Source organism: Hyperolius riggenbachi, chromosome 12 (genome assembly GCF_040937935.1).
Source record: "Hyperolius riggenbachi isolate aHypRig1 chromosome 12, aHypRig1.pri, whole genome shotgun sequence".
Lineage (NCBI taxonomy): Eukaryota > Metazoa > Chordata > Amphibia > Anura > Hyperoliidae > Hyperolius > Hyperolius riggenbachi.
The window spans coordinates 48034117-48106205 of record NC_090657.1 but is presented as its reverse complement, the minus strand read 5'-3'; the positions used below and the strand labels follow the sequence as shown (position 1 = coordinate 48106205).

Genomic DNA, 72089 nt, shown 5'->3' with positions numbered 1-72089 from the left:
CAGTGACAACTCTTCAGTCAGCATTACCATACCACTGCTGTGTTTACTGAAGAAGTCAATGTTGAAAATCAAGGAAACAGTTGTCATGATCATGGGTGTCCGCAGAAAATTTTTCCAGGGGGGGGGGGGGCAAAAAGTGGGGAGCAAAAGCCGCAAATCTGGGTTGGTGTTGTGTGGCGCGCTAAAATGGAGCTACAAAAAATGGGTGTGGTCATGAACCAGAATGTGGGTCTGGTCGTGGGTGGAGACAAGTTTACATGAACTAAGCAATGGTGGGACATTAGATTAGGATAGTGGTGGCGAACCTTTTGGAGGTCAAGTGTCCAAACTGCAAAGTCACTTTACTATCACAAAGTGCCAACAGCAATTTAAACTAAATACAAACGTTTTAACTCATACATGAACATTATGGAAAATTAAGTTGAAAATAAACTGTGAAGATAAACAATTTCATCCATCGTACTCCTGAAAAAATTATTCATTTTTTTTAGAACCTCCCAGTTTCATTTTCTGTTTTAAAAAGCGGAAAAAGTAGGTTTAATGCTATTGTCTCATATGTTGATGATTCAGCTTTTTCCATAGTCTCGCAGTTAGCAATCATGTGACCACCAACAAGACAAATTCAGCAATCATGAGCCCCCCCCCCCCCCCCACATCAAGACAAATTCAGCAATCATGAGGCCCCCAACATGACCAACTCAGCAATCATGAGGCCCCCAACAAGACAAATTCAGCAATCATGAGGTCCCCAACAAGACAAATTCAGCAATCATGAGGCCCCCAACAAGACAAATTCAGCAATCTTGAGGCCCCCAACAAATCATGAGGCCCCCAACAAGAAAAAGTCAGTAACCATGAGGCCCGCAACAAGACAAATTCAGCAGTCATGAGGCACATAAATAGACAGCTTTTCACATAAATAGGCAGAATTCCCCCTTAATATGTAGACACCTCTCACCTGGCAGCAGTTCCCCAAAATACACTCAATCTGACAGCAGTGGTTCTCCAAAAATAGGTAGCCCCAGGTCTATAGGTGTCCCCAGAATAGGTGGCCAGCGGTATAGATGTCCCCAGAACTGGTAGCCAGGGGTAGAGATGTCCCCAGAACAGATAGCCAGGGGTATACATGCCCAGTATATGTAGTCAGGGGTATATGTGCCCAGTATATGTAGGCAGGGGTATATGTGCCCAGTATATGTAGGCAGGGGTATATGTCCCCAGTATATGTAGGCAGGGGTATATGTCCCAGTATATGTAGGCAGGGGTATATGTCCCAGTATATGTAGGCAGGGGTATATGTCCCAGTATATGTAGGCAGGGGTATATGTCCCAGTATATGTAGGCAGGGGGTATATGTCCCAGTATATGTAGGCAGGGGGTATATGTCCCAGTATATGTAGCCAGGGGGATATGTCCCAGTATATGTAGTCAGGGGGCTATGTCCCAGTATATGTAGGCAGGGGTATATGTCCCAGTATATGTAGGCAGGTGTATATGTCCCAGTATATGTAGGCAGGGGGTATATGTGCCCAGTATATGTAGCCAGGGGTATATGTCCCCAGTATATGTAGGCAGGGGTATATATGCCCAGTATATGTAGGCAGGGGTATATGTGCCTAGTATATGTAGCCAGGGGGATATGTCCCAGTATATGTAGGCAGGGGTATATGTCCCCAGAAAAAAAGTGGCCATGTGTGCCCCAGCAGGAGGGGAGCAGCGCAGAGAAGAGGGAGAGCTATGAGCACTCACCTTAGGGGGCTCTCCCTCCCTCTCTCGCTGTCCCCTCCGGAGTCCGGAATGAAGTGTGCAGCGGCTGGCAGCGGGCGGAACTTACCTCCTATCGTCGCACGCGCCGGATGGATTAGCCGCTACTCTGGCCTAATCCAGACCAGAGTGCGGCACCAGAACTTCCGGCGCAGGAGTGAGATGATGTAAGTTCCGCGCGCTGCCCAGCCGCTGCACAGCACACTTCATTCCGGAGGGGACAGCGAGGGAGAGAGAGTCCCCTAAGGTGAGGGAAGGGGGGGGGGGGGAGACGTCCGCCCTTCCCCACTGTGCCCATAGCTCTCTCTCTTCTCTGCGCTGCTTCCCTCCTTCTGGCTGCACGGGCACGCGGCCAGGGGGGGGGGGCAGCGGGCGGCCAGGCTCGGGCAGATGCCCGGTTTTGCCGTATGTGCGGACGCCCATGGTCATGATGCAACTGGGGGAATCTGAAGGAGAAAACGATCAGCGTGATGATACCAACATCAGGCCATCTGCTTTAGGAAATGCTGGCCCCAGCAGCTATGACGAAGAAGAGGAGGAGGAACAGCTGGAGTTGGAGCAGGAATTTCATGCCACCACTGACGAGGGCCAGAGCGGTGCACGTTGGACTTCCACAATTCAGCGCGAATGGTCAGCAGAAGCAGACCAGGAAGAAGGTGACGACTATGATGCATCACAACTATCACAACGCTCACAAGAGGATGATGAGGATTCTGGCAGGACTCTGGCACACATGGCTCAATTCATGCTAGACTGCATTGAACGCGACCCACGCATTGTGCGCATTCTGGACAACACCAATTAGTGGGTTTATACCCTTCTGGATCCACGGTACAAACACAATGTTCCAAAACTGCTTGAAGAGTCAGACAGGTCAAAATGGAAGAATACCAGCAGGCCCTTGTGGAGACTTTAAAGAGGAGATTGACATCCTCCCCCTCCTCTAGCCAGTTGTACTCCGACAGACTGACTTCCGGCAAACCCAGGACGACCAGGAGGGCAGCAAACAACACAAGCCACAGCTAGTGCCCAAAAGGGAATGGTATCGGCAGTGTTCTTGGAGTGGGAAAATTTTCTGACACCCATGCAGCAGCCCACAGAACAGCAAGCGTGCAGATCCACCTCCAACACCAATCGCCTGGAGAAGATGGTCAAGGACTACATGTCAGATGGCGTAGCTGTGTTAAACAATCCATCTGCACCCTTCAACTATTGGGTATCGAAGCTAGACACCTGGCACGAACTGGCAATGTACGCAATAGAGGTGCTGGCTTGCCCGGCAGCCAGCGTTATGTCGGAACGCTGTTTCAGTGCTGCCGGAGGCATCGTCACAGATCGGCGTATCCGCCTCTCCACAGAAAATGCAGACCGTCTGACTCAAATTAAAATGAATCAATCCTGGATTGGAAACGACTACGCAACACTCCCGGACCCCAACCAAGTAACATGAACAATGAACATCTGTGATGGGTTAGCGTTTCCGGTCCCTGTTTATTGAACCTCTCATCTGTATTACATTTATGACTGCATGGCGACAAAATGCATTGCTATCCACACGCTTCTTGTCCTCATGCAAGGCCTGGGTTGCGCCTGAAAGCGTGGCCTTCTCCTCCTGCGCCTCCTCCTATTCCATCACGTGTGCTGCTGCTGGGTTAGCGTTGCCGGTCCCTTTTTACGGAACCTCTTATCTGTATTACATTTATGACTGCATGGCGACAAAATGCATTGCTATCCGCACGCTTCTTGTCCTCATGCAAGGCCTGGGTTGTTGTGTCTCAAAGCGTGGCCTTCTCCTCCTGCGCCGCCCTCCTCCTGTTCCATCACGTGTGCTGCTGCTGGGTTAGCGTTACCGGTCTCTTTTCCTGGAACCTCTTATCTGTATTACATTTATGACTGCATGGCGACAAAAAGCATGTTACCTGTGCAAAGAAAAATGACATTTTTCGCATTTAAAAGACATTTTTTCCTTTGAAACTTTACAATCAATTTTCTCAATAACTATAAGCTCTTTTTCAAATATTTTTTTCCTCTTGTACCCACTCGCAAGGTGCACATACCCTGCAAATTTGGGGTATGTAGCATGTAAGGAAGCTTTACAAAGCACGAAAGTTCGGGTCCCCATTGACTTCCATTATGTTCGGAGTTCGGCGCGAACACCCAAACATCGCGGCCATGTTCGGCGAACGTTCGCGAACCCGAACATCTAGGTGTTTGCCCAACACTAGTATAGGCACTCCCAGTATAGGGATCCAGGTAAAGGTGCCTCCAGTATAGGTAGACTGGTATAGACACTCCCAGTCTAGGGATCCAGGTAAAGGTGCCCCCAGTATTGGTAGCCAGGTATAGGTGCTCCCAATGTTTACTAGCCTGTACCCCGAAGTGTAAGTAACCAAACTGTCACCCAGTATAAGCACCCTCCACCGGCCACTGCTCTTTCACTTGCCTCAGACACCCCCCTCCTTCACAGAGTCCAGATCCCCCTTGCTGCACTGCCTGGCATGGTGGCATACTTCAGACCTCAGATCAGTGGCAGCCTACAATGAAGAGGAATGCTGTTACTAGGGGCACCACTCCCTATCTCTTCACTGCTGCTGATTTGAGGTCTGAAGTATTCATTCCCGCTGCGCTGAGCAGTGCAGTGAAGGGATCCAGACTCTGGAGAAGGGGACGCCCCGAGGCTGAACAGGTAAATGAGTGGCAACTGGGGGGAAGATGACATGGTGGCATTTCCTTTCCTTTCCTGGCACCACCCCTTGGAAAATGCCACCTGACCCATGTGGTTCAGGTGTCATCATACAAGGTCCGCCCCTGGCTCCACCACTTGTGCATATAGGTTGCATCCTTGGTATAACATTTCCAACATTGCTGTGATTTATTCTGTAACGTATGTTTTTAAGTGCCTGTAATTAACTCCTACTATTACCTTGAAAGGTTTTCATCAGATACAGATACCACTGTCTTAAGGTTGAGTCTCCCATAAGATAGATCATTTTGTCATTCAAACATTTGTTCCTTGAGTGTGAAGTTTGCCATGCTACAGAAGGTGGGTCTCCACCTGTCCTGGAAAACAAAGCCGCTGGGAAATGGAGATTCCATTCCAATGTTGCATTTGTAAGGCTTGGTGGTGTATTCTCCACAGTCAGCATGCAACGCATGAGCTGACGTGAAGTAGGTACACACACTAGCACAAGGAAACAGGCTATCCCTAGTATAGTGGAGGGGAGGACTGACTCCAATAGAAGATTGTGGCGCACAGAGCCGGTGCAGATCCGACAGCCACAAACAATACTTTCGCTATAACGTCTCAGCGCAAAGTAGCGCTGAACGCATAAACCAGAACTGAGGAGATCAGGACAGGTGGACAGAATGAAGGCTTGCTGGCTAGCCGCTACTTAGTGACAGCAAGCGTCCAAAACAAGACAGACTGGAATGAGGCAGCCAATGCGTTTGCAGCGATGGCGTGCCTCACAAAGACAGGACAGGATAGTCAGGAAATAGGAGGATCAAGATAGATGAATGTAACACAGACAAATATACAATAAGTATGTTTTCCTAGCGTATTACAATTACAGCTATCAATGAAACTATTTGTAACGTCTGACTAACATATGTATATATCGGCAATGAACCGATATATGACATAAGCAGGAACACTGACTAGGACTGGAGTAATACAGGGAACAGGACTCAGAAGGATTCGCTATCTCTTCGCAGAGATGAACGCAATCCACAAACGGTAACAGAACAGGATTCAGAAGGATTCGTTATCTCTTTGCAGAGATGAACGCAATCCACAAACAGAACCAGGAGCAGGAAACCTAACTCAGCACGGGTGATCACGATACGCGCAACCTACCAAAACGTGCTGGAAAGCTGACTAACTGAACACAGGATATAAACAGTTAGTGTACGTATACATCAGCGACACAGATGTATCAACGTAACACGAATACAAGGAAAATAATAAACGTGCTGGTATGCATATATATTGGCAATGAACCAATATATGATGCAAGACTAGCAAAGTATCTTTAGAACAAGAAACACGATCAGGGGCTGAAGCAACAGCAAGACAGGCTTAAACTGAAGCTATGAAAACCCGAGGAGTCCTGCAGGAAGCAGCTCTTTATACTGAGATCATCCAATGGGAGCAGACATGCAGATTCCCACACAGGTGAATGATAATCAGTCACAAGCTGACAGCAGGGAAAGGCAGACAAAGCTATGCAACTTGCATGGAAAGAGATCAGAACTGCCTGAGCTGCAGCACTACTACTTCCAGCAATACCTGCTGCAGCAGCGATCATGACAGCATTGTTGTAGAGATGGTGAAGATGACACTGAAAAATATAACAAAAAAGGATCAGAATAAAATATTGTTTCAAACAAAAACAAACAGGTAGAGACCTACATGGGCAACACGGGTGGTCACAAAAATGGATTGAAAAGGGTTAAGTAGAACTGACCAAGTAAATGTGTTACCCATTATAGTCAAGGAAAACAAAACCAGCACAAGCAATATTTTTGTAGCAGTCTAAAATGAATAAAAATGAACTTCTATTGAATAATGACTATGACACCTATCATTTTGCCTTCCTAAAATAGGAGGCATTTTCAAATACCTCTGGGCAGTGGGCGCCCTGTAGGCAACACATATTGAATGTATATAGGTTTTAAAATGGTCTCAAGTGTACCTTCCATAGTATAGCACACCACTTTGCCATGCATCTACAACCGCATTTCAAATACTTACATGTTTTCCACTTTTTTTTTTTTTGTTAAGTCACTTTCAAGAACTGGGGTAAAGGTTAGCAATAAATCCAAGAGACTTTAGATAGAAGACAAAATGACTCATGCCCTGTTATAAGGAGGATATCTGGAGTAATCCAAAGGCCCTTCCAGAAAAAGAAACAAAAACAAAACAACAACAAAAGAAACAGAGAGCACAGGAGGGTAGGCAGTAGTTAACTACACTAGATAGGTACAATGGAGGGGCTACAGGGCGTACGTTAAAAAGGGGCGCTGGGAAAAAAGGGGTTTTAAACGATAAACATGGATAACGTTTAAAAATATAATGTACTATATTTTGTTTAAAAATAATGTTTTATAAAGTTATAAATCATTAAATAATGTGCATGAAATCGGCAATTGTGAAAATGTTAATCTTCCGTTTAAAAAGTGAAACGTATAATAACGTTTAAAAATTTTTTAGTAAGTAACCCTCCCTGTACCTACCCCTAACCCCTAGACCCCTGGTGGTGCCTAAACCTAAGACCCCCCTGGTGGTGCCTAAACCTAAGACCCCCCTGGTGGTGCCTAAACCTAAGACCCCCCTGGTGGTGCCTAAACCTAAGACCCCCCTGGTGGTGCCTAAACCTAAACCCCCCCTGGAGGTGCCTAAACCTAAGACCCCCCTGGTGGTGCCTAAACCTAAGACCCCCCTGGTGGTGCCTAAACCTAAGACCCCCCTGGTGGTGCCTAAACCTAAGACCCCCCTGTGATAAGCATTAATAATGTTTCAAAAACATTTTTTTACTGTTTTTCATTTAAAAATAATGTTTTAAAAAAAATTGCAGTTTTTCGTTTAAAAATAATATGAAAAAATTTATAAATCATTAAATAATGTGTAATCATGAGAAGCAGTTATAAAACGTTATTTTTCTCCGGCGCCTTTTTTTCCTGTTGGGCGCCCATTAAACGATATTTATTATGGGAGTGAATGGCGGCGCCCGATTTGTCCACTAGCCTCCTGCGCCCTTTTTTACTGTTACCGGCCTTTAATACCATGTGCCCGGACATTCTGATCGACAATCTTGCGCATCTTGGGATAGACACCCTCCTCTGCAGGTGGGTAAAGGACTTTCTCTCCAACAGAACTCAACGGGTCAAGCTTGGCAGTCACATCTCCAGCGAGAGAACCACTAATGCCGGTGCACCGCAAGGCTGCGTGCTGTCCCCACTCCTGTTCTCCCTGTATACCAACAAATGCACCTCGACCTCCGACTCTGTCAAAGTTATTAAATTCGCAGACGATACCACGCTTATCGGCCTCATCGACAGAAACGGGGAGGACCCTTATCGAAATGAAATTGCGAAGATCTGTAATTGGTGCAAGGACAACAATCTTGTTCTCAACACGGCAAAGACAGTGGAACTGATCGTGGACTTCCGGAAACTCCCCCCTGCCCCCCTCCCTGTGTTCATCGACGGGTCTGAGGTCTCCAGAGTTCAGAGCATACGGTTCTTAGGCACAACCCTAACAAGCGACCTCAAATGGGAGCAGAACACTACTAAAACTCAGAAGAAAGCACAGCAAAGGCTATTCTTCCTGCGCCAATTGAAGAAATTTGGCATGTCATGGGAACTGCTGATCAGCTTTTACACCACGACCATCGAATCCATCCTCTGCTGCTCCATCATAGTCTGGTATGCCGGAGCAACTGCTAAGGATAAATACAAACTCCACAGAGTGATAAACGCAGCAGAAAAGATCATCGGCGCCCACCTGCCCTCACTAGATCTCCTCTACTCCACGAGGATGAAGACAAGAGCCACCAAGATCCTACTCGACCCCTCCCACCCGGGCAGACGCTACTTCGAGACCCTTCCATTGGGACGCCGGTTCAGATTCATCCCCTCCAAAACCACTAGGCGCATGAACACCTTCTTCCCCCAAGCAGTTCACCTGCTAAACTCACTGAACTCAAGACCCCCCCCCCACTACCACTGGGTCACTCTAGCCCCCAGGGCAAGCCAAGACTCTTAATGTGTTGCTCTATATGGTGTTGCGTGTATGTTTTGCTTTGCCTTGATTATGTTTGCCGTGTGTTATATGTTTGCCGGGTGTTAAATGTTATATGTTCCTGAACTGCCATTCGCCATGTGAACCACAAGCAATTCCGGGCCCACCAATTGGTGTGCTTGGCGAAAATAAAGATGGTTCTGATTCTGATTCTGATATACACACTGTATATACAGTATATATATATATATATATATATATATATATATATATATAATTTTATGGTAAGTAATTACTTATCGGTGAGGGTTATGCTATAGTCTGACCCAGTCCGACCCGGTCCCAACCTGGACAGAAAGTGTCACTTGGCTAAACAAATACAGATCCGCAGTGATTGGGTGTAGTAGTTCCGGGTGGTGGCTGGTCTACTACACCCGATCACTGCGGATGATCGTGGATTCAGTACGGAGCCGTATAGTGTCATTGAGCCGCCGGCCGGAGCTCGGACACACGAACTGGACCCCCCGTAAATCTCTCAGCAGCTCTTACCCCAGGACTGGAGCACAACCATCATTAGCACCACCTGAAAACACCACTGACTTTTCGAGGAAGGAGTAGAGTTGGGCCGAACGGTTCGCCGGCGAACGTGGTTCGCGCGAACGTGGTTCGCGCGAACGTAGGTGGTTCGCGTGCGGGTACCGCACGCGAACCTTTTGCGGAAGAAGTTCGGTTCGCCCCATAATGCACTGAGGGTCAACTTTGACCCTCTACATCACAGTCAGCAGGCCCAGTGTAGCCAATTAGGCTACACTAGCCCCTGGAGCCCCACCCCCCCTTATATAAGGCAGGCAGCGGCGGCCATTACGGCCACTCGTGTGCCTGCATTAGTGAGAGTAGGGCGAGCTGCTGCAGTCTCTCATATAGGGAAAGATTAGTTAGGCTTAACTTCTTCCTGGCTGCATACCTGTTCTGTTCAGTGAGCCCTCAGCCCACTGCATACCTGTACTGTGATCCTGCCACTGCATACCTGTTCAGTGATCCTGCCACTGCATACCTGTTCTGTTCAGTGAGCCCTCAGCCCACTGCATACCTGTACTGTGATCCTGCCACTCCATACCTGTTCAGTGATCCTGCCACTGCATACCTGTTCTGTTCAGTGAGCCCTCAGCCCACTGCATACCTGTACTGTGATCCTGCCACTCCATACCTGTTCAGTGATCCTGCCACTGCATACCTGTTCAGTGATCCTGCCACTGCATACCTGTTCTGTGAACCCGCCACTGTATACCTGTTCTGTTCAGTGGACCCGCCACTGTATACCTGTTCTGTGAACCCGCCACTGTATACCTGTTCTGTTCAGTGGACCCGCCACTGTATACCTGTTCTGTTCAGTGGACCCGCCACTGTATACCAGTTTAGTGAACACGCCACTGCATACCTATTGTGTTCAGTGATCCTGCCACTGCATTCCTGTTCTGTGAACCCGCCACTGTATTCCTGTTCAGTGAACCCGCCACTGCCGTCACTACACAAACAGCTGTTTGCGGTGCGTTACACAGTGAGTTTGGTGTGTCAGTGTGAAGCAGTACCTTAATTACACTACCTGATTGATGTATACACATGCAAGATGTTTTAAAGCACTTTAGGCCTGTCATTTAGCATTCAATGTGATTTCTGCCCTTAAAACGCTGCTTTGCGTCAAATCCAGATTTTTCCCGGGGACTTTTGGCGTGTATCCCACTCCGCCATGCCCCCCTCCAGGTGTTAGACCCCTTGAAACATCTTTTCCATCACTTTTGTGGCCAGCATAATTATTTTTTTTTTTCAAAGTTCGCATCCCCATTGAAGTCTATTGCGGTTCGCGAACTTTAACGCGAACCGAACGTTCCGCGAAAGTTCGCGAACCCGGTTCGTGAACCTAAAATCAGAGGTTCGGCCCAACTCTAGGAAGGAGGTGAGTCCATTCATGAACTATACGAACTATATGCAACCTATACGTCGAATATAGCCTTGACGCCTGGCATTTACAAGTGTAACCTACATTGGAAGATTGATTTCATACCAAGTCCAGGGGAGCCAACCTTCCGCGAAACTTTATTGTGATTTACATTGGGATATATCAGCAATTCTTTCCCCTGGAGGGAGTCCATTCTACAAACATTGAAACACCATTTTTAGGTACCTGCATGATATATATATATATATTTTTTAATCCTATTTTTATTTTTCTCATTTTTTGCAATTACATATCCCTAGGGTCTATTCTACATTCACATTTTTCATTTACCTACTCTTTGGCAATCTATGCACATTGGAGGGTCTGTGGATGATTGTTAGTCTGAATGAGACAGTTGTATATTATTATTTGTTCAAAATGACAACAAGCAATGGGCAGCGCTCACAGGCTGCAAGTGAAGTGAAAGCTCCAGAGATATGCCCAGCCCCTTGGGGCTAAATACACACCTTGAATACAAATCAGATGCAAATTATGTGCTAACACTAATCTAAATTCTAAAATTTGAATGCAAGCTGACACCCCTGGAGGCAGCTAGCCTGAAGTATACTTAAGTTTTGTACAGCAGAAGGAAATGGCAGCGCTTCCAAACAGACGCTGCACCTGAATTGACTACCTGCACAAGTATGCAGAGCTCGACTAACGGGCAGGTTACACACCTTGCATTCAAAACAGGTACAGTAAAGGGGGCGTTAGCTTCAGCATAAGTTGTGCACAAATTATCCCTAATAGACTCTCCTACGGTGGTGACGTGCCCCAACAGGAGAGAATCTAACCACTAATCTAGCAGTGAAACATATCAAAAAGTGAAGCATGTTCAAACAATGAAAATTGTCCAAAAAAGAAAAACAGGGTTAAAACCTCAAACTAATGTAACAGTGAAGCATATTATATATTATTATTGCTTGACCTGCATGTAATGTAATATAATGTAACGCATTTTATTGTATTAATAAATCCTCAGATACTTTACTGAATAACGGTTTGAAAATATATAATATTGGGTGAATGATACAGGACACCAGCTAGACCCAGCGCAACTAGTATTTGTTTAGCCAAATATAACTATTTTGTATGAGGTGAGTGGGTCCCCATACCTAACTAGTTAGCAGCGGGCAGAACAGTTAAACTTACCTACCTAAGCGCCCTCCACCTTTTTAGAGAAAGTGTCACTTGTATACCTGATTTTAAACCCTTTCAGGCAGAGGAAGAAAAAAAAAAGGAACACAGCCTAGTTATTTGTGTGCTAGGCACGGTACACACAAATGTCCATCTCATCATGTCTCATGTCACCTTGGTTGTCCTTTATGTGCCACATGGACCGAAAAACCAAAAGTGTGAGGTCCCCTTTAAGAACATGGAGAGGAGGATGTGGATTGAAGATGGGAGGAGTGACACCACTTCCAAGTAGATCTGAACCCACTCGGACCGTCTGTGGTACTGTACGAGGCCAATTTTCAGCCCCTCATCACCCCTCAATCTTACTCCAGTGTCTTTCGGGGTGGACCGCATAGAGGCTCCATGTAGCGTGCAAGAGATAGAGGGTAGCGCTCATACACATGGAACACAAGGAAGAACTGCAGACTGACCTGTGGGAAATGACATCACGGTCAGAGGTGTCCCAGCAGGAAGTGATTGCGGCGGGTACACACAGCCGCTGATCCATGCTGTTAATACCTCCACTTCACACAGAGTCACTGGCTGAACCTATACTGGAAGATGCCGATGCATACCGGTAAGTGCTAGTTACAGAACTTTGTCTTTTCCAACATGGACTTAACAGCATCACGGATGTGTGCATAATAACCCATATGAGGCACAGTGTGAACTATTACACTATTTACAGGATTAGTACAGGAAACAGGATATGTTGACCTGGATTAGTTTGTTCACAGTAGCTTAAACATACAAGTAGCTTCTATACTATTGTTTTTAGATTTTTTTATAATTTTTTTGGACTTCTTTTCTACTTTTTTTAACGTACTGGTATGTTTTTTTAAATGGGACACCAGTAAGCTCCATTAGATGTGAATGTTTATAGTACGACCAGGGCCGGATTTAGGCCAAGGCCGCCTAGGGCACCACAGGAGCAAGGGCACCAAAGCAGCAGGCTGAATTTATGCAGCATTTGCAAGCTTGCCAATGCTGCAATGCAGGGAGATCAAACTGCGGTACTCTGCTGCTAGCTGCCTGTGCAGCAGCCAGCCACCTTGCTCTCCATGCACGTTTGCATTGTGGCCGGCAGCTATGGACTTCGGGGAGCATTGGAGACGGAAAGGAAGAGGAAGCTTCTGCACTGGAGATGAGCTGAGAAATCAGTGACACTGATGGCTGCTGCAGTGTGAAGGTGAGCTAACTACCTATACTGAAAGGTGGGGGAGGGGTCAACTGGCTACCTATACTGGAGAGGGGGGCGGGGGAGTTATCAGGTTATCTATACTAGTGGGAAGGGGGGAGGGGTCATCTGGCTTCCTATACTGAAGGGGGAGGCTGGTGACTGTGGCCTTGGGCGGTAAAAAGTACAAATCCGGCCCTGAGTATAACTGTCACCGAGGCATGCCTATTTTAAGAATATAATCAATAAACAAAACATTTTACATTCATGCTCTAGTTCCAGTGCTCCTTGTTTTAACCACTTGCCGACCGCCCACAGCCGATGGGCAGCGGCAAAGTGGACGCCGAAAGGACCGCAATACGCCCAAGGGCGTTGCGTCCTTTCGGCATGCCGGGGGAGCGATCGCGTCATTCATGACGCGCGCTTCCCCCGGCAACTGGCTCCGCCCACCCGCGACGACAACCCGCCGGCTGTTCGGAAGCGCCGGCGGGTTGTTAACCCCGCGATCACCGCTACAAAGTGTATAATACACTTTGTAATGTATGCAAAGTGTATTATAAAGGCTGCCTTCTGCCCTGGTGGTCCCAGTGTCCGAGGGACCACCAGGGTAGGCTGCAGCCACCCTAGTCTGCACCCAAGCACACTGATTCCCCCCCCCCTGCCCCCTGATCGCCCACAGCACCCCTCAGACCCCCCCCCCTGCCCACCCCCCAGACCACTGTTTGCACCTAATCACCCCCCTAATAACCCATCAATCACTCCCTGTCACTATCTGTCAACGCTATTTTTTAAAAAAATTCCCTAAACTGCCCCCTGGGGGACTCCTGATCACCCCCCCACCCCTCAGATTCTCCCCAGACCCCCCCCCTGTGTACTGTATACATCTATCTCCCCTGATCACCTGTCAATCACCTGTCAATCACCCGTCAATCACCCATCAATCACCCATCAATCACCCCCTGTCACTGCCACCCATCAATCAGCCCCTAACCTGCCCCTTGCAGGCAATCTTGACAAGTAGATGTACAGAGGCACCAAAAGGATAAAATATGCTAAAATGTTTAAAATATTCGTGTGGCGGCGGTGGACCGGCTACTCAGAAATAGACTCGATGCTGTTTTAAGATAAAGACAATTTATTCACATACTCCATGAACAGAACCGCAACGCGTTTCACGGGTATATTCCCTCTTCCTCAGGCAATAAACAGATAGGAGTACACTGTAAAGACAGAGACAGATAGCGTGTCCTTAGACCAATGTATATGTGTGCTGATGATTTTTGGTGCATAGTTATGTTAACGTGAATAATGGGTAAACAATGCTGTGGTTAGAGGTATATTGGGAGAGGGGGTGAGGGGCTGTGCGGAGATTGTTATAAGAGTTAAAAATCGTAGTGAAAAAACGGAGGGGGGGGGGAGGGGGCACAGAAGGGGGGGGAAGGGGGGGCTATTAGGGGAGGGGGGGGTTGGGAAAAATTAAGGGTGGAAAAACACAATGCAATCAGATGTAGTAAGATGTAGTAAAATGCAGAAAACCAGACTCACCAGTACAGTCTCAAGGTCACGAATAGAGCCTCTGTACCGGTGAGTCTGGAGATCAAGGTTTATATACCTAAGAGTATATGGGTGGACCAATTGCATGGTTAATAAGGGGTGGGGGCTGTGTGATAGGCAGGTAATGTGTTTCTATGGGTGGGGAGGAGACAAGCTTGGGGGCGTGTTTGTGGGCCAATAGGAGCAGGGGACAAGTTATGTAACCTATGTTGGGCCAATAGGAGCAGGGGACAGGTTACGTAACCTAAGTTGGGCCAATAGCAAGAGGGGATGTGGTTGTGTAACTTCGGGGAACAGAAAATAAACAAATGTGTACAAAGTGTATCTATTCAGAGGCTGAATAGAGTACTGGTTAAGGGCACAGCCTCTGGCACAGGAGACCAGAGTTTGAATCCCGGCCAGGGTCTGCACCTATTTTGTAAGGAGTTTAAGGCAAGACTGCCTAACAAATGTGTACAAAGTGTATCTATTCTGAATAGAGTACTAGTTAAGGGCACAGCCTCTGGCACAGGAGACCAGGGTTCGAATCCTGGCTAGGGTCAGCACCTATTTTGTAAGGAGTTTAAGGCAAGACTGCCTAATATTGCTGGGTGGCCTCCTGAGCACGTCCCAGTGGCTGCAGCTCCTGGGCGTCTTAAATCTAACAGGAGAAAAGCGTTGTACAAATGTTTGGATTATTAGATGTACAAGATGCATGTTGCTACCCCCAAGTGGTTATTTTTTAGACTGTTTGAGGGAAAAAGGAATAGATAACAAATAACATTCATTCTAACAGACATAAAGTGCATATTGGTGCATCTTTGCGCCCTAAAAGACTGTAGACATAAAGGACATAATTAATCATTGACATACAAAGACATAATAAAAGTCTACATATAAAAAAATAAATATAAATAAATAAATACATCCATCAGAACAAGGCATAAAGGAAATTAAAATTCATCCGGTTCCTGATTAACTGCATAGAATAATAAAAATAATGATGATAATAACAACAATAATAATAACAGTAATAATAACAACAATAATAATAATAATAATAATAGTAATAACAACAAGAATAAGTAACAGATAAAAAGAGAGGACGGGATTAAAAAGAGAAACTGATCGCTGTTAATGGGATGAACTAGTAAATTTTCTCCAGTACTTCATTGAGACCATCTGGAGTTAAAGTTTTGAGAATTTGGATTCAATACATTTCACGTTTCTTGAGGGAGTCAAAAGAATCTGAACGATTGTGCGGAATTGATTCGATGAATGTGATGCGGAATAATTCAGGATTACTGTCGTGGCAAGTGGAGAAATGGCGCGAAACACTGTGTGGGGGAAATTTGTTTAATATATTTATTTTATGCTGTCCTACTCTACTTCTAGCTAATTGGGTGGTTCTGCCCACATACTGCAGCTGGCACGGGCACGAGATTATATAGATAATATATTTTGATTTGCAGTTGATGACGTCCTTTATTTGATATTTAATGTTAGTGACCAGGGAGGAAAATGATGAGGTATTGAGAACAAATTGACAAGCTAGGCACCTTTTGTGGTTGCATGGTGCACTTCCTGGTATCTGGGTGGTGGGTGGATGCATGGTATTGGTCTGACTCTGGCGTAGTCTACTGGGGGCCAAAAAGCTGCGGAGGTTAGGGGCGTGTTTGTAAGTAATGGCGGGTTTAGTGGGTATGATTGGTCGTAGGTGGGGGTCCTGGAGGAGGATCTCCCATCTCTTGTTTAAAATACTACGAATGGACTGGTGTTGGTGACTGAATTTAGTGATGAACCGGGGCATGTCTGAAGTCTGATTGTCAGCTGGTGGTGGTGATGGACCGTGGGTTTTGGCTTTGAGATATGCGTCTTTTAGAATTTTTTGGGGGTATTGACGATCGGTGAATTTGGTTGTTAAGACTTTGGATTGACTATTATATTGTTGAACATCTGTACAGTTCCGGTATATTCTTTTATACTGACTGTATGGGGTATTTTTGGTCCAGGGGCGGTGGTGAAAACTATGGTAGTGAATGTAGTTATTGGCATCGACCGGTTTGAAAAATGTTTTGGTTTTGATATGGTGTTGTTCAGTATATAGGACTAGGTCTAAAAATTCTATTGATACTGCGTCATGGTGAGAAGTGAACTGTAAGCCTGCGGGGTTGGTGTTAAGGTAGTCAAGGAATGAAGGGATAAGATCGGGGGTACCTTTCCATATGAACACTAGATCATCTATAGTTCTTTTGTAGAAGATGATATTGTTGGAGAACGGGTTGTCGTGGTATATTTTGATATGTTCAAGAAGTCCCATGGCCAGATTAGCATAAGAAGGGGAGAATGAGCTTCCCATGGAAACTCCACTGACTTGGTGGTAGGTATGGTCTTGGAATGTAAAAATATTATTGTTAAGAATGAATTCCGTGCACTGTATTAGAAATGATTGTTGCATTTGTGGCATGGATATATTCGATTTTAGATAGTACTGTAAGGCAGTGAGTCCAAAGGTATGTGGTATATTGGTGTACAATGAAGTGACATCACAGGTTAGCCAGATATAGTCTTCTTGCCAGGATGTGGATTGTAAGAATTGAATCAGGTGCTGAGAGTCTTTTAGAAATGAGGGTAGGGCTTGGACATGAGGCTGTAAATGTGTGTCTATGAAACGAGATAGGTTGCTGGTGACGGAATCAATACCAGAGATGATCGGTCTGCCAGGTGGTTTGTGAATGTTTTTGTGGATTTTGGGCAGGTAGTAGAAAAAGGGAGTTTTGGGGTGGTGGTTAATAATGAAGTTCCTCTCATTCTTGGTAATGATGTTGTTGTGTAGGGCGTCATTGATGAAGTTTTTAAGGGTTTTGTTAATTTCAGGGGTGGGGTCTGCATGTAGTCGTGTGTAATGTTTGGGGTTGTTTAATAATCGAAGGGATTCGTCCAGGTAATCAGCTCTATCTAGGATGACAATCCCTCCCCCTTTGTCCGCTGGTTTTATGACTATATCGAGATTGTTTTGCAGAGTTTTAAAGGGGTTAATCTTTCGGGTAATGAGAGGTTGGAGGTAGGGAGGGCGTCAGGGATGGTGAGACCTTGTAAGTCTTTTAAAACAAGGGAGTAAAAGGTGTTGATGAAATTCCCTTTGGAAGCGGTGGGATAAAATCGTGAGCGGCCTTTAAGTTTGGTATTGATGAATTTCTCTGTCTCAATTTCTGCTGTGGAAATGGAGACGATAGGAAGTGTGTCGTTGTTAGTAATGATGAGCTCAGTGGGGTCCGTAAATGTTAAGGTATTATGTTTTTTTATGGCAAAATGTCTTTTGAGGGTAAGTTTGCGGATGTAGGTGTTAAGATCACTGAATAATTCCAACAATTCCGATTGGTTGGTGGGACAGTATGAAAGGCCTTTTTCTAGCAGGCCAGTTTCATGTTCTGTGAGGATATGGCTGGATTGTAACGATTGTGGGATCGTCTCCGTGGTCAGCGCACCAGACGTGCGCTGACGCGGCGGATTTCCTCCACAAGCGTATTATTGCGGACACCCAGGCTAGGTGCTATGCACCCGCAGAGGGCAATTCCCACCGGCAGATGGCGCTGTGGAGTGCAGGTGAACACAGCCGCTGCACAGCCACAGATGCCAAATGGGAATTGTACAGATCCGGGACAAGGTACAATCAGTCAGGGCTGGATAGCCCACAGGGAACAGAGCAAAGGGACAGAACCAATGTGTGCCCACCAAATTAGTCGCCACCCAGCGACGGCGAACACACAACGGCAGAAACGAAGTAGGAAACGCAATCGCAAGAATGGCGATTGCCAATAGCGACACAAGACTGAGCAGGACAGAGCACAAGGGTAGCAAAGGCACAGCAAATAATACAATAAGGAGATACGGAAAATAACAAACGCTAGCTAACCGCAAACACCGCACTCATTCGCAACAGTGCATGCGGTTATGCGTGGTCTCCACGTGATAAGCACAATAGAGACAAGCACGCCTAACTAACCATTAACAGACAAACATGAAACAGAGGACGCAAGCGCTTGCTTAACGGTTACCTCACCGAGCCTCCAGCAAGCGTAGCAGACAAGACAGACACACGAAAACAGGGACAAGCGAGAGATAGGATCCACAGCAATAGGGAAAAGTGGCTAGCGTGATCCAGGTACAGAGTAGCAGAACAGAAGGATCCCCAGCGCTAGCGAAAAGTGGCTAGCGCGATCCCAGAAGACAGAACAGAAGGATCCCCAGCGCTAGCGAAAAGTAGCTAGCGCGATCCCAGGAGACAGAACAGAAGGATCTCCAGCGCTAGCGAAAAGTGGCTAGCGTGATCCCAGGAGACAGAACAGAAGGATCCACAGCACTAGCGCAAAGAGACTAGTGCGATCCAGAGAAGATAATAACAGAACAGAAGGGCCTACCAGTAGCAACCGCTGCTCTGGTTAGCACCCCACAGACAGACAGAACAGGAAATACGAATAATACAATCCTAACTAGACTAGGGAATCTGCCTAGCGCAGTCCCACGAATAACTCTAAACTAATCTTCAACGAGAAGTAGTATGGCTGACACTCACTAGGAGTGTATACTACAAACCCTGAAGGAATGACCAGCAAAGGACTGTGGGTAATCCCAACCTTTATACTGCCAGTCATCACAGGAGGCAGGTAGGGGATTTGCATAACGAATGTATGCAAATTACTCAGCAGCAAGCTGCAGAACTGACAAAAGGTCTCTCTTAAAGAGACCTGCAGAATGCAGACGTGAACAGTGGTCAAAACGCTGCCTGTCTGAACAGGCAGCTGAGCAGATTCTCACAGTACCCCCCTTTCTAGGGTCGAATTCCAGACGACCCTCAAAACTGATATCTCCAAACCAGTGCTGGGCGTAATGGAAAAAGCTACGCTTACGGATCATTACGCGTAATTTTACGCTATTACGCATTACGGAATTACGCTTACGGCGTAGACATTCAATTACGGTACATGTCTGTAATTACGCATAGACCTTACGCAATTACACGTAAGAATACCGTAATTCAGGTTGTTACGTTATAGGCTTACGCGTAAAATCCTACTAGCAATTAATGCGTAAGGTCATGCTGCCAAGCGGAAAAGTTGACGCATGGATCAATGTTAGGTAGCCGCCGACTTTAAGTGTTAATAGCAAAGCCCCCTTAATTGCTAAGAGCCTCAAATTTGGAGAATATATTAAGGAGATCAGAAGGAATAAGAGGAAAAATGTTTTTTCAAAAAGACCTTATAGTTTTTGAGAAAATCGATGTTAAAGTTTCAAAGGAAAAATATATACATTTAAAAACCCGCCGACTTTAAAGGTTAATAGCAAAGCCTGCTTAAAATTTAGGAACACCAAATTCACAGGATATATTAAGGGGATCAGTGGGAATAAGAGGAAAAATTTGTTTTTCAAAAAGACCTTATAGTTTTTGAGAAAATCGATTTTTAAGTTTCAAGGGCAAAAATGTCTTTTAAATGCGGAAAATGTCAGTTTTTTTTGCACAGGTAACAATAGTGTTTTATTTTCATAGATTCCCCCAAGTGGGAAGAGTTTTACTTACTTCGTTCTGAGTGTGGGAAATATTAAAAAAAAACGACGTGGGGTCCCCCCTCCCAGACCTCTTTAACCCCTTGTCCCCCATGCAGACTGGGATAGCCAGAATGCGGAGCACCGGCCGCGTGGGGCTCTGCACCCTGACTATACCAGCCCGCATGGTCCATGGATTGGGGGGTCTCGGAAGGGGAGGGGCAGCCAAGCTTTCCCCTCCCCCTCCGAGCCCTTGTCCAATCCAAGGACAAGGGGCTCTTCTCCACCTCCGATGGGCGGTGGAGGTGGAGGCCGCGATTTCCTGGGGGGGGGTTCATGGTGGCATCTGGGAGTCCCCTTTAAAAAGGGGTCCCCCAGATGCCCACCCCCCCTCCCAGGAGAAATGAGTATAGAGGTACTTGTACCCCTTACCCATTTCCTTTAAGAGTTAAAAGTAAATAAACACACAAACACATAGAAAAAGTATTTTAATTGAACAAAAAACATAACCACGAAAAAAGTCCTTTAATATTCTTAATTAACCATTAATACTTACCTGTCCCTTTAAAAGCCAGTTCCCACGCAATATCCTCGGAAATATACTAATCCGTTACAATGTAACAAAGTTGTTACAATGTAACAACTTTGTTACTTTGTAACACCACCGCACCCAACGTCACTCGCTGCTCACCCGCCGGCCGCCGCATACACTCTAAGTCCCCGCCGGCTCCCGCCGTCCACTCCGCCCACACCTGTCACCCATATACATGCTGGCACCCATGGGTGCCAGCAAGTATATAGGTGACATGTGGGAGAGGCGGGGAGGGCAGCGAAGCCGGCGAGGACTTAGCGTCCTAAACCCGACAGAGCTCTGAGCTATATAGCTCAGAGCTCTCGAAAGCATCTTTGTATTTGGGCTCCAAGGAGCCCCATTGGTCCTTAGCAGACCAATGGGGTTCCTTCTGATTTGAAGGAACCCCATTGGTCTGCTAAGGACCAATGGGGCTCCTTGGAGCCCAAATTCAAAGATGCTTAGAGAGCTCTGAGCTATATAGCTCAGAGCTCTGTCGGGTCTGTGCAGCGCAGACGCGTATGCGGCGGCTGAGCGGCGAGTGACGTCGGGTGCGGCGTAGTTACAATGTAACAAAGTTGTTACATTGTAATAACTTTGTTACATTGTAACTGATAGAACATTTCCGAGGCTATTTCGAGGGATCATTTTTCTAAAGGGACAGGTAAGTATTAATGGTTAATTAAGAATAATATTTGAGGCTCTTAGCACTTAAGGGGGCTTTGCTATTAACCCTTAAAGTCTGCGGCTTTTTTATATTATACGGGAGCGTAATATTACGCGATTACGGCAGACTGTGTAATTTCAATGGGAGTTTACTGTCTTACGCGTAATTTGTTACGCGTAATAACGTAACCTACGGTCTACGCGTAATTAATTACGCGTAATACCGTAACCTTACACGTAACGCTTACGGTGCATTTGTAGTGAATTACGATGCGTAATTACGCTAATGCGTAATTTCGGCCCAGCACTGCTCCAAACCACTCAAACAGAAGACTCATGAAGGTCGGGGCAGCCCGACAAGGTCCAATTCCAGAGTCAGTCCACCCGAAACCGACCTCATTGGAAACAGAAGCCACCGAAACATGCCCATCAGTACTACCAGTCTCAGTATAACACCCATCAGGACTGTGAACGCCAGAGAAGAAGCCATCGACACCCTCCAGACAATTCCCACCACCATCCAAGGAGCGTCCGAAAATACCAAACCTGCCACAATACCTGTTCGAAGTGTCCCTTACAACACAAAAGCCACCGTTGATCTTATTCAGGGTACCAAGCAAAATTTCTCCCGGAATCTCCCAGAACCTTTTGAAGCTCCACAGAGATCCCAAGAGGGCAGAACAATCACCAGGCTCACATGGAGAATTACCAAGAACCCCCATGGAACCAATGACAATTCCGGATTCAGAATTACGAGGACACCCATCAAGATCAAGACTTTCAGGGACCACTTCTGGGCATGCAAGCAGGCAGGCCATATCAGAGCATGTCTCCACTGAGGAAGCATCTGAGTACGCTGGTAACCGAGGCACACTTGGGCTTTCTGGGTCACAGAGCACACTGGGGTACACCAGCACAGGAGAAACCTCAGGACATGTTGGGGAACTGCCAACCTCAGAGTCCGGCACGACAAGATCAAAACCAGTACCGGGCAGAGAATCATCATGAGTGGAAGTCACAGGCACTGGACTTTCAAAAGAAGCCTCGGATACAAATTCAGAAATTTCTGTGACAATAATATCATCATTGACTACATATGAGAGAAGCTCCATCAGAGCTGAAAAGGTAGCCAGCAAGGCAGCAATGCCTACGGAAGAGGGTAACACCTCAGAAGGACTTGGGGGGCAGGAGACATCTCCTACAAGTTCTGCACCCTTTGGGAGGAACTCAGAGACCTCCAGAACATCGAACAAGACCTCAGGAACATCATTTTTCAAGTTTTCTAGGAAGGATTCTGAACTATCCATGTTACAGGGCAAAACTGGAACTTTATCTTGTGGACAGGGCAGATGTCCCAAGGAAGGTTCCACCATAAACTGAGATTGAATTTCATAATCATGAGGGGAATGTACAGGCATATTCACTGGACCACACACTGACTCCCTAACTTTAATCTCACTGCACCCAGAATTCTGCGTAGCAGTCAAACTAGCTTGCAATTCCAAAACTGCAGAAAAACAGGTGAAAATAGCAGCAATACCTAGACGAGCCTCTAGGGACACTGCAGGAGATATTGTACAAGGCAATATTGACTCATCCAGAGTACAGGGTGGAGAGTCAATACTTTCTTCAGAATCAGACTCGCAAATGTCAATGCGAGTGGACATAATGTCTTTATTCATGATACAGGGCAGGCTCAGAGACATCTTCTCTGGACAGAGCAAAGGTGCTTCAGTATCAGGTTCGCAAACCCAAGGCGCTGTCTCACTCTTGGACTCGGCTAACAATGTCGAATCCGAGGAGTCAGAACGCGAAATTTGCGAATCCAAGATCGCAGTCGATTGCGAAAGTGGACATTTTCGAAGACAGGGATTCAGAGATCTCCAGGCTGAATTGCTGGATCTCAGAAACGCCAGCTGACAATGTGCTTTTACAAACATCAACTGAATGAAGTACACGTTGTTCATTCAGAATCATTTTCCACATACAAATCAGCGGACTCACAAAGTCTAATTCACACCCCTTTCCTTTTCTTAAGGCAGAAGCAGAACTTATACATGCTTTCAAGACAGACTCACTTCTGGCAATGTAGTACTCACAAAATGCCTTTGAATTGTTCTCCAATTCGTACACCAGCGATTCGAGCTGCTTCTTCTGGAACGGGGGCTCCCATTCACACCTGACTAGGTCTGAGCATACATACTGAACAATATTAGAAGAAGGAGTTGTGACAACAACATGAGAACCTTTATTAATCACATTACCCTTACTCTTGAAACTGCATAGTTTGGGATTTTTCCCCATAGCAAGATCATAGATGGAGGATCTTAAAGTAGTACTGGGAGAAGAAGATCTGTTTTTACAAGACAAGGGATCCCACATATCATTGACAAAACTGACACACTCACGCCGATCACAATCGGCAGGAACATCTGAGAAACAGGCATCAGATCGCACAGATTCAACCTCCAAACAAACAGAAGAAACTTCATCAGAATTCACACAGGTGTCCACAAACGAGGCACACCCATTCATTTCAGGTTGCACAGTGTCCAAACTCACTTGCTTTACCCCAGAAAGACAGGAATAATCATGTGACAATGGTGTCTCTTTATTTGAAATAATTGGTTGGTGTGTGTGCAATTCGTCCAAAATAGTCTGCCACACATAAATCACCAGATCCACATCACACTCATCACATTCATCAGAATCGATCAAAAGGTACATTGAGTCGAGACAATCATTCAGGTCATCCGCGCTATTTGCGATATAAAAATCGCAAAAGGCTTTCCAATCGAAATCAAACTCTTCCAACAAGGCCCCAATCTCCCATGAGGCAAATGGCGGTTCAAACAACCCAGTATCTAGATAATCTCCATATGGGTTGGGGTCAGGAACGAGGACAGACTTTTTAACTGCTTTAATGTAGTGTGCGATCCTACCTATAATAGGATCCACATATGCCTTTGCCTCAGGCAATGACATCTGAAACAAACCGAAGGTTCCCTCTGCCCTGGGAATTTTGGTTGGGCTGGACATTCTGTAACGATTGTGGAATCGTCTCCGTGGTCAGCGCACCAGACGTGCGCTGACGCGGCGGATTTCCTCCACAAGCGTATTATTGCGGACACCCAGGCTAGGTGCTATGCACCCGCAGAGGGCAATTCCCACCGGCAGATGGCGCTGTGGAGTGCAGGTGAACACAGCCGCTGCACAGCCACAGATGCCAAATGGGAATTGTACAGATCCGGGACAAGGTACAATCAGTCAGGGCTGGATAGCCCACAGGGAACAGAGCAAAGGGACAGAACCAATGTGTGCCCACCAAATTAGTAGCCACCCAGCGACGGCGAACACACAACGGCAGAAACGAAGTAGGAAACGCAATCGCAAGAATGGCGATTGCCAATAGCGACACAAGACTGAGCAGGACAGAGCACAAGGGTAGCAAAGGCACAGCAAATAATACAATAAGGAGATACGGAAAATAACAAATGCTAGCTAACCGCGAACACCGCACTCATTCGCAACAGTGCACGCGGTTATGCGTGGTCTCCACGTGATAAGCACAATAGAGAAAAACACGCCTAACTAACCATTAACAGACAAACATGAAACAGAGGACGCAAGCGCTTGCTTAACGGTTACCTCACCGAGCCTCCAGCAAGCGTAGCAGACAAGACAGACACACGAAAACAGGGACAAGCGAGAGAAAGGATCCACAGCACTAGCGAAAAGTGGCTAGCGCGATCCAGGTACAGAGTAGCAGAACAGAAGGATCCCCAGCGCTAGCGAAAAGTGGCTAGCGCGATCCCAGAAGACAGAACAGAAGGATCCCCAGCGCTAGCGAAAAGTAGCTAGCGCGATCACAGGAGACAGAACAGAAGGATCCCCAGTGCTAGCGAAAAGTGGCTAGCGCGATCCCAGGAGACAGAACAGAAGGATCCACAGCACTAGCGCAAAGAGACTAGTGCGATCCAGAGAAGATAATAACAGAACAGAAGGGCCTACCAGTAGCAACCGCTGCTCTGGTTAGCACCCCACAGACAGACAGAACAGGCAATACGAATAATACAATCCTAACTAGACTAGGGAATCTGCCTAGCGCAGTCCCACGAATAACTCTATACTAATCTTCAACGAGAAGTAGTATGGCTGACACTCACTAGGAGTGTATACTACAAACCCTGAAGGAATGACCAGCAAAGGACTGTGGGTAATCCCAACCTTTATACTGCCAGTCATCACAGGAGGCAGGTAGGGGATTTGCATAACGAATGTATGCAAATTCCTCAGCAGCAAGCTGCAGGACTGACAAAAGGTCTCTCTTAAAGAGACCTGCAGAATGCAGACGTTTAACAGTGGTCAAAACGCTGCCTGTCTGCACAGGCAGCTGAGCAGATTCTCACATGGATAAATTGAATATACTTCTTTTGGTTTCTGTGGTGGGGGTGGGATTGGTTGCCTTGGGGGGAAATTTATCATTTGTTTCTTTTTTCTTTTACCTCTAGATCCTCGCTTTCTGAATCGGATAGTGGGTGTTTCGTCTTTTTTAGTGGTTGTGGAAGGGAGCGGGTTGAAATGGGGCTGGGTAATTGGGTGACTAAAATGTTTTGTGATAGGGAGGCCGGTAATTCTAAAAAAGAGGATGACAAGGTTTGGTTCTGTGATTCACAGTTATCAATATGTTGGGTGATTCTGGGCATTAGAAATTTGCAGATAGTGGTTTGTTGAGGTATAACCGAGGTGAAGTTTGGTGGAGGGGTCAATGGGTCTGTGGTAGTAGGGGAGTTGGGGCCTGAGGTGTAAGTGCTGATCTGGGATAGTCTGAGGAGATTGTCCGAGTTATTGTCAGCCGGAGCGTGGTTGGGGGAGGGACTGTCATCCTTTGGGGGTCCCGTAATGTCCGTTTTTATTGTGAGACTCTCTGGAGGGTCTCACAATTATCTATATAATCTTGTGCCCGTGCCAGCTGCAGTATGTGGGCAGAACCACCCAACTAGCTAGAAGTAGAGTAGGACAGCATAAAAGAAATATATTAAACAAATTTCCCCTACACAGTGTTTCACGCCATTTCTCCACTTACCACGACAGTAATCCTGAATTATTCCGCATCACATTCATCGAATCAATTCCGCACAATCGTTCAGATTCTTTTGACTCCCTCAAGAAACGTGAAATGTATTGGATCCAAATTCTCAAAACTTTAACTCCAGATGGTCTCAATGAAGTACTGGAGAAAATTTACTAGTTCATCCCATTAACAGCGATCAGTTTCTCTTTTTAATCCCGTCCTCTCTTTTTATCTGTTACTTATTCTTGTTGTTATTACTATTATTATTATTATTATTGTTGTTATTATTACTGTTATTATTATTGTTGTTATTATCATCATTATTTTCATTATTCTATGCAGTTAATCAGGAACCGGATGAATTTTAATTTCCTTTATGCCTTGTTCTGATGGATGTATTTATTTATTTATATATTTTTTTTTATATGTAGACTTTTATTATGTCTTTGTATGTCAATGATTAATTATGTCCTTTATGTCTACAGTCTTTTAGGGCGCAAAGATGCACCAATATGCACTTTATATCTGTTAGAATGAATGTTATTTGTTATCTATACCTTTTTTCCTCAAACAGTCTAAAAAATAACCACTTGGGGGTAGCAACATGCATCTTGTACATCTAATAATCCAAACATTTGTACAACGCTTTTCTCCTGTTAGATTTAAAACGCCCCAGGAGCTGCAGCCACTGGGACGTGCTCAGGAGGCCACCCAGCAATATTAGGCAGTCTTGCCTTAAACTCCTTACAACATAGGTGCTGACCCTAGCCGGGATTCGAACTCTGGTCTCCTGTGCCAGAGGCTGTGCCCTTAACTAGTACTCTATTCAGCCTCTGAATAGATACACTTTGTACACATTTGTTAGGCAGTCTTGCCTTAAACTCCTTACAAAATAGGTGCAAACCCTGGCCGGGATTCAAACTCTGGTCTCCTGTGCCAGAGGCTGTGCCCTTAACTAGTACTCTATTCAGCCTCTGAATAGATACACTTTGTACACATTTGTTTATTTTCTGTTCCCCGAAGTTACACAACCACATCCCCTCTTGCTATTGGCCCAACTTAGGTTACGTAACCTGTCCCCTGCTCCTATTGGCCCAACATAGGTTACATAACTTGTCCCCTGCTCCTATTGGCCCACAAACACGCCCCCAAGCTTGTCTCCTCCCCACCCATAGAAACACATTACCTGCCTATCACACAACCTTGATCTCCAGACTCACCGGTACAGAGGCGCTATTCGTGACCTTGAGACTGTACTGGTGAGTCTGGTTTTCTGCATTTTACTACATCTTACTACATCTGATTGCATTGTGTTTTGCCACCCTTAATTTTTCCCAAACCTCCCCTCCCCTAATAGCCCCCCCCCTTTTGCCCCCCCCCCTTCTGTGCCCCCTCCTCCCCCCCCCCCCCCCCGTTTTTTCACTATGATTTTTAACTCTTATAACAATCTCCGCACAGCCCCTCACCCCCTCTCCCAATATACCTCTAACCACAGCATTGTTTACCCATTATTCACGTTGACATTACTATGCACCAAAAATCATCAGCACACATATACATTGGTCTAAGGACACGCTATCTGTCTCTGTCTTTACAGTGTACTCCTATCTGTTTATTGCCTGAGGAAGCGGGAATATACCCGTGAAACGTGTTGCGGTTCTGTTCATGGAGTATGTGAATAAATTGTCTTTATCTTAAGTGACAGCATCGAGTCTATTTCTGAGTGGCCGGTCCACCGCCGCCACCCGAATATTTTAAACATTTTAGCATATTTTATCCTTTTGGTGCCTCTGTACATCTACTTGTCAAGATATCCACCCTTGGTGGTTGGAAGGGTGACAAACCCTCCTTTCCTTCTTCAGAGAGCAACATCTTAATCCTGAGTGGGGACAGGTCTAATCTCCCCACCTGCCTATATAGTGGTTACCTAAACGGTAACCCATGTTTGTAAGTATAATACTTACTCCACACTAATTCTCCCTGATCCAATACATACTACACTATATTGGGCTCTCGGTTTCTCTGTTTTATCTTGGGGGCAATCTGATCACCCACCCACACCATTAGATCGCCCGCAAACCCTTCTCTAAACATCCACTAATTACCCAAAAATCACCCCCTATCACCCCCTATCATCACCTGTCACTGTTACCTATCAGATCAGACCCTAATCTGCCCCTTGTGGGCACCCAATCACCCGCCCACACGCTCAGATTGCCCTCAGACCCCCCCCCTTATCAATTTGCCAGTGCATTAATTACATCTGTTCTTCCCTGTAATAACCCACTGATCACCTATCACCCATCAATCACCCTCTGTCACTGCCACCCATCAATCATCCCCTAACCTGCCCCTTGCGGGCAATCTGATCACCCACCCACACCATTAGATCGCCCGCAAACCCGCCGTCAAATCACCTCCCAAGTGTATTGTTTACATCTCTTCTCTTCTCTAAACACTTATCAATCACCCATCAATAACCCCCTATCACCCCCTATCACCACCTGTCACTGTTACCTATCAGATCAGACCCTAATCTGCCCCTTGCGGGCACCCAATCACCCGCCCACACGCTCAGATTGCCCTCAGACCCCCCTTATCAATTCGCCAGTGCATTATTTACATCTGTTCTTCCCTGTAATAATCCACTGATCACCTGTCAATCACCCATCAATAACCCCCTGTCACTGCCACCCATCAATCACCCCCTGTCACTGCCACCCATCAATCAGCCCCTAACCTGCCCTTTGCGGGCAATCTGATCACCCACCCACACCAATAGATCGCCCGCTGATCCGACATCAGATCACCTCCCAAGTGCATTTCATCTGTTCTCTCCTCTAAACACCCACTAATTACCAATCAATCACCCCCTGTCACCACCTGTCACTGCTACCCATCAGATTAGACCCCTATGTGCCCCTAGGGCAACCAATCACCCGCCCACACCCTCAGACCCCAGCCCTGATCACCTCGCCAGTGCATTGCTTGCATCTATTCCCCCCACTAATCACACATTGAGACACCCATCAATCACCTCCTGTCACCACCTGTCACCCCCTAGCACACCTACCCATCAGATCAGGCCCTAATTTTCCCCATGTGGGCTCCTGATCACTAGGCCAAACCCTCAGACCCTCTTCCGATCACCTCCCCAGTGCATTGATTGCATCTATTTTCCCCTCTAACCACCCCCTGAGACACCCATCAATCACCTCGTGTCACCCCCCCCCCTAGCACTCCTATCCATCAGATCAGGCCCAATACAACCTGTCATCTAAAAGGCCACCCTGCTTATGACTGGTTCCACAAAATTTGCCCCCTCATAGACCACCTGTCATCAGAATTTGCAGATGCTTATACCCCTGAACAGTCATTTTGAGACATTTGGTTTCCAGACTACTCACGGTTTTGGGCCCGTAAAATGCCAGGGCAGTATAGGAACCCCACAAGTGACCCCTTTTTAGAAAAGAGACACCCCAAGGTATTCTGTTAGATGTATGACGAGTTCATAGAAGATTTTATTTTTTGTCATAAGTTAGCGGAAATTGATTTTTATAGTTTTTTCACAAAGTGTCATTTTTCACTAACTTGTGACAAAATAAAATCTTCTATGAACTCACCATACTCCTAACGGAATACCTTGCAGTGTCTTCTTTCTAAAATGGGGTCACTTGTGGGGTTCCTATACTGCCCTGGCATTTTAGGGGTCCTAAACCGTGAGGAGTAGTCTAGAAAACAAATGCCTCAAAATGACCTGTGAATAGGACGTTGGGCCCCTTAGCGCACCTAGGCTGCAAAAAAGTGTCACACATGTGGTATCGCCGTACTCAGGAGAAGTAGTATAATGTGTTTTGGGGTGTATTTTTACACATACCAATGCTGGATGGGAGAAATCTCTCTGTAAATGGACAATTGTGTGTAAAAAAAATCAAAAATTGTCATTTACAGAGATATTTCTCCCACCCAGCATGGGTATGTGTAAAAATACACCACAAAACACATTATACTACTCCTGAGTACAGCGGTACCACATGTGTGGCACTTTTTTGCGCCCTAAGTGCGCTAAGGGGCCCAAAGTCCAATGAGTGCCTTTAGGATTTCACAGGTCATTTTGCAACATTTGGTTTCAAGACTACTCCTCACGGTTTAGGGCCCCTAAAATGCCAGGGCAGTATAGGAACCCCACAAATGACCCCATTTTAGAAAGAAGACACCCAAAGGTATTCTGTTAGGAGTATGGTGAGTTCATAGAAGATTTTATTTTTTGTCACAAGTTAGCGGAAAATGACACTTTGTGAAAAAAAGACATTTAAAATCAATTTCCGCTTACTTGTGACAAAAAATAAAATCTTCTATGAACTCACCATACTCCTAACGGAATACCTTGGGGTGTCTTCTTTCTAAAATGGGGTCATTTGTGGGGTTCCTATACTGCCCTGGCATTTTAGGGGCCCTAAACCGTGAGGAGTTGAAACCAAATGTCGCAAAATGACCTGTTAAATTCTAAAGGTACTCATTGGACTTTGGGCCCCTTAGTGCACTTAGGGTGCAACAAAGTGCCACACATGTGGTACCGCTGTACTCAGGAGAAGTAGTATAATGTGTTTTGGGGTGTATTTTTACACATACCCATGCTGGGTGGGAGAAATATCTCTGTAGATGACAATTTTTTTATTTTTTTTACACACAATTGTCCATTTACAGAGAGATTTCTCCCACCCAGCATGGGTATGTGTAAAAATACACCCCAAAACACATTATACTACTTCTCCTGAGTACGGCAATACCACATGTGTGGCACTTTTTTGCAGCCTAACTGCACTAAGGGGCCCAAAGTCCAATGAGCACCTTTAGGCTTTACAGGGGTGCTTACAATTTAGCACCCCCCAAAATGCCAGAACAGTAAACACATCCCACAAATGACCCCATTTTGGAAAGTAGACCCTTCAAGGTATTCAGAGAGGAGCATAGTGAGTCCGTGGCAGATTTCATTTCATTCATTTTTGTCGCAAGTTAGAAGAGATGGAAACTTTTTTCCATTTTTTTTTGTCACAAAGTGTCATTTTCCGCTAACTTGTGACAAAAAATAAAATCTTCTATGAACTCACCATGCCTCTCAGTGAATACTTTGGGATGTCCTCTTTCCAAAATGGGGTCATTTGGGGGTATTTATACTATCCTGGAATTTTAGCACCTCATGAAACATGACAGGTGCTCAGAAAAGTCAGTGATGCTCCAAAATGGGAAAATTCACTTTTGGCACCATAGTTTGTAAACACTATAACATTTACCCAATCCAATAAATATACACTGAATGTTTTTTTTTTTTTATCAAAGACATGTAGCAGGATAACTTTTGCACTCATATGTATTGGAAATTTTACTTTATTTGAAAAATGTCAGCACAGAAAGTTAAAGTCATTTTTTTTTGACAAAATTCATGTCTTTTTTGATGAATATAATAAAAACTAAAACTCACAGCAGCAATCAAATAGCACCAAAAGAAAGCTGTATTCGTGACAAGAAAAGGAGGTAAAATTCATTTAGGTGGTAGGTTGTATGACCGAGCAATAAACCGTGAAAGCTGCAGTGGTCTGAATGGAAAAAAGGCTCTGGTCCTTAAGGGGTAGAAAGACTGTGGTCCTCAAGTGGTTAATGTCACATTTATAAAAGTAACAATAAGCTTGCAATAATGGCATGGAGGTAGGAAGGGATGTTGGGTACTTCAAGGCTGATTGGCACATTTACAAAGAATCACACAGTCCTGTAGACCACTTAATTGGAGTCCATGGCATTCAACACTATCATAGTGGTGAGGGCATCAGGGAATAGTGGTGAGCAATGGTGTTTGTATCTTAGACCCGATTTGTATGTTTTTGGGAACTTCTCAATGTATAGCATGCAGCTACAAAACATGGGTACTGTTCATCACTATTTAAACAAGGGTACATGAAAACAATTTACAGTCCCGACTCCCGATATGTGCTGTATATTTCTTCTTTTCACCAGTTTTCGAGTCTGGTTCGCTAGTGAGTAATGCCTCTTCCCAGGGGCGTTGCTAGCCCCAAAAATCAGTGCCACGTGCCACGGATCTATTCTGGGGCGCCACGGATGTACCCCAGGCAGAGTCAGGCAGCAGGTGGCAGGACTCATCTCTGGCTGCTTGGTCTCCAGATTCTCCAGACATCTCTTCCGGGCTTCTTCCCCTAGTGACTGAGAATTAATCAGATACTAGAGCTTCTAGCATCTGATTCTCAGATGTGAGGGGGAGAATCGCCAGATACAGAGGATATCTCCAGACTTGCAGAGCAGATTGAGGAGATGAGTAGTTCGTCCCGCTGTGCTTTTTGTATTAATGAAGAAGGGGGCTTCATCCAACATTTTGCTGGGCAGGCCTACTTAGACTGCTGTTAAATGGGAACTGAAGTAAGAGGTATACGGAGGCTGCCATTTTTATTTACTTTTAATCAACACCAGTTGCCTGGCAGCCCTGCTGGTCTATTTCTCTGTAGTAGTATCTGAATAACACCAGAAACAAGCATGCAGCTAGTCTTGTCAGATCTGACTTTAAAGTCTAAAACACCTGATCTGCTGCATGTTTGTTCAGGGTCTATGGCTAATAGTATTAGAGGCAGAGGATCAGCAGGGCTGCCAGGCAACTGGTATTGCTTAAAAGGAAATAAACATGGCAGCCTCCATATACCTCTCTCTTCAGTTCCCCTTTAAGTTCATGAAAATTTGGCTCCACCCACGTCCACACCCACATTGTAGTGTGTGGTCACATTCATTTTTCATCCAGAGTGCCCAAAAGTGCCCAGAATCTCTTATTATCCTAGCAATGCCCCTGCCTCTTCCCTCTTTTATAATTGCACCATTAAACAAAAACTTGCAAAGGGACAAGAACAAAAATTGTGATTCCTCCACTGAATCTACTGTACAAATAAGTCCTATCATGACTACACATTTTCATGTAAAGTGGAACTTTGGTTTGTGAGCATAATTTGTTCCGGAAGCATGCTTGTAATCCAAAGCAATCATATCAAAGCAAACTTCTCCGTAAGGATTAATGGAAACTCAGATGATTCGTTGCACAATCCAAAAATCTATCTATTACATTTGTTTCTGTGATAAAACTTGCATGTTTTCACACATACAGACAACATGGTGTTCAGAACACTCACTCTGTCCACCTCTGATGGAGCAGAACTGGCTCTGCAGACTCCTCCAGCATCACTACAGTAAAGAGCACTTGGGGAGGGGTAGAGAGGCTGCACACTGAATAGGGACTGTCTACAAATCTTTGTCTGCAAAACTTTGTATGATTTCTTATCCGTGGCTGAGCAAATGCAGCCATTAGAACAATTTTGCAGAGAGCAGAAAGTTTTTTCTCTCCTATCCCCTTAGTTGTCAGTCTCTCAGGATGGGGCCCCCTGCAGCTTCTTGGCCCCCCTGCAGTTGCATTCCTTACAGGGTCTATTGTTATGCACCTGTGCACAGATAAAGTGCAGTGCCACTGCCCTGATCCATTATGTTCCTACTATCAAAGGGAACGTGATGTAATGTTAGCTGTATATGTGGCCTTAACTGTAAAAATATATGGTAAATTTAGCAGCATGTTTAGATGTCTCTGAGTGTAGCGGGGGGAGAAAAATCGCATTGCTGTGCAATTCGCAATGTGATTTTTGGTGCATTTAAAATTCACTCAACAAGTTCTTTCTTTGTGCATGCATTATGTGAATCGCATGTTATTCACATTCAGTGCTTTCCTAGGTGAAATCAAGAACACATAAGATTTGCATGCGTTTTTGACGCATGTCTTTTTTTAGCAAAAAAATGGAGGAAACTATTTCAAAATGATTTTTTTCACTTGGCCAATTCAGTAAAAATGCACAGAACAGAAATGCACTAAAAGAAAACCGCACATAAAATGCACCTGAAAAACCGTAGAAATACACTTGTCAGATGCTTTTCTGCATTGACAAGTGATCTCCCTGCCTTGGTGTCTGTTGGAAATACCGTATTTGGTTTTAAGTGAAGAAGTGAAAAGAGTATTTTTGTGTTTGGTTGGTATACTCTGAGCATGTATTGATAGGTTGGTATGGCAGAACTGTTGCCCAGGAGAACAAAGCAACTGTTAAACTATCTAAAACAAAAAAGTATACAAGAAAAACTGTATAAAATGCAAGTTATACTATTATGTTTTAGATGGTTTAACAGTTCCTTTGTGGCAAAGGAGTATCCTATGTATATAACCCCAATTATTGTTAATTTTGGGCCCTATATGTTTATGTGATACAGAACTAAGAATTATAATGTTAACCTTTGGTTAGAGTGCCATTACGTAATATGTATGTTTTTTTTATTGTAGGCACTTGTATTGACCTGAGGAAGCGGGCCAACACTCGTGAAACGCGTTGTACATTGTGCATGAATAAACATTACTTTTATCCATTAAATAATGGTTTGTCCTTCTGAGAAGGTAAGAAATTATGCTTCTTATATATACAACTAGTTGTATCATATCATCAAGGGAACCTCCACCAGTGTTTTTTAGTACAGTCCATAGGGGTTGTTTAGTCATGTGCTCACAATGGTTATTTTCCTGCAGGCTCAGGCGGTGATTGCAAGTTTTTCAACCCACCTTTTCGTCACTTTGTCTAACGATACTGCGTCATTGGGCTCCTGGTCTCTCTCATTCACAGAGACTTGGAGGTTACAGGTAACCATCGAGGATTGAAACTTTTTGTAACGATATGTGTCAGCAAGAACAGAGTTCTGATTATTAGGTGATCTGCAGTATCACCTATAATGCAGATATATACCTGATTATATGGTGATCTGCAGAATCATCAATAATACAGATATACCAGCTGATGTGATAGCTAATAGCAAGTATAGTGATTGGTGCAACAGTAGTACTGATAGGTTTAGCTATACCTCACCAGAGGAGCTGGTGGGTACTAACAGTACAGCGTCCCTCACCAGAGTCAAGGGCCCTCTGGTGAGAGTAGAGTGGTCAGACTAATCGAGTTGGCAACAGACAGACAGATGCAGTACAAAATCGGAAGGCAGAGACAGGAAGGTATAAACAGGCAGAGTTGGCAGCAAGATCAGATGGGCAGAGGTACAAAATCACTGAGCGGAAGAGTAGTCAGAACGAGCCAGAGTCATACACAGATAATAACACAGTAATGAAGTATCTTAATAGCTATCAAACAATTCCTATCTAGTGTGAAATCCACGGTTTCCTCCCGGATCAAAGCACACCAGAACTATCTAAGGTCTGAGCGCTAACACCAAGTTTTCGCAACAGCAGACAAGTTGCGAGTGATTCAGCTAGGCTTATGAAGCAGAGGAGTCCCCTCTGGCACGCCCCCTCCTATCAGCCAATGAGGAGCGGCAAGCGTCTCCTCTGATGTCAGCCAACCGGCCGGTCAGCTGGCGCGCCTTCTCCCCGCATAAAGGTCCTGTCTGTGCGCGTGCGCACTCGACAATGCAACCTTATGTGCGGCTGTCAGACCCGTCCTCGGCGTGCTAGACACCCGAGGCACGGATAGATTGCTAGGCAGGGAGCTGGAGGCAGCTGCGATGGTAGCGCTGTTCACCGCAGCTGCCTCTCCATCGTTTGTTACACTTTTTGACATTGTATAGATCAGTGTTCCCCAACCCTGTCCTCAAGGCCCACAATGGCCCAAACCAGTACATGTTTTGCAGAAAACCACAAACATGCACAAGTGAGGTAATAATTTGTGTCTTAGCAGAGTTGATTAACAACCTGTGTGGATTTCCACAAGACATGCACTGTTGGAGGGCCTTGAGGACAGGGTTGGGGAACACTGGACTATAGATCCTTTCCAGGGAGTTCTTTCGTAAAGAATAAAAGTCATCTTAAAAATGGATTAGTCCAAAAGTCAGATCTGTCAGCATTTTGCTATCTACTGAAAGTGACAGCAATATAGGAAGAAGGTCATTTTATAGTGCATTTTATTTGTATGTATTTTACATTTTGGAATTTTTCACGATAGCTGTCCTTTAATTAATGGTGAACATGTGTTTCTGTTGTCCTTCACAATTAATCGGCTCCTTCCTAAAATTCCAGTGCAAGACAGAAACCGATTATTTATTGCAAATGGCAATTTGTACTAAGGTGGCCTCTAACGGTCCAATTTCCTGCAAAAAAAGTTAGAGCGATCATTTAATTCTGATGGGATGTGATCAGATTGGTTGTAAATAATCTCTATTGATTGGCACAATTAAGAACAATTATAAAAACAGTTGTCCGATCGAATTTTTGTTGAACCAAAATTTGGATTTTCTTGTCATTTGTGATAGATAGGAGAAGCAAAGATTGGTTCGTTGATGGTGTAGTGAATGATGTATTACGATATTTCCCTTCCGATCAGAATTAACTGACGATTTTTTGCTAAAAATTGGATCGTTAGTGGCCACCTTTATGGATAATGTCCTATTAGCAAAGATAGGACAGTAACATGTTTATTTGATTCTTGAGGATGATCTCTTGTGGATGAAGAGCATAAGACCCAAATGCTACAGTCATGTCCCAAGCATCAATCATACCAATGTTCAGTCCACTGAATATTTTCTTCACCAAGAGATACTGAATATACCCATGAAAGTCACTGAATCGCTCTGGATTCACATTTTTCTCTACAGTGTTTTCAGTTTTTACGATGATTTTTGTATCAGGGCTTCGTAGAAGCATGTTCTGTATGGCCTTCCGGATGGAGAGAAGTCTTCTGATAAACACAGAAATAGGAAAGGGTCGGAAATGAAATCCCACTGTGAAAACGATGACCGTGTCTGCATCACCACCAATCTGGTTGATTTGGTGAGCGACATCTGCATAGTCCCTGACATTAACAAACTCCAGAACTAGAAATGGGTGTCCATGCTTCTTCCACCGAATGAAGATGTTGCTGGTCATGTCAAGAGCAGAATGTGTCTCATGCCAAACATTGTGTTGTGAATGAAAGACCTGCAGAGCTTCCGCAATGAAAATAAAACAAACATAAATAACCACAATTTTTAATATGTTTTGTAGAGATTTTACATTTCTCTTCACTGTCAGAAACAAAAAAATATAAAACTCGAGATTAGTTATACGATATATATCACATGAATTCCTCCACCATGCCAGTACAGAGAGGAACATAGAGACAGGGCCAGCGCGACCATAGGGGAAACCTGGGCAATTGCTGCCCCCCCCCCTGGTCTCCCCAAACTTGTTTTTCCTGAAGGCCCTGTACATTTTTTGGTAGCATAGCAACTCACCTGTCCCTGCTGGTTTGCTCTTCCCTTAGCCTTTGCTTCCCACCTTCATCCGCTGGCCACATCTTCTTAGTGATATGGTGCAAGTCATTTTGTAATAAAATGTGTCGGGTCACTGCGAGGAGGAAAACGGGTCTACACGGATAAATGGAGCAGTGCACCAGCAGGGACAAGTGAGTTGCTATGCTGCCAAAAACTTTGCAGCAGAGCCCAAGTTGCTGGGAGACCTGGTGGGGCAGCATTCAGCATCTGGCTTGGGGGCCCTTGGGGGTGAGTTACCTGCCAGGGGGTCAGAGGACACCCTAAGCTACTTTTGCCAGGACCCTTTGTAACAAGGACCAAACCTGCATAGAGAATCATTTACATTTAACTTAAAAACTCAATCATTTCTTAGGTCTATGCTTTGCTTTCTCTCTTGTGTCCATTGCATAATATCTGTGCATACTTAAAGGATACATGAGGCAAATCAAATAATAGCAGATCTACTTACCTGGGGTTTCCTCCAGCCCCTAGAAACCTATGTGTCCCTTGCCGCAGCTCCGCTCTCCGCTGGAATCTCCTCCGTAATGGCAAAGTCCACATGCGCAAAAGCCGGTGACCCGGTCTGGTCTGCTGCTGCTATAGTGGTGACCCCAGGAGACCTGCGTCAAGGGACACATAAGATTCTAGGTGCTGAAGGAGACAGATAAGCAAATCTGCTATTTTTTGATTCACTTCATCTATCCTTTCAGCCAACGTCTGCACTGAGGGAAAGCTACACTTCTTGTAGGGATAAATACCGCTAGTCGCTAGATGATTGTGCCATAGACAGATAATGGCAAGTACTTATTAAACCCCTAGGAACCATGCATACTAAGGTCTGTGCCAGGCTTGTGGCTGCTTACCCCTGAAGTGGTGTCGATCTAACTACATTGGCTATGGAGCTTTTAATGCGATTACATGCACCAACTGCTACTAAACTCACCTGTCTAATGACAGCTGCATTCCATAGACCACTCTGGAGCCAATTTAATTGATCCGTGAAACTGTGATCACTTTGAGCCAATCACATTGATCACAGATGGAAAAAAAACCCTCTCGAACTTAAAGGGAACCTGAAGTGAGTAAAATTATTAAAAATAAACATAGGACGGAGCTGCAAATGAATATTACATATTTACCTCACCGTCAGTTCCTCTCAGAAGCTCACCATTTTCTTCTTACAGTGATCCCTTCCAGTTCTGACAATATTTTGTCAGAACTGATATATACCAGTTGCTGTCAGTTATATATCCGCAGCTGTCAGTTACAACTGAATGTGCAAGACAATGTCCATGTTTCCCTATGGCTCTAGTGGGTGATATTACAGTTTAACAGTGTGCTGACCAGGAAGCTTTTATGGGGTAATGCCCATTTTCAAAATGGAGGACGGAGAATTCCATTGACCACAATGGACAAATGGGACGCAGGAGAGGAGAAAGAGATTGAGGAATAGACTACACAGGAGGTAAGTATGACCTGTGTATGGTTATTTTGACTTTTCATTTTCAGTTCAGGTTCTCTTTAAGAGGTTAGAGCTGTGTAGCCTTTAAGGAGTTAAAGGGAAAAGTGTCTGTGCCTGTTTTAGGAGGAAATGGCTGTACTTATTGTAAGGTGCAGGTCACATAGTTGGGTTGAAAAAATATGTCCAATAATGCTTAACCATAAAATATGGTATAACACCACCCTGCACCCTTACATATCTCAGTGGAGCCAGAGCAAGGTGAAAAAACCCTTACAAGGCTGGGACCAATTAGCCCTACAAGGAATACAAATAAAACTTCTCGACTCCAGATAGCAATCAGATGAATTGCCTAGTAATTATAGCCATAAATGTCCTTCAATGGTAGGAAAGCAAGCCTCCCTCTTAAACAAAGATGTTTTTCATAATTACTTCCTGTGGTTATACATTCCACATTTTAATCACTCTTACTGTAAAGAACCCTCTCATAAATACAGCAGAGTCCCCGTTATCTGGAATTTAGGCAACTGTAAGTCTTAACTAACCGGCATGCCTGAGGGATAACAGTGACTATAGTGTTGCGGGTTTTGGGGGGGGGGGGGGGGTTGGAGGCATGTTAAATACTAACTAAACCTCCAGCAATGTCTGGCAATCTCCTCGTACCTCCTCGCCAGGGCCGGGCCGAGGCAGAGGCTGGAGAGGCTCCAGCCTCAGGGCACAGTGCAGGAGGGGGTGCACAATTCATTCAGCTGTCATTCCCAATTGTGTTTGAAGCAGAAAGAAATAAGAAAAGGGGATACATGACAGTGACTGCACTCCAGATAACTACAGATTAAGGTGTTGGGGAGGTTGGGGGCCCTGGTGCACCTATTAGTCTAATAGCAATCAGTGTGTGAAGGCCGGGGTAGCAGGGATGGAGGGGCGCACTTTGCTGTCTCAGCCTTGGGTGCTGAAGGACCTTGTCCCGGCTCTGCTCCTCGCAGGCTCCTAGCAGCTTCCCCATGCGGTGCACGGAAGCTGGTGTCACCTGACCCAATGTGGGTCATGTGACTCGCTGACTTGTGTGCACAGAGGACGCCAGAAAGTTGTCAGGAGCCCGCGAGGAGGTATGGGGAGACTGCCAGACATCGCTAAAGGCTCTGTTAAGGCCCATACACACGTCGGATTTCCGCGAACGACGGGTCGTTTGAACGTCCCGTCGTTCCGTCGTTCGACGGGACGTTCAAACGACCCGTCGTTCGCAGAAATCCGACGTGTGTATGGGCCTTTAGTGTTTGCAGTTGGAGGTTTGTGCTTTTTTAGCCAGATGCTCGAGCAACCAGCAAGTACATGTAACCGGCATTGGGCGGGTCTGTGATGGTGTCAGATACCAGGGACTATGCTGTAGATGGCAAAACCCCCAGACTGCTATGGCCTGACAAACAGCCTGACAAACAGCAGACCATAGCATTTGTATGTTAACTTTTACACAAGCATGATTGTAAAAGAAATGCAGCATACACTGTATTTGTAGTAGATAAAGGGCAACATTGTAGAGGTAAAAAAAAATATTCTGCATTTACATTACAAATAGGAAACGCATAAACAGAATGATTTGCATGACATCTGCACTCATGAATTCAAATCATATTTACTGAATTATGAACAGGATCTTAGATATATTTATTGGCAGGAAGACACAAGGCTGTTAGACTTGTAAAAACTTTATTAGGCTCTTAAAGTGGACCCGAGCTCTTGCAAAGAACAGACTGAAAACTGTTCATTCCACATAGAAATGCTGTAGAAATCAGCTGCGCTGAGCTGTGATTGTTTATTTAGTTACAGTTGAGTGTAATAAGTGTGTAATCAGTAGGCATGACTCACAGCCCCTCCGCTTAAGGGGCCCATACACTAACACGATTTCCCACTGATTTACAGCACGTTTCATCACTGTGATCGAATCTGCTGTGAAATTGTTGTGCAAACGGTCACCGAATGATCGATTTCCATCCGAAATCGATCGTTCCCGTCGATCTGTCCGTGCGGAAGATTTCACTCAATCGCCGGCGGGTTGGGAGTGCGTCAATAGCGGCATTTGAATGTCTGACGACCGACGCTAGCGGCAATACATTACCTGTTCTGCCGGCGCGTGTCCCTGCTATCCCCGCTGTCCCTTCTGCGCTCTGGGCTCCGGCTGGCTTCACTTCTTCCGGTCCCGACAGGAAGTTTAAACAGTAGAGCACCCTCTATTGTTTAAACTTCCCCGACAGGAAGTAAAGTGAAGCTGGAGCCCAGAGCGGAGAAGAGACAGCGAGGACCGGGGGACTCGCACTGGCCAGATCAGGTAATGTATGCTGGGGGGGGGGGGGGGGGAGGGCGGTAGCTCCACAGATTGTGAGTCGGTTTCATAGTAAAAATTGATTCAAAATCTGCTTGCAGTGTAGGCAGCCAATAGATCCCTCTTTGATCAGATTCTTTGATTCAGATCTGCTGGTGGATCTGGTGGTAATCGACTAGTGTATGGCAGCCTTTAGCTGTACAGGAAAGACAGATGCTTTAACTCTTTCTTTGCGCCCTGAAAGTTTATCCAGTACATTTTGAAGGCTTTTTTTTGGGGGGGGGGGGGGGGGTCTGTGCATTGTAACAAATAATTTTTTCCCTGATTGTTTTCATGCTGTGCCTATTCTTTTAAAGCAGAGAGGAAGTTCTGAGCTCAGATCCACTTTAAACAGGGAGCTTTGTGTGTCTGAGCCCAGTTCATTAAACATTCAGTGCTAACTGTATGGTGATATATGAACGCCAATCCTGGAATTGAGCTATAACGAAATAAAGCTAAATCACCAAGCTACTGTATTGCAATACTCACAATTCAACAATTTTGGGAAGTAGCGCATCCAATAATGAAGTGTTGAATCTCCCATAATATATATAAATTTTCCAGAAAGGCAAGTATTAATTTTTGCCAAGCGTTCATATGATGACACGTCACAGTGCAGCGGATGCCAAAGATTGTTCAAGAAGTATCCACTAGGGAACGTCAGTGGCACACCAGTCTTGCATCTAGGTGCAGCTTTCACTGGTTGATCTGCAAAATAAGTACAGCACATTTAAGGTGTACCCGAGGCGGCATGTGACGTGATGAGATAAACATATGTAATTACAGCAAGCCCCCCAAGTCTCCCGGATCCTGTGGGGCTGTCCCGATTTGGGGGAGTGCTCCCACTATCCCGCATCAAAAATGATCGAGGTGCCAGCCACGCCAATGTGGGATGTGGGATGCAGGGCCTGCATCACATTCCTCCCTCCCTCTGAATGTGCCCCCCTGCTTGCAGAGTAAGTGTGCGCAGCGGAGCGGGCTTTCCTCTTACCATTGATCCATGCTTACCGGCAGCCGCCTCTTCTCTGCTTCCTGTGATGTCATAGGAAATAGGAAGCAGAGAAGAGCAGACTGCCAGTACGCGTGGATGAATGGTAAGATGACAGCCCTCTCTGCTGCACACACTTACTCTGCAAGCAGGGGGGGGGGCACATTAAGAGGGTGGGGGGAATGATACTGGCTCCGCATCTCGCATTGGCACAGCTGGTGCCTCAATCTTTTTTTTTTTTTTTTTCACCTCTTCTCCAGTGGCACCCTCCTCCCCACCCATGGGCTCCTTCCTCCCCACCCATGGCCACCCTCCTCCCCACCCACAGGCACGGTATACTGGTTATTTTTTAAAAGTTTATATGAAGCAATACTGTATTAACCAGGATAGAAACGACCAGTGCGGTTTTAATTTAAAAAAAAAAAAAAAATTCGTATAAAATCTTTATGATATGCGTGACTAGGGGTGTTTCAGGGATGTGGCTAGGGGTGTGACAGGGGTGTGGCCTAAGTGTCCCGCTTTCTGATTTCGAAATGTTGGGAGATATGAATACAGTGCAAAACATATTCATAACCAGGCTGTCTTACTATTTTTGCTACCTTGTCTGTACCTTGTCACAGTAAACATCACTGATAAGAAGGTTACAGCCATAAAGGTTTTCTGGCAGGGCAGAATATAACTTCTAAGGGCAGAGGGAGATAAAATACATGAACTATTGACCTTTTTCTAACTCTGGGGCACTTACTAGGCTGCCACTGAGCAGAGGCAACAAAACATCCTACCTAGTTTGTAAATGTTTAAATATAAATGTAACGATCGGTGTCAGCACACAGAGAGAATCTGATTATTGGTGATCTGCAGTATCACCAAGAATACAGATTTATACCTGATTATTGATGATCTGCAGAATCACCAATAATACATGTATAACTAACCTCTGGACACCTGATAAGTGTAAGTGTTTGGTGCAACAGTATATGAGTCTGGACCACCTGAGGAGCAGGTGACCCTAGACCGTATAATGAGTATCTCCTGATAGGCTTGGAGTACACAGAGAGTCAATGTTTGCCTGAACAGCTGGGAATCAGACTCTACTGCAGTCAAAGGACTCCTGTGAGATTAAGTCCCTGACTGGATTGCAGAGAGGTCCCTCTGAGAGACAGGGAGTCCCTGCAGCTACTGGACACCCCACTGGGGGGTGTCACAGGTAGAAGGGTTGGTCAGGCCGGGTCGGCAACACATGAGCAGATAAAGTACAGAGACAGAAGGCTGATTCGGTAACCAGGGACAAGCAGGGTTGGCAACAGGTAATCAGAGGTACCGAATCAGAGAGCAGGAGCAGAGTCAAGGGAGCAATAGGTCATAACAGATATCAAGCAGAGGCCTAGCCTAGAGTGTGAGGTCCATGGTCTCAACACTCAGGGACTGATCTAAAGCACAACACAGCAATGACACAGTATCCCTAGTCTTGGGTGTGAGGTTGTGGTCTCGACACCCTGGAACTGGTCTAAGGTATAACACAGTAACAACACAGTTTCCCTAGTCTTGGGTGTGAGGTCCGTGGTCTCGACACCCTGGGACTGGTCTAAAGTATAACACAGTAATACACAGTAATCTGGCTAAGTGTGAATTCCCAGGTCCACCTGGTTCTAACACACTGACGGATCTGACTATGGTCTGAGTGCTAACACATAAGCATTCGCAACGGCAGACAACCAGCCACTGACAGCCGAGAAGTATATATAGCAGAGCGCTTCTCAGCGCTACCCAGTCCCATTCAACCAATCACCTTCTGCGCTGGGATCAGCTGTTTGTCCTGATCAGCTGATCCCTCTCCTATTGGCATAAAGGGCCTGCCTGTTAGCGCGCGCGCGCGTAGTGTGGAAAGAATTTTATAATTAAATCTGTTAATCTTTATGTATACCCTGTATATCATGTATATCCTGTGTAATCTATGTGACTATACAGACCATATGCACAAGATTAGATTATTGTGTTAGAATGACACTTTAAGTTAACCAAGGAGTTATCACAATAACACTGAATATGTGTTTTGAACCATTCACTGTGCTTTCTATATTCCTTCACAGTAAGCCAGAACGACCTTCAGATCTCCCAGTGTCACTCTGTACCAAGCACGGGGCAGTGAGTTGAAAAGAACAGCCTAAAACCAGTTCTCTGAAAGTATGGGTGATTTTGAAGGACATAAGACAAGGAACTGATGTCAGAGGATTTCTTCTTCCTGTTGACTTTCATTTATTCATGAGGGACACAGAGGAAGAACGACCCCACCTAAAAGGAGGAACTGGACATGATGATTGGACTTTTAACAGAAAGAACTGCCCAAAGGGAGGAATATTTTATTATATTCATTAGGTTTAAAAGCCTCTGCGCACAGGAAGAGTTTGCTTTTTCTTGCTATGCAGGACCTGTGTAGTCATAGTGTCCATACTCATGCTGGTTGAGAAAACGCCCTTGTACAAGTAAATAAAGATTTCTATGGTTTTGGCAAATGAATGAAGAGTGTCTCATGAGTAAGTAATTTCCTTTAACAGTAGCTCTCCATCTGTGTGCACTACTAGGCTCAGACAAACCAGACGCATGTCGCTGCGGAGAAACCGCCGGTCTGAACGCGGATTCGCCCGCCCCACTGTCAGTCCATGCGGCGGTGTCTCCGCAATCCATTACAATAAAATAAAACCCTGGGATACCTAAAAAAAGTAGGAGTAGTAAGAGTAGGAGCATAAATACAATTGTTTACCTCATCAGCTTATTTTCACCTCTGGTTCACTTTTAACTACTTCAGATAAACAAAAACATGCAACGGGCAAAATCTGGTCTGTATTATAGCTCAGGACCTTTGTATTTGTGTGCCTGCTTATTGTCTATGAGCTTTGTCAAACACTCCAGCAATAATGTGTAATCTTTTGTGTGTTGGATATTGGTGGTTATGTCTTTTTTTGTCCACTCTATTCATTGCCCATTGTATTATCTCTCTGTAGGTTTCTTGGTATTAACATTTGTGCTGTTTTTACTAATGCTGGGATTACACCATACAATTTTCTGTTAGATTCTTCTGTTAGATTTTTCTGTTAGATTTTCTGTTAGAATGCATAATTAGATTATTTTGTGTAGAGAATGGTCATCATCTCTGGTGCATTGTCTTCTGGTCATCTCCTGCTGAGTAGAACAATGCCTAATTGCTCTGCAGATAGATGGTAAGATAGATACATTTCCAACATGTTAAATTTAGAGAATCTAACAGAAAAATCTAACAAAAAATTGTATGGTGTAATCCCAGCATAAGAGCTTTCTAGAGTATGTTACCTATTTCATTTTGTTTTGCCCTTGACATACTAATCCAATAGCTAATTACTTTTTAAGGTGACCACCTGTTTCTAAACTCTTATGCTGGGCATACACGGCACGTTTATGCGCCGGAATCGAGCCAGCGGTTTGATGCTGGCACGTCACCGCTCGTCCGCGCGTGCGAGCGGATCGATTCCCACTTGTCCCCGCGGGAGCTTCCTTCTCAGCACTTATCAGCGCTTTGTTTTTGCCTATTGTCCGCCCACGGGGATCGAGCCATGAATCGATCCCCCGCGTGATCGGACATGTCGGAAATTATCAATCGAGCCATCAGCGGCTCGATTGATAAGAAGAATCTGGGCTGTGGATGCCCACCACAAGGCCTTAATTCACAAAAGCATTGTACCTCTACCATGCACAGACGGTTTGGGTTAAAACTAGCACGTGCGCTACGCGCTGTGCTGGCAGGTAGCGTGCACTCTTAAAGCGGACCCAAACCAAACATTTTTTTAATTCAAAATATTTAGATGAACCACTCTGACACATACAAAGATAAATAAACACTCCTTCAAGCCTATGAGCATTTCAGTGCATGCTTTCCACCCTTCTCTTTTCATAACTAGGGTTATACTTGGGGCAGCCATTAGAAATTCCTCCTTTGCTGGACACCATCTACTCCACCAGTTTGCCGGATTCTGTCCCGGCAATATGAAAGGAAGGGAGGGGTTTCTCCAATAAATGTAAAATATTTTATATTTGTCATCATGCAGCTGAAAAAAGGCTGCTATTTATGATTATAATTTAGAAAATAGATTTTATTTCTAAAATCTTGTATTTTTAATTTGGGTCCACTTTAACTTCTGCCCCCGATCCTCCTAACTTCCATGTTGCGTTTGTAGCAACACCACAATATCCCACTAGTGCGACCACTACTATGTTAATAAAAGTAGTAGCAGCTGAGCTGGTGGAGTAGTGTGATCGCACTACGTGCACATCGAGTGGCAGTTAGGAGGATCAGGCGGTAGTTAAGAAAGCATGCTACCTGCCAGGACCGCGTGTAGTATCCGCCCGCTAATTTTAACACGCGCTGTCGGTGCGCGGTAGAGTTACTGTGCTTTTGTGAATGAAGGCGTTAGTGTATTATCCTTGCTCGTTAGCCATTGTTTTTCTGCATGTAGTCTAACAGCTGGATTCACATTGGTCAGTTGCACAAAGCATGCGTTAAAATGTGTGTGAACTGCTATGGAAACTCGACATAGACTTTAATATAAGGCCTGCATGCAGGGAGTTAGAATCAGGGTTATCAGTTACAACTTAGTACTGTGTGAACAGGCCCATAGAATTGCATGGCCAGTGAGTTGACATGCAGAATTATTCTGTAATGCAACTGAGCACTGTCAACTAGCCCTTAAAGGGACTCCGAGCAGTGCAGAAACTATGGAAAGATGCATATCATTTTAAAGCGCTCTTTCTCCTCTTTCCAATGATATATAAACCACCACCCTACGTCTTTTAGTTTTCGCTATTTTCGCGATTGAAATTGCCGCGGCCGCAATTTCGATCGCGAAAATAGAGAAAACTAAAAGGCGTAGGGCAACGATTTAGGTGTCGTCAGAAAGAGGAGAAAGAGAGCTTTAAAATGATATCCATCAAGCCATAGTTATATTGTATTACACAGGACGACACTTTCCCCAGTGTCAGCAGCTCCATTTTGTTGAATGCAGCTGCTGACTTTGACAAAAAGTCGCCCTGTGTAATACAATATAACTATGGCTTGATGGATATCATTTTAAAGCTCTCTTTCTCCTCTTTCTGACGACACCTAAATCGTTGCCCTACGCCTTTTAGTTTTCTCTATTTTTGCGATCGAAATCGCGGCCGCGGCAATTTCAATCGCGAAAATAGCGAAAACTAAAAGGCGTAGGGTGGCGGTTTATATATCATTGGAAAGAGGAGAAAGAGAGCTTTAAAATAATGTGCATCTTTCCATAGTTTCTGCACTGCTCGGAGTCCCTTTAAAGGGAACTTGAAGCGAGAAGTATATGGAGGCTGCCATATTTGTTTCCTTTTAAAAAATACCAGTTGCCTGGCAGCCCTATAGATCTCTTTGGTGTCAGAAGTGTCTAAATCACATCAGAAACAAGCGTGCAACTAATCTTGTCAGATCTGACAAAAATGGCAGAAACACCGGATCTGCTGCATGCTTGTTCAGGGTCTATGGCTACAAGAGGCAGAGGATCAGTAGGGTAGCCAGACAATTAGTATTGCATAAAAGGAAATAAAAACAGCAGCCTCCATATAAATCACACTTTAGGTTCCCTTTAAAACGATTGCAAAAAATATATAGGGAGCCACCGATACTAAAGTGCAAAACTTTAATATTACTCTTATTGTATCGAAAAGCCACACACAGCCTAAAAACGACACCTAAAAACATACTATTGGTAGTTTGCAAATAGCTTCTGATAATTAGGTAATGTCCCTTTAAGGAGTGCACTCCAATTCCAAGAGTACTGGTACAGTTCATTTCTTTGGGCACATAAAGTGCTGCTAACATATAGTCAGGTGTGCATGAACCGCACATACAACCAGTATAGATAGCTAGTCCACCGTGTGCATATACTGATGCACGCCTCTTAGTAAATCACTAATACGCTCTCATTACAACAATCCCAAGACCGAGCTTGTTGATACACTTTGCAACACAACTCATGTGTCCCCCGTCACTTCAGGGTTAGTAGATGTAAGAGAGCTCCGTGCCTGATACACATCCTAGGCGGGTGCTTTAACACTCATGGATCAAAGCAAGCAAGCCTTCAGCCTGCAAAGATGTGTGTAGCGGCATGCTACCACGCTAAGAGCATCGCTGAGAGAGGAGGAGAGAGGAGGAGAGAGGAGGCATGGTGGGCGGAGTTGCACGTGCTGCCTAGTCACGTGACGAGTTTCGTCATAGACTTCCTCAGACGTGTGTCTAAGGTGGCTGAAGACCGCCCATATACCCAGGATCAACGATCTTCAGTAACACCTCTTTTAAAATGAACCCCTTGGTTAAAAGAACAGGCCGTTTGCAAAAACAAAAACTGCCACTTACCTGGGGCTTCTATCAGCCCCCTGCAGCTGGAATGTCCCACGCAGTCCTCTTTCAATGCGCCGTTCCCCGTCACCGGCGTAATCATTCGTCAAACTAGACGAATAGAAGTGTGGCTGCGTGGAAGCTTACTGCGCAGGCACAGTACGAAGTTTTCCTGTAGTGCGCCTGTGCAGTAAGCTACCGCGAAGAGCTAGCATTCAGCCACACTTCTATTTGTCTAGTTAGACGAATAACTACACCGGTGCCGGCGGCGGGGAACGACGCATCGGAAGAGGACGGCGCAGGACATTCCAGCTGCAGGGGGCAGATAGAAGCCCCAGGTAAGTGGCAGTTTTTGTTTTTTAAAAGGGCAACAGAATAAAGTTCAATCACTGACAATGGTAGATAGCTCTAGCAAAATATCAAATAGACCAATCACTCAAAGGAAAGCCTTGATACTCATATATCTATGGAGTCCATTTGGGTACATACATCCACAATTGTAAATCCAGTCCACATGGATTCCTTTTTCAAAAGTTCTTTATCAAAGTCCCGGCGACGTGGGCTAATGTTAAAGAGACTCTGTAACAAATTGTTTATCTTTATTTCTTCTATGCTATAAGTTCCTATGCCTTTTCTAATGTGGTCTGGCTTACTGCAGCTTTTCCTAATTGCACAGTAGCTGTGTTATCTCTGTTATATGATCTAATCTTCTCTCTATAGTCGGCACAGTCAGGCTGAGGCAGTCAGACTGGAATGTGCAGGGCTGCTTGTGATTAGCTAGAAGCTGTACACACCCCCTGCAGGCTCTGTGTGACTAACACACTCTGCTTAGCTGAGCCTATTAGAAGCTGGTTAGTTTGTTTGTAAACACTGCCTAAAACTGGCAATTACAAGCCAGGTTTGCAGCAGAGAATGGCAGAAACAGCACAGAGGGGACCAGGAGCACATAATGAATAGAATGGTATGCTTTTTATTGTAAGAATTTCAGAGTACAGATTCTCTTTAAGCTTATAAATGCCCATACATTATAACCCTTTTATTTCTGTGTTATGAACGCTTTTTATATGCATTGCAAACGGATTTATCTTTTTCTTTTCAATATTGGGATTCGTAATAACATTTAGATGATCCCTTATTCTTACTTTCAAAGGTCTATGTGTTTTTCCTATTTATATTAAATTGCAAGGACAAATTATTTGATAGATAACCCTTTCAGTAGCACAAGGTCTTAGTACCATCAACATTTCAAAAAAAGATTTTGCCTTTTTTCACCAGGTGACATATGTCACGGTCGCCACATCCATGCATACCCATTCCGGCAATCTTTTTCTTAGTCTTATTGCTCCAAGCAAATTCCCTGCTAACGAGCAAAACGCTAAGATTGGGGCTGCGTCACGCATCCACATGAGGAAATTCCCCTACAATCCTTGTGATTAATGGATCCCATAAAAGAATATACCAATGCCTCTGTAGGATATCTTTCATATCACGAAATTGGGCACCATAGGTTGTGACAATCCGAGACACATCCAGTTCCTAGCCCTTATCAGGCAGCTGACACCGACCTTGAGGTTTTTCTTTAGGAACTAAAAGTTCTCTTCTGTCCCTTGCCATAGCTCTATGATAGGCAGTAATTATAATATTATTAGGGTAGCTCTCAGCTCCCCAGCCTCTCTTCGAAAATCCTCCATATTATTTCAAAAATGGCAGCCACCATATAAATCTCACTTCAGATTCCATTTAAAACAAACCTGAACTGAAAATGTGCATACATAGATAGAAAATTGGTTAAACTCCTTGGCGGTAATCTCGAGCTATGGTCGTGGCGGAAAACCGCAGCTCAGAGCGGTCATCCCGATCTGTGCTTTAGCTAGCCGCCTGAGGCTGTATGCAGAGTAATGCGCGCAGCAGGCGTTTCAACATAACTCCCGGGGGATCCTGACGTCGGCTGCCATTCTTCTTCCACTCTTCCGAGGCTCTGCTTCCCCCTGGTGAGATCGCAATGTTACTTTAGGGTTGCACTGCCACCCAGAGGATGGAGGGAACACTGCAGCTCTGGAGCCAGGGAGGTGAGTGATTGCTGGAACTGCTGCAGATCTCCCTGGCAACATGATTTTTTGCAGGTTTTAGGGTCTGAAAGGGTGCAAAAAAACTGCACCGCGTTTAGACCCTAAAAGCTGGAAAGAATCATACTGCTAGGGGGGTTAAAGGACAGAAGGCAACAAGTGGTAGTAAGTGGCTCATACACAGAATTTAGCAATGTGGTACCTCAACAGTGAGTATTTATTCTAATCCTCTTTAATGTATGTATGTATTGATGACTTGGATGAAATGGAATGGTGGGATTATAAAGAATTGCTATGCAAGACAGCAACATAATACAACAGGATTTTGACAGCATGGCTATATGAACATGCATTTGCCTGATTACATTTAATGTAATAAATGCAAGGTACCTTGGATATGTCAATGAATACTGGTTGATAGCAAGTTAAGAATGTCAATGCCAAGCAGCAGCAGCTAAAGCAAATAAAGTTCTGGTATGCATAAAATGGGAAATAAAATAACAAGATCCTGGTATACCACTATAAATACTTACCTTGAATTAATATCCCCTTCCCAATATCATTCAGACCTTTGATTTAAGAACCCACCGACCCAATGCAAAACCTTCACCACTGCACATGGGGATAGGGGAAGACGCATATAAATATGGGGGGACGCCGACCGGGGGTCCTTCGGTCATCAGGATATGGAATGTTGTTACTGCCATGCACCTGTTTAAGCCTTTGCAACCAAGATTTTCCAGCATTCCTGAGCCATCCTTTCCACCAATTTTGAATGGAAGTCGATCACCAGTTCAATCAGGTTGCCATGTTGCAGTATCAATTCTCCTATGTTCTAATAAAATTATCAGATGGAAAGGTTGATCACCCCTGAAAATCGAGTGATATATGGGCACCCTCGCTCTTGGGTATGAAACAGTTTAAAGGGAATATGAACTGAAATATGGTGGCTACCAGAAGGGAGTCAGAACACCCAAGCTACATTCTAGGTCAATTAATCAGAAGAAATGAAAGCAAGAAGTAATCAAAGCAACTGCGAAAGCAATGTTTCATAGGCAGTAGTCAGCAATGGCACCTTCTATATCTCTCTCACTTTAAGGCAAGTTACTCTTAACCATACATTATTAGCTAGCTCTATATATGTGGAAGGTACTAGAAGTGCAAAATAAAACATTGTTTCATGAAGGAAAAATATACTTCAAACATACTTTTGCATTTCACAACTTCAATGTGGTCAACCCTTTTTGGAATTTCAATAGCAAAGTTGGATCTACAAATCAAGCAATCAGAAACAGTTAGAAAACTAATTGCCAACACTGACCCAAAGACAGTAACGTAGCCTATGTCCCATGTTAGTCCTAAACACCCTATGCCTTTCAGTTAACAATCAGCTAAGCATGTATCCCAATTCAAGATAAACTAGCTGGGCAAAAATTTGAATTCAGTTTCCTACTCAGCATGCAGCTTAGAAAGATGAAGTATACTTACCCTTAGAGTCCTCTCCTGTGAGGGGAATGAGTAACATATTTGCACTTTAAGAAAAAAAGATAAAAATAATAACAACAATAATAATTTACTTCTTAACATACATATGCTCTATTACCGTATATACTTAGCTATAAGTCGAGAAATTTAGGACTTACTCACTGTATAAAAGTGTGTGGGGGGGGGGGGGGGTCGCCTTATACACGAGTAGTCCTAAAGTTCTCCACTTATAGCTGGTATGGGGGGTGTTTCTCACTCTTCCTCCTTGCTGTGGTGCAATAGCGAGTGTGCTAAAATTTCCCCCTCCCTCCCACCCACCATTACCCAAAGAGAGCCTCTGCATGTATTTCCCCCCTCGCGCTGTGTAATCCTATGCAGAGTGATTAGCGCAGCAGAAGCTGTCACTCACCATCAGCGGGCGTACTGTCTCTTCTCCCTTCATCCGCGCTGATCTCCATGCGTAGCCCCGCCTCCCGATGTCAGAAGATGGAGCTACGCTAAAGCATGTAGATCAGCGCGAGTGAAGGGAGGACGGTGCGCCCGCTGATGGTGAGTAACAACTTCTGCTGCGCTAATCACTCTGCATAGGATTACACAGCGCGAGGGGGAAAATACAAGCAAACGGCTCCCATGGGTGTGGGTGGTTGCATGGAAATGCAGGCATATGGCTCCCATGGGTTGTGGTGGGTGGGGGGGGAAATACAGGCAGATGGCTCCCATGGGTGATGGTGGGTGGGAGGGAGTTACAAGCAGATGGCTAATGGCTGCATGTCTGTCCTGGAGGAGTTATTTGCTGTACTTGGTGGGCCCGGAGGGGTTATTGACTACAATACTTTATGCAGTGCAGTCATTAACCCATCCTGATCCCCAAGTACAGGCATTAACTTTGCTGGGTAGACTTATACATAAATAATTGGAAAATTCCAGCTTTTGAGGGTCAAATATTGGGGTCGACTTATATACGGGGTCGACTTGTATCCGAGTATATATGGTTATTCAATTGTTAAGAAATGGTTTATACATTAAGGCTGGTTTAACAGCTGCACCGTACCACCAAAAACAGCCTTCGGTGATTACCACGTTAGTACACGGTAATCCCCATTTGGCAGTCAGCCGAGGAGGAAGTGATGCTCACTTCCTGTGGCCAAAGCAATCACGTGTGCAGAAGCGTATTGCTAAAATTCACTGCAGAGCATGCGTGACATGAAAAACTGCGTGGGCATTTTAAAAAAAACTGCACCGCCATATACTTACATGACTTTTGGTCCACTGCACATCGCTGCAGAACTGCAAAGCAACGTAGATTTGCCCTTGTATCAGGGATGTGGGGAAAAGTCACTTACGTTGCATCGCACCGCACCGTGTTGGTATGAAAGTCCACATGGACTTTCATTGGGCTGCAATGTGGTGTGGTCCTCCTTAGCGGTAAGTTCAGCTCGGGATTGAGCTGTCAGGAGGTCTATGCAGAGCAATGTGCGCAGCGTTTTTGCTCACCACCCGGAGGATTCCTCTGATGCTTTACTAACCCCTGGTGAGATCACCGTTTGTCGTCATAATGACAGATAGCAATCTCACTATAGGGTTACAGCGCCACCCGGAAGACAGAGGGAAAACTGCAGCACTGGATCCCAGGGAGTTGAGTGAGTGTTGGCTGCTGCAGAACTCCCTAGCAGTATGATTTTTCCCAGGTTTTAGGATCTAAAAGCATGCAAAAAAAAATATGCACTGCTTTTCGACCCTAAAATCCAGAATGAATCATAACACCAAGGGAGTTAATAATAATTCAACACTCTCCAATTGATAGAGTACTGAAAAATAGGTGAAAAAGTATAGACAAAATTATTTTGATAGTTCTTGCTTGCTGGTGGCTTAAAGAGAGTCTGAAGCGAGATTAAAACTCGCTAATCACCTTATAGTCAGCTAAAGTCTGCTAAAACGCCGCTATCCAGCGGCAGAACGCGGTTTCTATACCCCCAAATCCCCTCCGTTGTTCCCGGGGATCGCTTTCTGCTTGAGGCAGGGCTAATGGCCATAGCCCTGCCTCCATGTGTGTCTATCAGCGCGTATCTTCGCCTCCGCCCGCCCCTCTCAGTCTTCCTTCGCGGGGAGAGGCGGAGATCCGCCGCTGATAGACGCGCATGGAGGCAGGGCTGCAGCCGAAAGCTCTCCCTCCATGAGCAGCAAAATCTACGACCAAGTTGGTCGTGGATTTTGCAGGGGGGAATTTGGGGGGTAAAGACCCCTCGTTCAGCCGTGGGATAGCAGCGTTTTAGCAGGGGCAAGCATGCTCCTGCTGACTATAAGGTGATTAGTAAGTTTTAATCTCACTTCAGAGTCTCTTTAAAAGTCATTTCATTGATAAAATGTGAAAATATCACATAGGAGAAAATTTTGGAGAAAAAGTGAATTGCATATGGCCCATTGCATTTTGTGAGTGTTATTCCACTTCCTCAGGTCAGTATAACCAGTTGATTGCAGTATATGAGCAGCTGATTGCAGTGCGAGCACCTCTGTTATCTTCAGAGATACCAGTAGGCCTGCTCTTTCCATCCAAATTTAAACTGATTTTAAATGAATTTAGTTTACGTTGGGTGCCTCCTAATAACCTTACAAAGATCAATGTTGATAAATATACAAAACATAGAGACTGTAGTTAAGTCCTATTAAAATTTACACTTGTCTATCTTGGTTTACAACAACTAAAAGCATTATTTAATTCAGGCTAGTGATTCAGAAACTGTTAAAGTGTACCTGATATGATAAAAAAAAATATACATACTTGAGGCTTCCTCCAGCCCCCTTCAGGCTGATCGGTCCCTCGTCGTCCTCTGCCACCTGAATCTTCCCCTATGGGTCCCAGTAATTTACCCAGTCGGCACAGGCATAGTCAAACCGTGCGTTCTCACTTGGCAGGGAGCATTCAGCGTCTGTGCAGTAGTACTAAGCATGCGCAGAACATTCCTAGTGACAGAGGCGCATGCAGCCGGGCATGGACACCGATTCCAACTGGCTGAATTATTGGGACCCATAGCAAAAGATCCCTGTGGTGGAGGAGGACAATGAGGGACCAATTTGCCTGTAGGGGGCTGGAGGAAGCCCCAGGTATGTATACACTTTTCTTTTTTGTGATCTCAAGTTAACTTTAAAGGCAGAGGACTAAGATGATATCAAGGAAACTGCCATCTTATTTAACTTACCGTAGTCCTCTAACCATAGATTTACTAGTAGTTTCATAATTTCTCCCATTTGCTGAGACAACGGAATTAGCAGCTATCACCAAAGCATACATCCACCTTTATTTAGAACATGGCCAAGTGACGGGAGGGAAAAAACAGGACACCGAGAGGCAAATATAGCGTAGTAAATCTTAACAAATGATAAATGTTTGGAGTAAATGTGGTATACTCACAAAGCAGGGTCACCACAAAGGTAACCACTGTAACAGCAAGTGGGGAGATTAACCATTTTAGCCTTTTGGGCGTTACTGTTACGTCCAAAAGGCTACTGCCGCTCTACCGCGTGCTCCCACGGCCGATTGTGCAAACCCACACGCTCCAGTGCTGCCGCCCGTTAGCCTGGAGATCAATGAATGGGAACGTAGTTTCCATTCAATGATCTCAGTCCTTGTTAGAAAGACCAACAGCTTCTATGAGAAGCTGCTGTCTTTCTGAACAAAACCAAACAAAAAAAAATCATGTCCTCCCTATACTTCCTGTAAGCGAGAGTGCTTGCTTACATGATGGAAATAAAAAAAAAATTAATGTGGCTAATCATGTGATTAAATAGTAAAAATACATGTACATACATTTACATACATTTTTTTCACACAAACACAAAAAATTACATTTAAAATTAACTGTTTTCCTTCCACACCTAAAAAATACCAAAATACAAATTTTAAACTAAAAAAAAAATATTAAAAAATTACAATAACAAAAACAACATAAATAGTTACCTAGGGGTCTAAACTTTTTTTATATGCATGTCAAGAGGGTATATCACTAATATTTTTTAATTATAAGCTTGTAAATAGTGATATATGCAAAACCGAAAAATGCACATTTATTTCCAAATAAAATATTGGCGCCACACATTGTGATAGGGACATCATTTAAATGGTGTAATAACCGGGACAAATGACAAATAAAATATGTGGGTTTTAATTATGGTAGCATTATTTTAAAGCTATAATGGCCGAAAACTGAGGAATAATGATTTTGTTTGCATTTTTTTCTTAATATTCCTGTTAAATGCATTTAGAAAAAAAATAATTCTTAGCAAAATGTACCATCCAAAGAAATTCTAGTTGGTGGTGGCCAAAATAAGATATAGATCAATTCATTTTGATAATTAGTGATAAAGTTACTGGCGAATGAATGGGAGTTGAAAATTGCTCGGATGCATAAGATGAAAAACAGGAAGAAAAGAAAGCGCCGGCACTGCTGTCATACACTTTATTTTGACGTTGGTAAAATCAATGCAGGGAAATTCATCCAGACAAATTGAAAAGACACATACCGTGGGTGGATGTAGCAGGTGCAGTGGGTGCGGTGGGTGCAGAGCCTGACGGCCGTTTCGCGTGATATGCGCTTCTACGGAGGCTATATGGGGTGGTCTCGTTGCAGGCTGGCTAATAAACCCTTCCAGATGAAAAACGACTGAAGGCTGAAGTAGTTAAAACTGTTCCCACTCAGGATTAAGAAGTCACTCTCTGTAGATCAGTAAAGAAAGGGATAACACCCCTCCACCAAGGGTGGACTCAGATATTGTATAAAGGGAACATAGGCGCCAAAATAATAAAATCCACACACACACAAAAAAAAAGAGGAGGTAGTGGTGGACTAACCTCCTCTAGCAGACAAACAAATTGTAGATTTCAACACTCCAATAATATACACTCCAAGAAATTGTGCAACGCGCTTCACAGGCATAACCCTGCCTCATCAGGCAGTAAAAAACGAAGTATACAACAGCTGCAGATCAGTGTAACACTAAAGCACCTCTGTCACAGATGAGTAACTAACTCATGGCGTATTGCACGTTTTCAAAACTTTGTTTCTTCCTAAAGAAACTTAAAGTCTTTAAAGCTTGCAATAAACCATGTACAGTTAGTCATTAGAGGTACTACCGGAATCAACACTTGATGTCTGCATTTCTTTGCAGTTTGGTAAAAAGATTCAACAAATCCCTTGCCAGTACACTAAAACTGTCTCCATACTGCTATAAAAAGTGGATGACAGCATACTTACAGAGCACCTCCCGTCACTTGGCCATGTTCTAAATAAAGGTGGATGTATGCCTTGGTGATAGCTGCTAATTCCGTTGTCTCAGCAAAGAGAGAGAAATGATGGGAGAAATGATGAAACTTAAAGTAAATCTATGGTTAGAGGACTACTGCAAGTTACATTAGATGGTAGTTTCCTTACTTTCATCTTAGTCTTCTGTCTTTAAAGTAAACCTGAGATCACAAAAAAGAAAAACTTTATACGTACCTGGGATTTCCTCCAGCCCCCTTCAGGCAAATTGGTCCCTCCCATCCTCCTCCGCCACCAGGATCTTCCGCTATGGGTACCAATAATTCAGCCAGTCGGGACTTAGTGTCCATACCTAACTGTACATGGTTTATTGCAAGCTTCAAAATCTTTTAGTTTCTTTAGGAAGAAACAAAGTTTCTTAAACTTGCAATAAGTACAGTTAGTCATTAAAGATACTACCGGAATAAACATTTGTTGGTTTCATGTCTGCATTTCTGCTCTTTGACTAACACCAGACCATACTTCACTTGTCAAACCACAACGAGTGGTCCAGAATCAGTGGGCAGTAGTTTGGAAATTAATTTTGAATATGTATCCATGGCAGATTGTTCAGCTGAACCATTCTAGGTCAAGCGGGCCACAGACCACTGCCTTTGACCACAAAACAACAAAGTATTCTAGTTTTTAGTGATAGAGAAATGTACGTAGGCATATGTCAGCAAAATACAGTTGACAGGTTAATAAAAGCTAAGCTTCTCACAGCCATTCTTGAGTCTATAACTAGTTCACAACATACAGTAGGTGAATTCATAACTCTATATGTAAAACATTTGAAAAATATAGCCTACCCTGTAAAAAGCTGCTGCTCCATGCTGGTCAAATAATTTTGAGGGTCATACTCAGTATTCAGTGATACGAATGCCTCACAAGGGACCCCAGGAAGCTTCATACAATAGAAGTAGTCTCCTGATTGGTCATCCCCATATTTACACCTTTGTCCCTGAGAGTCCAACTGAAATCCACATTCTGTATGAACTTCTTGGCTTTGATTAAGGAATTTACCTTTGAATTTAAAATGTCTATTCCCTTGGTTCCTTTCTTTCCATAAAGCGGAGACTCCTTCACTTGGATGCATTAGAAGAAGTGATATATTTACAAGACCTTCCCAAAATAACGTGAAGTAGACATTATAGGTTCCATTGTTAAAGTCTTCTACTCTCCCAGATGCTCCAGCTCCAAGATTTGGAGAAAAGATCCGGGGTCGTAAAAAGTCTCCTCCATAGGTCTTTCCTTCTCCCAAATAATTAAACATATGAACTTGCGCAATTATTGTGTCTCCAATACAGTACCTTGGCTTATAGTTTAAAATCATTGCTATACTTTTGGCACTATTGCTTGTTTCACTTAGGTTAGCAAAGACTACATTTGGAATTGAAGAGTTTACAAAATTGAAGATATGTTGTACTTCCTCTTCTAGGACATTGTGCCCAGTGGCAGCAGAGCTTATAAATGTGTGAATTACAGAGATGCCCGTTTGCAGAGACTGAAAATGTGGTAATTTCTGAAAAAAAAATGTAAACATTAAAAATACAAATCATATACGCATAATGTCCCTTACACAGGAGGACAACATACATAGAATTACACAGGTTCATCTAAATTACTCTTAATCATGCTTTTCTCAGAGGAAGAAAAACAACCCTTATAGAATATCTAAATGTAGCAAACCATTGTTCACATAGCAGTCTATTCAGCGCCCATATTACCAGCCAGTCGCCAGTGCCAAAATGATCTGCTTCACATGAGTGGTAACACCCCTCCACCTGGGGTGGACTTAATATAGTGTAGTATGGATACAGAGGCGCCAAAAGGATAAAATAATCTAAAAAGTTTAAAACATGAGAAGGCAGTGGTGGACTTACCTCCTCCAAGCAGACACAAAAATTAATTACGTTTATTTACATACTCCGGGGGACAATGCAATGCATTTCACAGGTTTGATCCAACTTCATCAGGCAATAACAACGGAGCAATAGCATATGTGGTCAGTAGAAGAGCCAGGCACCTCTGGCAGAAACGCGTTGCATTGTCCCTCAGAGTATGTAAATAAACTTGTTGTGTTCGATAAGCGCATTGACAATTTTTGTGTCTGCTCGGAGGAGGTAAGTCCACCACTGCCTTCTCATGTTTTAAACTTTTCAGATTGTTTACCGGTAATCTTTTATTCTTTTATCCTTTTGGCGCCTCTGTATCCATACTACGCTATTTCTGAAGTGTGATATCATCTTTTTACATTGTGATAATAAAATTAGTAGTGAACAATGGAGGCTTCTACTTTTATCTATTTAAGTATTTATATAGCGCCAACATATTACTAAGCGCAGTACAGAGTATATTGTCTTGTCACTAACTGTCTCTCAGAGGGGCTCACAATCTAGTCCCTACCATAGTCATATGTCTATATTGTGTAGTGCATGTCTCATAGTCTAGGGCAAATTTTAGGGGGAAGCCAATTAACTTATCTGTATGTTTTTGGGATGTGGGAGGAAAGCAGAGTGCACAGAGGAAATCCATGCCGGCACTGGAAGAACATACAAACTCCTTGCAGATGTTGACCTGGCTGGGATTCAAACCAGAGACCCATCGCTGCAAGGCAAGAGCACTAACCACACCGCCACCGTGCTGCCTAACTACTTTTCTTGTTAAATCCCGTTTTCACAGCTTCTGCTATCCAAATCAAAAGTATTACTAGAGATGAGCGTAATGACTTAATTACGATTTCGCGAAATTTCGCGTAATTAGTGTAATTACGATTATGGCCGCAAGTACATAATCGTAATGAAGAAGGATTTAGTGAAATTCCGCGTAAGCGTAATTTTCGCATAATTTTTGCATTACAGTGGGTATCGCGAAATTACGTTTGCCTTGCATGCAACCGTTTGTAAGCGGTTACATAACGTAATTTCGCGATAGTTCATATTACTGTAAGCGTTAGTTTTCGCATCGTTTTCGCGTTACGGAATGCTATTTCGCATATAAAATTCGCCATGTAGTGATATTTCGCATCAAAATTCGCCATGCAGACGAAAATGGCTTTGGCGAAAATTCGCGAGCAACCCTGCTAACAAGTAATTACGAAATTCGCGAAATTACGAAGAAATGCGAAATGACGTTATGGTTTAACGCGAAATTACTTTATGGTTTAACGCGAAATTACTTTATGGTTTAACGCGAAATTACGTTATGAACGAAACGCGATATTACGCGTTGAAAATTACGCTTACGGTATTTTCAATTACGATTTTAATGGCAATTACGCTACCATAATTTCGCATCGTAATAGCAAATTTCGCATGCGTAATTATAGTAACGCGAAATTTCGAAAATTTCGGCTCAACACTAAGTATTACCTGTCTTATTCTGTGATGGAAAATTAAGGAAACCCCAACAACAGAGAGAAATACACCGATCCGAAAGATTTGCTTTGTAGATGGTCTTCCTGCACTGAAAGACAATAGAATTAAGGTAAATACTATATAGAAGAACATAAAAAGAAACAAAATGAACAAAACAAAAAAAAAAAAAAGAAGGAAAATAAAAACTTTAATTAGAAGAGAGCATAAATAGAGGGAAAGAAAACAAAATAGAACTGATTACAGTGCTGTCAAAATGACTCAACACAAGCTATGGAAATTTCTTTTTTCCCATTCTACTGCCTTCTTTACAACAAACAGAGGAATCCTCCAGGCATGAAAAACTCTTCATAACGTCTTTATGAGATCTAAACCTAGGGTTGTTACTTGACCTCATCTCCAAAAGTATTGCCAGGATCCATTCCATATTCATCGGGATCTTCGCTATCTAAACTTCACTCCATCCCTCAGGCCAATACCCCTCTGCAAATCAACAATGGAGGGAGAATTGAATTGCAAGCTGTCTGAACCGCCACAATTCTCCACTTCTTTTCCCAGAAGGAATAAGAGCAAGTGATAGTCATCGCTACAATCTCTTTTAGAGGTAAGCTTCCAGGGGGAGGGGGAGGAGGGTAGTTAGTGCTCACCCTTGCTGCTGCCTCTGGCCATTGTGTTCTACATCAGGCCTCACCTTACTTCAAAGCTTCCTTCTTCTGGATTTGAAAAAGGAAGGAGGAAATATTGAAATAATGGACTGTAATGTGAAACACAGTGGCTCGAGGTGGTGACATGGGTGAGTTACCCCCCATTCCTGCCATAGCCAGGGTCGGATTTAGGCCTAGGCCATGGCCTAAGGCACCACAGGAGGAAGGGCACCAAAGCAGCAGGCTAAACTGGTGCAAGCTTGAAAATGCTGCAATGCAGGGAGATCAGGCCTGACCATGGTACTCTGCTGCTAGCCGCCTGTGCAGCAGCCACCATTCTCTCTGTGCATGTTTGCATTGTGGCCGGCAGCTATGGACTTGGACAGCATTGGAGACAGAAAGGAAGAGGAAGCTTCTGCACTGGAGATGGGCTGAGAGATGAGTAACACAAATGGCTGATGCAGTGTGAAGGCGAGCTGGCTATCTATACTGAAAAGGGGTGGGAAAAGGAGGGATTAAGGAAGTCATCTGGCTACGTATACTAGAGGGAAAGGGGGAGGAGTAATCTGGCTACCTATACTGGAGAGAAAGGGGAAGAGTCATCTGGCTACCTATACTGGAGGGAAAGGGGAGGAGTCATCTGGCTACCTATACTGGAGGGAAAGGGGGAGGAGTCCTCTGACTACCTATACTAGAGCAAAGGGGGAGGGATCATCTAGCTACCTATACTGAAGGGGGGCGGCTGGTGACAGTGGCCTAGGGCGGTAAAGAGTACAAATCCGGCCCTGGCCATAGCCCACAGCTTTAAAATGTTCCTTTCATGCAAAACTCAGATTGAGCACTTAGAAGCTCATCCCTAATCTCTTTTCATAGCAGACAGAGAAATGGCTAGTGATAGTCAGGACATGAAAAATAAGGGGCCCTGTCTCACTTAGGTTAGGAAATTGTAAAAATCGACTTTATTGAACCATGAACAAGCAATATACAATAACACACAATCTACAGCAATAAAATCACTTAAAATCAAGGCTTGGAGATCCCCACATACAGCAAACACCACATCCCCACACAATCTCAATCACACACCACCCAGTACATACAACGCCAGCTATGTCCGAATGGGGGAGACAGTGGTTCAACGTTGGGACAGTGTCCTTGTCAAAAACAACTGCTTCAACAGAGCAACTCACGGGACCGAATAGCAGAAGAGGAGGAGACAGGAAAAGGCTTGTTTTGCAAAAAAAATGTTTTTGGGTATACACCCTACAAGCAATGGCTCCTCTGGGACTAAATAATGAGTTGGACTTCTCACCATAAAAATTTTGCGTGGGATGTTCGGTTGGATTGAAATGCAAAATTTTGATCACCCCATGTTGATGTTTGCTTACAGCTGAAGTTGATGCTAAAATGGTGTGGCATAAAGGTATACTGAAATGGCTTTTTATGTTTATGCCTGCCTTGAAGGGTGAAGTTGGACTATGCATAATCATCGGGTTGGTTGCTATGGTGCACTCTGTATGTTTACAGGGAAGGCTGTCTCTAGGAGGCAAGTAGATGTAAAGTGCAGATATTATGCATAGCAGGCCGAAGTACTTACGCGTGAAACGCAGCATTGCGTCTACTAAAATGGAAGTGTTTCCTGAAATTACACATGGCATGCAGAAGAAATACGTGTGGAACGCAACATCCTGTCTGCTGAAACGGAAGTGTTCTCTGTGGTTGTGAGAACTTCCGGGTCACTGAAGATGCAGATGAAGATGAAGTGGTTAAAGAGACACTGAAGCGATAAAAAAATTATGATATTATGATTTGTATGTGTAGTACAGCTAAGAAATAAAACATTAAGATCAGATACATCAGTCTAATTGTTTCCAGTACAGGAAGAGTTGAGAAACTCCAGTTGTTATATCTATGCAAAAAAGCTATTAAGCTCTCCGACTAACTTAGTCGTGGAGAGGGCTGTTATCTAACTTTTATTAACTCAACTGTAATTGAACTGTTTACTTTTCCTCTGCTAGAGGAGAGTTCATTACTTCGCAGACTGCTCTGAAAGACTCATTTTGAATGCTGAGTGTTGTGTAATCTGCACATATTATAGAATGATGCAATGTTAGAAAAAACACTATATACCTGAAAACAAAAATATGAGAATATTTTCTTTGCTGCTAATCTTCTAGTAATTATTCATAGTACACAACCAATTCATTATATCATATATATTTTTTTCGCTTCAGTGTCTCGTTAAGGAGCAATGAAAGAGTACTGTTTAGTTCATTCACAATCACAACTGCAGGATGCTGACTGTGTACATAGTGTGTACATAGTGTCGTCTCTCCAAGTACATTAAAAAAAGGGCGCTCTGGAATTTTTAAGCCCATGAGAGCTGATAGTAGAAGCTGCCAGCTATACAATCTCAAAAAAACAAACAAACACGTATATAAGTAGATAAGTACTTGCTCTACGTACATAGGACATGTATTGTACTGTCCACGTTTTGATTTCAGTGAATTTTATATAGTAAATAAAGAAAATTCTGTTGCAGGCATTTGCCATCTTAATTGCCTCTGACTGAAACCAATACTGATTTATTTTCCTCCCTTAATCGTTGTACCTATGAGTCTAGACTCAACAGGTATGGTGTCAAAGTACACTTCAATCTTTGTACCCATGAGTCTATTTTCCTCCCTTACTCTGGGAGGAGGGCAGCCAATGCAAACACAGACAGTCTTCGGACACTCCCACCCAGCTCTGTAATAGAAAGTGCATTGTCATTGTGTGACACTATAGCTTGAGAAGCATGAGAAATATTGGCCAATCAGAGAGGAACAGAGGTGTGGGAGGGGAAAACAGGAGGAAAAGAGTCTTCAGCCAATCAGGCTGCATTAGTTAAGTCTGAGGGGATAGTAAAGAAGCAAAAAAAGACAACCCAGTATGCCCTGCAACTTTCTTTGTGCGGCAATGTACCAAATAAGATTCAGATAAATTGGGGAATGATCCTTTATGAACAACAAAAGTAATAGTGATTTTAACTTTTGGATTGCCTGGTTAGCATCCTTATTATTTGTTTACCAGATAAAAATAAAGAATTGATTTGTGATTTTAAGCCTGACAGTTACTCTTTAACCACTTAAGGACCAGGGGATTTCTGTGTCATCTGTGCTGCGTGGGCTCTCCAGCCCGCAGCACAGATCGTGATTATGGCAGGGCGATCAGACAGGATGTCCTGCTGGGGGGGGGGGTCTGATCGCCGCCGCTCTGTGTGGCCGAGCGGGGGGGGGGGGGGGCGATATTCCTCCCTCCCTCTCCTTCCCTCCCTCTCGCTCTGGATCTGGGTGGCACAGCACGGCGATCCGTCCTGTACCGCCTCCAATAGGCTTTAGCCTATCAGACGGCGGCAATCCCCGGCCAATCAGAGGCCGGGGATCGCCGATCTGCGTGGCCGTTTCCATGGAAACACCACTTCGACCTGCCGACGCCTATCGACGTTAGGCGGTTGTTAAGTGGTTAAGTGGTTAATTATAAAGCCCCCATACATGCTATCGTCAACAAATTTCCTAGGTATGTTAAGGGGAATAGTGGGAATATGATTTTATAAAAACACAGCCAATTTAGAGAAAACAGATTTAAAAAAATGCAAAGGAAAAATATTTTTTAAACAGTTTAAAAAAAACATTTTCTTTTTAATTTTTAAAATTGAATTTCTCAAAAACTACAGTCTTTTTGAAAATTATTTTTTTGACTTGACGATAGCATCTATGGAGGCTTTGCCATTAACTACAAAAGTCGGCAGGACATATGCAAAAATGATGCAAAATTGTGAAGTTACGATTCCTGATTACGTTTACAAGCAAAATTAATTATGATTTTTCCAGATTTTCACATTATGATTTTGCATCATACTTTTGAATTATGGTGCAAAATTACCATTATGCGAAATCTTTGCTCCCAACACAAGTGATAAATAAAAGGATGATAGTAAAATATGATTAAGAAATACAGATATTTTACTGAAGCAAAACATAACCCTATTCTCATAATGAACCCTCCCTCCACTGATGCCTAACCTTAAACCTTAAGCACCCCCTCCCCAGGCTAACCTTAATGATCCCCGTCGCCAATCTGCCCCATAAACAAAATATGCAGATTTTCCGGCACCGCCATAGGCGTCATCCAAATATCAGCTTTGATGAGAAATTTAGGTACTTGAGAAATATCCACCGTGGTGTCCAAATTTCCTGTTTCCATCTCTCCTCCTCCTTGATGCAGAATAGTGCACACTTTTGAGGTATAGCGGAACATTGCAGCGTGTCTGTGTACCACGGGGGTATTGTGAGGTTACTGAAAAGTTCATAAATCAATAGTTATGTGTCCACAGTAGTAGGCAGACACACAAAGTGAATCTGTATTTATTAAATACAGAACAACCTGAATGTATCCACTTCCGAACCATAAAACACCGCCTCCCAACAAATTTCCGCACATACCCGCTGCACTCACTGGTCACGACGATGTCCTGTCACCGTAGGCTCCTCTCTCTGCCGTCTCTATGACGGCAGAGCGCTGTCAGACGGTCAGGAGCCGCTTTCATTGGCTCCTGGCGCTGTCTATCAATGTGAGCCAATGTGATTGGCTCTCCGTGATCACCGGTTCACAGAGCTATGCCGTCTTATAGACTGCAGAGAGAGAAAATTGCGGCAAGTACAGAGTGGCGGTAAAGGTGGTATCGCGGAGTACCAAAGCAGTAGAATCTACGTCCAGTCAGAGCCACAGCACCAACTGCAGGATGTAGATTCGTACTGCTTCGGTCCGGAAGCAGTTAATAAAACACTTCCAGACTATGATCAGATGCAGAATTAGTCTAGTAAACAAAAAGCAATGAGATCCGGGAATGGAAAGGATATTAAAACTCATTAATGCCTTGAGAGAAACAAATTCATGAACATTAATTTCCTTAACAATATTTCCTAAACAACTATTGTATTGAATAGAATAAGAAAACAAATTGTAAGAACTAAGACATCCTACCAGCAAACGTCTATGACTGAAAATGTACAAATATCACAATGCTTTAGAGGATGGTCAGACTGCCCTTCCCGTCCTAATAAACTATAGGTTGTACTGCAATAGGAATGCTCATTCGGATTGGATTTCGAAATTGGATTTCTGCAGAAATACTACAATACTGACACTTGGTAATTTTAGCTCAACCACAGAACTTGGAAGCATTGGACCCATCAGAGAATGCAGAGTAAACTCAGCAGCATTTGGCAAATCAGAGAATGCGAAAAATGACCAAAAAAAGACTCCTCGGAAATCAGAAATCGTAAAACAGAAATCCATATTGAACTTTTGCGGAATCGGAAGTTAGCATTTCCGACAACCCCTATTCTGGAATCTTGCTTTAATATAAAATTGCAACAGACCCAACACTAAAAATAAAAAAACCTTTAATTTAGGGGCATTTCTAACCTTTTTGTGACTCCAGACAAGCAGTCCTGTGTTACTCTCCCCTCCCCCCGGGGAAAAAAATCACCACACACTTGGGAATATAAACCATATGCCGTATAGGGTAGATGCAGAATACTGGGAGTCTCTGAGATATAAACAACCCGCAGATCCCGTCACATGTTGTTTCACACCCCCTTCCTTAGTGTGTAAATGCAGAGTATAGTGCAGCAGAAGCTAAGCGCTCACCTTGCTGTCGCCTGTCTGCTCACCACTCACCCTAGTGCCCAGCATCTGCTACCGCCTGTAACGTGATTTCACGCTACATCAGGAGAGCCAGCTCTAGAGGGAGCAGAAAACAGACAGGATGGTTGCACATGAACAGCACTGGACTGCAGAGGGGAGGTTAGAGCACAGCTTCTGCTGCACTATATTCTGCCTTTAAACACTGAACTGGGGGAGCGCAAGAGGAGGATGGGAACAGATAGTGGGACAAGGGTAGAGAGGGCGGCACAAAGAGGGACACACAGTGGGACAGAGGGTGGCACAGAGGGATGTACACAGAGCTGGATCATTCACCAGGCAACTTAGGCAGGTGCCTAGGGCCTGGAGAAAGTCTAGGGGCTAGTTTATGCTAACCCCCACCAATCTTGTCAAAAAAGCTAAGTGGCCATCAAGCGTAGGCCCAAAGTCATTGCTTGCCTAGGGCACCATTTCACTTTATTCTATATCTGGATGCACAAAGGGATTAAAGGAGGCACAAGGAGACAGAAGGAGGCACAAAAGGAGACAGAAAGAAGCACAAAGGGAGACAGAAGGAGGACAGAGGGCAGAGGTGGAACAAGGAGACAAAAAGAGATGCAAACGCTCATGGCCTCGTTTGGGGGCATGGCTTAGCTCAGGGTGGGTGGGGCTTAGTTCAGGGAGCAGGGCTTAATCAGGGGCATGGTGCCCCTCAGGACCCATGGCACTGCAGGCAGTGTCCTTTACTGCCTATGCCTAAAAATGACCCTGCTTTAATTGAGCTTAAAATGTTTGGCATTGTGCTCTTGCTTATCTCCCATCTACAGTTTCACAGTGCAGGCAGTGCTGCCTTACCCCTTTCTCCCTACTCAGGAACCTGATTTATCAAACACAAGGACTGCAATTTAATACAATATTACACAGCAATATTACTACCAGCAGCATGTGCCACGAGTTACGCTATTTGCAAGACCCACGGTACTCAAGTAGCGCGAGTCTTGTTACAGTAACGTGCATTTCTAATGAGTGTTACTGTTTGTATTGCTAGTTACTATTGCAATGCTCAAGTACTGCGGGTTGCACTAATAATGTAACTCACGGAGGTACACACTGTCGGCAGTAATGGAAATATTGCGGTAGCAGTCTGTAATATTTGGGTATTCAAATTCACTATGCCAAATTTGGCCACCAATTCTATTTACTATGTAACATAATGTTTATATTTATAATGTATGTAATTCAGATCTCTTCATTTAAAATAGTTGAATTTTTGAAGATTTTTTTTTTTATATTGCTGTTACTGAAATGGTTCACTGACTTGCTCATATCAGTGAAGGTAAAGACAAAATGATGCTGCACATTTGTTCAGGGATAAAATGAAAATGTAAGACGTAAAAGAAGTAAGAAGTAAAAACAAAACAAAAAAGTATTTTCTATGGTTTAAAAAAAACGTTTTATAAGAATGATCTGAATTAAGAAAGACACGTTTTTCAGTTTCTCTTTAGTTAATAATATATTTGCTTCAGCAAGAGAGATCTCTGCTGACGGGTGTATTTAGAAAAATGTAAAAAAATTGCTCTGCCTTCAGCACGTACCAAAATCATACAGTGCATCCGGAAAGTATTCACAGAGCATCACTTTTTTCACTTAAGTACTTACATCCTTTGCTCAATACTTTGAGGATGCACCTTTGGCAGCAATTGCCTCCTCAAGTCTTTTTGAATATGATGCCACAAGCTTGGTACACTTATCCTTGGCAAGTTTTCCCATTCCTCTTTGCAGCACCTCTCAAGCTCCATCAGGTTGGATGGAAAGCCTTGATGGTGCACAGCCATTTTAAGATCTCTCCAGATATGTTCATATGTTGGATTCAAGCGCTGCGTAATATGTTGGCGCTTTATAAGTACAATAAATAAATAAATAAATTCAAGTCTGGCTGGGCCACTCAAGAATATTCACAGAGTTGTTCTGAAGCCCTCCTTTGATATCTTGGCTGAGTGCTTATGGTCGTTGTCCTGCTTAAAGATGAACTTTTGTCCCAGTCTGAGTTCAAGAGCACTCTGGAGCAAGTCTTTATCCAGGCTTTATCTGTACATTGCTGCAGTCATCTTCAGTTCCTTCCGCTTAAAACATCCCCACAGCATAATGCTGCCACCACCATGCTTCACTGTAGGGATGGTATTGGCCTGGTGATTCCTCCAAACATAACGCCTGGCATTCACACCAAAGAGTTCAGTTTTGTCTTATCAGTCCAGAGAATCTTTTTTCTCATGGCCCGAAAGTCCTTCATGTGTCTTTTGGCAAGGTGTGGTTCAGTCTGACCACTCTATCATACAGACCTGATTGGTGGATTGCTGCAGAGATGGTTGTCCTTCTCCTCTCTCTATAGAGGACCTCTGCAACTGACAGAGTGACCATCAGGTTCTTGGTCACCTCCCTGATGCCCCCTAGCTCTCGGTTTAGATGGTCAGCCAGCTCTAGGAAGAGTCCTGGTGGTTTCAAACTTCTTACACTTACGGATAATGAAGGCCATTGTGCTCATTGGGATATTCTAAGCTGCAGAAATTTCTCTCTAACCTTCCCCAGATTTGTGCCTCGAGACAATCTTGTCCACAGATAATTCCTTTGACTTCATGCTTGGTTTGTGCTCTTACATGAACTGTCAACTGTGGGACCTTATATAGACAGGTTTGTGCCTTTCCAGATCATGTCCAATCAACTGAATTTACCACAGGTGGACTCCAATTAAGCTGCAGAAACATCTCAAGGATGATCAGGGGAACAGGATGCACCTGAGCTCAGTTTTAAGCTTCATGGCAAAGGCTGTAAATACGTATGTACATGTGCTTTCTCTGTTTATTTCATTCTTAATACATTTTCTAAAATCTCAAGTAAACTTCTTTCACATTGTCATCATGGGGTGATGTGTGCAGAATTCTGTGGGAAAATGAATTTCATAAATTTTGGAATAAGACTGCAAAATAACAAAAAGTGATGTGCTGTGAATACTTTCTGGCTGCACTATACTTGTTCCAAAGCTCTGATTCCTCCATTTAAGGTAATATGCAATTTGCACTTCTACGACATAGTCTTTTCATATGTGTATGACTAAACTGATAAAATGATTTTAGGTCATTCAAGACTCTTGCATCAGAAAACATTGCACAACTTTATCCTTATGTACTTATTATATAAGTTGTTAAACATTTTAAAAGCATCCCTTCTCTACTTGCCTCTCACTGCTTCAATTGCAACTTGATTTATTGTTGGCACCCATTCCCTCTCTTCACCCAAGCCCATTCTTCGCCTCCTTACCTCACCCTCCAGAAGCAGTTCTATTGCAGTGTAAGGCCCCTCCCACATGTCATAATTAATTAACTATTGATGATTGATGTTCGACTTATGTCAATGCAAAACATAAACACATACAGTAAGAGAATATAAACTTCTTACAGCATTCAAGATAAAATGGAAAATATTTAATGCAAAATAAATACAGCACACTTGTAAGTGATGGTCTATCACAAACACAAGCACAATACTCGCTGTCACTTTACACCATAGTTGAATTTGAACAAGCACGTTATTATAAATAAGATTTAACAATTCCATGAAGTAGTATGGAATATTTTAATTTATGGTGCCATAAAGTCTGCAAAAGAACTTGACCTTTTTTTTTATAGGAAGTTTACATGCATGGGCTAGCAATAATAATTTCCTCTCCCTGACTTACATATTAAAATGTATCAAATGGTGCCATTTTTACTACTGGCAGGTGATGTCAGTGGAAGGAGATGCTGCTTGCTTTTTTCGCAGTTGGAAACAGCTATTATTTCCCACAGTGCAAAAAGGCTCCCACAGTGTGATGGCAGCAGCCTGGTGCTCATCTGACACCGATTGGGGGGGTTTCACCAGAAGATCAGCCATACAGAGCCCCTTGATGATCCGTTTGAGAAAAGGAAAGGGTTTCTCATGGGAAAGGGGGTATCAGCTACTGATAGGGATAAAGTTTCATTCTTGGTTATGGTTTCTCTTTAAGTAGTCTATGTGGTGTGTTATCTACACATCTAAAACTTTTACTTCAACTCTGTTGCTGGGGAGCTAGAAGACTTGGATTGATCGCTCAGAATTGCTGAATTCAACAAAATTCTGAAATTTAGCATGCGATTCCAAAAAAGTTTTACATTTTGTGGACTCCAAGTTTGTTCTGCAAAATGGTGAGATTTTAATTTATTGCAAATATGCATTTACAATAACCACAGGATTAGGGTTAGAGATAATTTGCGTAAATAGGTTCACAATAAGTTAAATTCAGAATTTTCCCATTTGTGTCCTTTGAGCTATGTGCTATTCATACAAAAAAAGGTTTGTGCACTACAGAAATGTAATTTCATATAATGCATAGAATTAACCTGGAAACATATACTCGTTTGCAGCATGGGCGGGTACTAGCACTGGTCCATATACCAAAGAACAAAACACAACACACTACCAGTATATGCTGTTCAACTGCCACAGCGATTTTTTCTTACCAATTATTCGCATTACTTACAGTGACATACATATGGTAATTGAGGTTGGACTTTTATACAATACCAACCAAAGTGAGAAAATACCTCAATTTTGACACAGAGGGCTTGATTCACAAAGCGGTGCTTACCTACTTAGCACGTCTAAAGTCTTTAGACGCGCTAACCAGGGTGCTAAGTAGATTAGCATCGGATTTCTCAATCAGATCGCGTGCTAACTTTGCGCGCGCAAATTTTTACGCGCGCAAAGTTTTACGCGCCCTAAGTC

The 72089-nt window shown here is 44.0% G+C and overlaps 1 protein-coding gene across 1 annotated transcript; it reads right to left on the bottom strand.

Moving 5' to 3' along the window:
• Positions 1–36640: 36640 nt before the first annotated feature.
• On the bottom strand, positions 36641–61393 carry LOC137540930 (NXPE family member 1-like). Its single transcript, XM_068262108.1, has 5 exons — positions 61280–61393; positions 58396–59108; positions 52016–52077; positions 41861–42079; positions 36641–37250 (listed from the first exon to the last, which is right to left on the bottom strand). Exons 1-5 carry the CDS (start codon positions 61391–61393, stop codon positions 36715–36717), a joined length of 1644 nt encoding a protein of 547 aa, XP_068118209.1. The 3' UTR covers positions 36641–36714.
• Positions 61394–72089: the final 10696 nt, after the last annotated feature.

Bases quoted from the DNA above. Each gene is read 5' to 3' on its own strand.
- LOC137540930 (XM_068262108.1), bottom strand. From the start codon at position 61,393: ATGAATATGGAATGGATCCTGGCAATACTTTTGGAGATGAGGTCAAGT. The intron at 59,109-61,279 runs GTTTGTTGTAAA...TTTTTTTTTCAG, and splicing joins CATGCCTGGAGGATTCCTCT to AAATTACCACATTTTCAGTC. The intron at 42,080-52,015 runs GTATGTTTGAAG...CTTATTTTGCAG, and splicing joins TGAAGTTGTGAAATGCAAAA to ATCAACCAGTGAAAGCTGCA.